Source organism: Manacus candei, unplaced genomic scaffold, assembly GCF_025592945.1.
Source record: "Manacus candei isolate 608988 ecotype Guabito, Panama unplaced genomic scaffold, ASM2559294v1 h1tg000094l, whole genome shotgun sequence".
Taxonomy (NCBI): domain Eukaryota; kingdom Metazoa; phylum Chordata; class Aves; order Passeriformes; family Pipridae; genus Manacus; species Manacus candei.
In genome coordinates, this window is record NW_026138142.1 from 2,533,189 (window position 1) to 2,603,861 (window position 70,673).

The 70,673-nt window shown below is 46.9% G+C and overlaps 3 protein-coding genes and 1 long non-coding RNA gene across 4 annotated transcripts in view; 3 read left to right on the plus strand and 1 right to left on the minus strand.

Annotated features, from left to right (window-relative positions):
- LOC127461030 (chymotrypsin-like elastase family member 1) overlaps positions 1–1,773 on the plus strand; it is a 22,490-nt gene extending 20,717 nt beyond the window's left edge. The window contains exons 5-6 of the mRNA XM_051768252.1: positions 867–1,016; positions 1,747–1,773. Of these exons, the coding sequence (XP_051624212.1) occupies positions 867–1,016; positions 1,747–1,773 (177 nt within the window). The remainder of the gene's footprint in view (positions 1–866; positions 1,017–1,746) is intronic.
- Positions 1,774–9,911: 8,138 nt separating this feature from the next.
- Positions 9,912–25,741, minus strand: CSRNP1 (cysteine and serine rich nuclear protein 1). The gene is made up of 5 exons (XM_051768258.1): positions 25,626–25,741; positions 18,188–18,383; positions 15,591–15,850; positions 14,825–15,121; positions 9,912–13,796 (listed from the first exon to the last, which is right to left on the minus strand). The coding sequence occupies exons 2-5, from the start codon at positions 18,357–18,359 to the stop codon at positions 12,813–12,815; spliced, it is 1,713 nt and encodes a 570-aa protein (XP_051624218.1). The 5' UTR covers positions 18,360–18,383; positions 25,626–25,741; the 3' UTR covers positions 9,912–12,812.
- LOC127461031 (collagen alpha-1(I) chain-like) lies at positions 24,846–25,953 on the plus strand. The gene is made up of 2 exons (XM_051768253.1): positions 24,846–24,905; positions 25,162–25,953. Exons 1-2 carry the CDS (start codon positions 24,846–24,848, stop codon positions 25,951–25,953), a joined length of 852 nt encoding a protein of 283 aa, XP_051624213.1.
- Positions 25,954–26,760: 807 nt separating this feature from the next.
- Positions 26,761–31,303, plus strand: LOC127461036 (uncharacterized). The gene is made up of 3 exons (XR_007899955.1): positions 26,761–26,920; positions 28,132–28,180; positions 31,161–31,303. It is a non-coding gene; the product is annotated as an uncharacterized LOC127461036 (long non-coding RNA).
- The last annotated feature ends 39,370 nt before the right edge of the window (positions 31,304–70,673 follow it).

Genomic DNA, 70,673 nt, shown 5'->3' on the forward strand with positions numbered 1-70,673 from the left:
AGGCAAGGAGGTTTGGCACATGAAGGCAGGGAATACCTGTGACCTCTGCCTGTATTTCCTTTGCTGCAGAGGTGGCTTCAGGTAAGAGCCACCATGCAGAGCCCTTAAAAAATTGTGGACAAATACATAACATGTTTGAGTATGTAAAGATATGAATATAATAGAGACACATATAGAAATAAAACAGGTTAAACAGTCATACATATTTCAATTACATTATATAAGGTAATTATAGGTCTGTAGATATTTAGTGTATTTTTTTTGTGAGCTTTAATTATGGTAGAACCCTGTTAAAAACCAGGTCCCGAGCCAAGCAAAAGCCTTTATCTTCTCATATATTTTAATCCGAGTTCCTTCTTTTTTCACCACTTTAACTTCCTGGGACTCTTTGTATATACATGTTTGTGAAAAACAAGGGGAACAGCATTTCCCTTCTCCCTGGTCCCTTACAACTGGAGAGTGCACTGATTTTTTAGCAGAGATGCTGGGCAGGTGGACCTTGCAGGAAAGGATTGTGTTTTATGCTCTGTGCCCTGGACCATTTGCTTACAGTCATTAAATTTGCAATGGTGGTAAGTTAGGGTTTCAGCCCATCCTGGGGGTATATGAGTGTATGTCTGTGTGTGTATGTGCATGAGGACTGAGATAACACATAGAGGGGCTGATTTTTGCAGCAATTCAGAAGGTGCTGGGCAGTCTCTGCTATCACACTGCTGGGGACCAGTCAGCCCTTGGAAAAGAAAGCAGCACAAATTTTTATTTTCATGTTTATTTTCATGTTTATTTCCATGCTCCTTAATCCTATCCAGTCTTCCAGCTGCTCAGATAATTTAGCTCAATATGTTCCTTTCCTTCCTCTGATCCAGGGGGATTCTGGGGGCCCTCTCAACTGCTACAAAGATGATCACTGGGAAGTCCATGGGATTGTCAGTTTTGGGTTAGTGCCCTACTGTAACACCTACCAGAAACCAACAGTCTTCACTCGAGTGTCAGCCTATGTGGACTGGATCTACAGTGTAAGTTGCTTAATGCCTGTGAGGTAACCTGGTTCATCTCCCAAGAAAGCAAGGAGTTGCCAGGGGAATTGGAGTCTTTCATTTATTAGAACATTAGGAGTCAAGCTGGGAAATCTGGAGAGGTCTAAAATCAGGATATTTGATGTTACTTCTGGTGTAATCAAACAACAGTAAGGAAGGAGCTGCTGCCTTGGAGCTGCAATGCTCTGCTGAGGACCGTGGACAAAATTCAAGCCAGGCAGGAACTGGGCTCCAAGTCCAAAACATTATCATCATCATTCACCCAGACAAAACCTTGCTGGGGGAAACCATGGAAGGAATCAGCTGAATGGGAAATACAGCAACCATAAAGTATTTCTGCAAGTGCAAGTCCTGCAGTGCTGCACTATCCACCCTCAGCATCACATTGGGGAACGAACAACTAGCCCTTTGCTCCCAGAAATAATGACTGGCACAAGGAGCAGCCTCTTCCCAGGCACAAGGGATGGTTATGTGGAAAGGCAGCTGCAAACTATGAGTCATACTGAAAAGAAAGGTGGAGAGAGGTATTTTAAATCAGTGTGAGGAAGGGGGAGGTTACTGTGGTCCATAAACCATTTTGGGTGGGAACAGATTTTTAGAGCAATCTCCTGGCCCAGCTGGGAACAAGCCCTTCTTCAGAGCATCACCTGGGATAGAGACATGCCTCACTCTGGCTCTCTACTGAATTAATCTCTTTTGTGTTTTCCAGACTATGGAGAATAACGGGGGGTTCTAGAGAAGGATCAACTGGTGTATGAATATAAGAGATTAGAATGAAGAATCTCTGCTCATTAACCCTCCTCTCATCCCTTCTGCGCTCTCTGGGCTACTAACAGCAAGGTTTGGCTAACAGGGTAATAAAGTCTCAGTGACTGCAACCAGTGACCCATTGCTGTGTTTGCTCAGCCACAGACACAGCTCAGACCAGGCCAGCAGAGAAGGAGACTCCAGTGAATGCTCCAGTGATGGTGTCCTTAACTTGGGGCTGGGCCGTGGCAGCAAGCACAGCTCTTCAGGGCTGTCATTTTGACACCAAACCCACCCTGAAGATGACCAGGATGGGTTTTTCTCATTGAGGGTTTCCTTAGGGATAACCCCACCATTGGCAAAGGTGGTCAGCTCAGTGCTTCCTGATCAGTGGGAGCAGAGCAATGTGTGACACTGCCAGGCACAGGTATAAATATTCCTATTCTGTTCTGTTCTCAGAGCAGCCAAGCAGTTTTGCTTGCAGAACTGGGTTATCTTCATATTCCTAAACAAACAGCCTCAATACAGCACTGCTCATACAAAAACCATCTGCCTCAAGTGTAGTGGCAAACTCAACCCACAGAAAGAACAATCCATCTAACTTATTCTTAAATCCACTCTGTACAGGATGACAATTTTTAAAATTAATTTTTTAAGACTAAGAGTCCAGAAAAGGGCATTTCTGGAGAGTGCTTTTCTAGAGAGGAAGCAATAAATTCACTGTTAAACAATCCCTTGTGCTGTTAGGTGTGCAGGGGCCTCAGCCAGCTGGGCAAGCCTGTGTGCAGTGCATAATATTTCCAAATAAAAGCCATCTCCCTATTAGACACACAGCAGGGTTGGTAAAGGGAGGGGAGGAGGAGGAGAGAGAGATGGATGTGCACAATAAAGCAGGATTTGTCTTTTCATGAACTATAAAACCATCCCTTCCCCATCCCTGGACATGTTCAAGACCAGGTTTGATTTGAGCTTGGCCTAGTGGAAGGTGGCCCTGCCCAAAGTAGGGGTGTTGGAACTGGATGATCTTTAAGGTCTTTTTGAACCCAAATCATTTTATGATTCTGTGAACTACAAATCACCTTCTTGGAAAACACAGGGAATCCAACAACCTTCCCTTTCCCCCTTTTGCTGTGTATGAGATGCACATTTATGGATGAAGGGTCTTGATTTAGCTCTTCTATCATTCTAAACCACCTGTGTCCCCTCTCTCTCAAACCCTGCACACACCTGGGGCATAGCAGGATTTTAGCAAAATCCTCGCTTTGTGGAATGCACATTTCTCCTCTCCAAAAGCCACTAGAGGGCATTGGCCAACCGAAGGAATATCCAACACGGTTACCACCGACTGCTAAAGGAGTTTTGCGGGCCAGGAACGGTGACACGGCCTGTCTCAGCCTTGCACTCTGTCCTCCGTGTTTGCTTGCAGACCCACAGATAAGCAATGACGCACGGGAGCTGCTTTTCGCTGCCGTTATCCAGAGCTCTGATCTGCAAACAGATAAATCTTCCTTGTTACAGCAAACGAAAATGAAACCGGCAGCACTTTCTTTAAGGTTTGTGAAGGAGCAGAGTCCTGGCTGTATTTTCGGCTCTCGGTTTTATTGGGCTGCACTTGGCAGTGTCTCCTGGGCACTCAGTACTTTGGCAATTCTCCTCTTCTGACAGGTTAAAAAAAAAAACCTGAATCTCAGCTTTTCTACTTTTTAATATTGCTGAATGGTTCTTGCTCTTTGTAAGATAGCATGTGTGATTTTTGCTGCTAGACTATAAATCATAGAAACACAGAATGGTTTGGGTTGGAAGGGATCATTCCAACCGCCCACCGTGGGCAGGACACTTCTGAAAGAGCCTGGAGCTGTTGGGCTCAGTAATGTCCCTTCTAAGAACAACTGCACAGCCATGTGTCAGGAGCACACTGGTACCTGAAGTCTTGCCAGACTATATTCAAGTTTTGCCTCTGAGCTTCAGAAGGAATTAAAAAACACAGATCATAGGCTTTGAGAAATAAGATATTTTTAAAGGGAACACCTCAAACCGCTTCCAAGAATTACTCAGGTGCTGAGAAGTGAAGTCTTAGAGTGCCTGGTGGTTTTGCAGAGTGCCCGATGCCTGCGCTGGGCGTACCCTTTGTACTTGGTGCATGGGCCATGGGGGAATTTTGGGGATGTCACATGGGGTCACAATTTCTAATCAGCCTCCATTCCTGGCCAGAAGTGGGCAGAGCTGGGAACCACTGGGGGTATTGCTGCTATCGGGACCACATTAGGAATTTAGTGAGTATGCTCATACCTTGACCCAATGCTAAACACCAGAGCCATCCCCCATCTGTCCCCTGATGTGACAGCAGTGACAGGCTGCCCCTGCTCCTGCCCACAGCCCTGGTCTCCACAGGGCAGCTGTGGTCATCGGGTACTTGAAACCTCTTGACACAAGCTGCTCTGAAAGCCAGGCTGGACATTGCTCCTTTAAATTCTTCCTCCACATAAGGAAGACCTGGACCTGTTCCTACAACGTCCAGGAGGAAAAACCTCAGGCTGCACCCACAGGAGCAGGAGAATCAGGTGCTGGAGACATACAGTCCTAATTCAGGGTCATTATCACATCCCCGGTGCCAAGAGCGGCGTTTCTTTCCGTGTTTCGATGACAGGAACAGCTTGTGCTGCTCAGCTGTGATAAGAGGGAGGCGGGAGCCTGGCAGCGCACGGGTAGGGCACGTGTGCTTCTCCTGTGCCCTCATTTGCCTCTCACTATCCAAGTGCCTGGATAGAGCTGCTTGTTCCCTGGCTCTGCCGGGCAAAGCTGTGATCTCGGGAAGCCTGTGGAAAATGTGGTGCTTTACACGGAGTTTACTGTGTGGAGATGGCAGGTGTAACAGCAATATGTCCACGTCCTTTTCTCCAAAACTGGGAGGTGAGGGTGCAACTAAACCAGGGAATGAACTAGATTTTGGAAAACTGGTGCTCCCCACATCTTTGTGGAGAGCAGAAAAAGGAGACAACCATGGCAACAGAACTATCCGTTGGTCCCACCACGTGTAGGGTGTTCAGTGAGGTGTAGGACCAGCCACAACACATTGAGCTATCTGGGGAGGTAAGGCTGTAGGAGCTGTGAAACACAGTGTGGGGGTGCAGGTGTCAACTTAGTGCTGTTAGGGATGTCTGAGGACAACCTGTCCCATCCCATTCTGCTGCATCAAAGGGGCACAGATTTGCTGAGGTGCCTTGTCACCTCACCAGCCCCATGGGGATGTCTTCATACCCTTGAGCACCTCAGCTGGCCCAAAACACAAACAGAGCTGAAGAGCTTTAAAATCACACAGACATAAGCTCAGCAACAGGACCCTCAGCCACACCACAGCTGCATAGAGATTTTCTGGTTATAGATATCTCCTCGTCCAAATCCTACCCTGGGGCTGCTGTTCTTTATCACAATAACCTCCAAAATCTCTATAGTTGAAATTGTACCACTCCACCAATCATTCCCTTGCTCACTTGCAGGCAAAAGTGATGGATATTGGGAGTGTGGCTACAAGAGGCTCCCTTGCCTCCTGACAGCTTTTCAGCCTTAATTACCAGAGAGCACTTTGGGATGCTTTGACTATGAAAAGCACTTAAGGACCATTAAGTTCTCATCTCTATTTACTACAAAGTAGCAGCCAAGTATTTATTTCCAGAGAAGTATAATAGATAATAATTTCCCATGCAGTGTATCTCAGGGGAGCAGGTTTATTTTAGAGGTAGATCCTTCTGTGGTATTCATCCTGATGGCAGGGTTCTCCTGTAATGTTTTACCCTTGGCGTGTAGCTCATGTGGTCCCCAAGAAATCAGGTTCCCAGGCAATTTCAAGTCTTTCAGCCTCCTCAGCTGGACTGATCTGAAATCCCCCAAAGCCTCTGCTTGTGACAAAATATTTCAGCTCCACTGGTTGCAGATATTCCCACTTTGGTGAGTTTCATGCACAAATCGATGTAATGGAGTCAGGTATGCCCAGCACTGGTGTTTTGGTCCCTCACTCAGCTTCCCTGGTCAAAATGTAGGTGCACCCATGGGGGTTTTTTTGAGCACTTGCCTTATGGAGATGGTTTCATCCAACTGAGGATGTGTGTGCCAGGCCAGATGTGGAAACACAGCCAAGCCCCAGGACATGTCCACCTCTCCTCCAAACCAAAGTGTGTCTTTTAAGCCTTATTTCATTTTATTTTAGTGTGATACCTTAGTGACATACATGGTGCTTCTGGTCCCACAGAGGAGGACAAGCATTGCCCAAGAGCACTTTGGCCAGCTGAGAGATTGGGAGAAGGAGGCAGCTGCCCAGTAGATGGCAATACTGCCATTCAGTCAGCAGCAGGCTTGGAGGGATAAAACAAGCTGATGGAAATGTGTGGATTAAGCAGCACTGAAAACTCCTAGTGGTCATAGCTGTGAAGGAGTCATAGAGTCATAGAATCACAAAATGGTTTGAGTTGGAAGGGGCCAGAAAGATCATGTAGTTCCAGTGTTCCTGCCATGGAGAGGGATTCCTTCAACTAGACCAGGTTGCTCCAAGCCCCATCCAACTCGGCCTTGAACCCTTCCAGAGATGGGGAATCCACAAGTTCTCTGGGCAGTGTGGGGAAGAATTTCTTCCCAATATCTAATCCAACCCTGCCTTCTTTCAGTTTAGAGCCATTCCCCCTTTTCATTTTAAAGCCATTTCCCCTTGTCCCATCACTATGTGCTCTTGTCCAAAGTCGCTCTCCAGCTCTATTTGAAGCTACTTTAGGCACTGCCAGGGGCTCTCAGGTCTCCCTAGATCCTTCTCTTCTCCATGCTGAACACTCCCAACTCTCCCAGCCTGTCTCCAGAGCAAAGGTTCTCCAGCCCTTGGAGCATCTTTGTGTCTTCCTCTGGACTCGCTTCAGCACGTCCATGTCCTGGAAGCATCAGAGTTTATCACAGCCTCTGTGCCAAGAGGAGTTCACATTTCCTTTGAAGCTGGAGGCTGGAGAAGCCCTGTATGAGTTTCCCGGCTGGTTGGAGATGGTCTCCCTGCAAGGCCCTCTGGCGTTCAAACCGTGGCCTCTCTGCTTTTAAGGGGCTACATCTCAGAAGGAGTAAAACCAGGGGCAACCCAGAGTTTTCTCCCTAGCCGTGGAAGGGCTGAGACCAGCTGACTGTCTGCACTCACCGCGAAAAACGTGTCCCAGCCCTGTGGCACCGAGCTGGTACTCCCGCCCCGTTTGGCAGCGGGCGGGGCTGCTCCTCCCCATCCCTGGAAATCGATGATTTACTGACCCCAAGTAAACCCACCCCTGCACCCCCCACCCTGCTTAGGGCTTCACCACCCTCTTTATTTTCATTTGTATTCTTTTTTTCCTCCTCGCAGTCACCCCGTCTCCACCCTGCTCGCAGCACCCACAGGCACAGCATTTACTCATCCCCCGCTCTCGTTTCGTTTTTCGGTGCCTGCACGCGTTGAACCGCGTGTGCAGCCACCAGACCAGAAAGCATTCCTCTCCGGGTGGCGGAACAGCCTCCGGAAAAGGGATGAGTCATTTGGCGACCAGGGGCCGGCGGGGACGGGGACAGGCTGTGACGCCAGGCTCGGCGACTCCAAACCTGGCGCCGGGCGGGAATAAGAGTCCCGAGGTCTTTTCTCGTCAGGAACAGCTATAAAATGACGGATAGGATGGACTTTATCTCCGTCAGGGGAAAAAAAAATACAAACAACAGAACAACCCGGCAGCTGCAGGGCAAGGTCAGGGCAGGGGTGTTGGCTCCGCAGCAGCGAGGGCATTCCCACAGGGCCAGATCCTGCATGCGGTGGGATTGTGCCTGTCTTGGAGGCAGGAGCTTTGGGAAAAAAACCCTTTTCTCATCTGTCTGGTCGATAGAAGGAAAAGGCAGGTTTGCACCTCGTGGCTGAGCAGTGTGACACTGCAGGGAGTAAGTTTGTCCAAGGCCTTTGGCAAAGGCAATAAAAATATCCCAGGTGATGCCTCTGCATCCCTGACCTCTGTCACTGTAACAGGCACTTTCTCTGCCCGTGCACATACATTTCTCATGGAATTCAGCAGAAGTTTGCCAGACCTGAGGTTTTAACTCAGACCTAGAGACTGGCTTGGCTTTTCCATGAAAAGGGCATTGCAGAATCGGCAATTATTGGAATGTTCCTGCAGCCCACTTGAATCTTAGTCTGTCCCTGGTACGTGATGGGAAAAAAAAGCAAGGTCCTGCACCTGGATCAGGACAATCCCAAGCACAAATACAGGTTTGGTGGAGAATGGATTGAGGGCAGTCCTGGAGAGAAGGACTTGGGGGTGCTGGTGGATGAGAGGCTGGACATGACCTGGCAATGTGCACTTACAGCCCCAGAAAGCCAACCATGTCCTGGACTGCATCAAAAGAAACATGCTAAAAGGAGCTACAAGAGAGCTGGAGAAGGACTTTGGACAAGTGCATGGAGTGATAGGACAAGGAGGGTTGCCTTTAAACTGACAGAGAGCAGGTTTGCATTAGATATTAGGAAGAAATTTTTTATTGTGAGGATGGTGAGATGCTAGCACAGGTTTCCTAAAGAAGCTCCATTTCCAGGGATGCCCCATCCTTGGAGCTTGATGATCTTTAAAATCCCTTCCAACCCAAACCTTTCTAGGATTCTGCAATTCCCCATGGAGATGCCCATGCCAGAAGCTGGTTGATGGGATACAGCACCTTGGGGCTGTTTCACCCCTGTCTCTTGGGGGTGATGTGTCCCTGGGTAATGATGCCCTTTGCCAGGGCACAGCACAAAGTCATCACTGTGAGCCAAAAACCCACCAGTGCAGCAGCTGGAGTTGTATGCTGGGGACTGTTCCCCTCCCAGTCAGAAAAAAGTTCATGTAAGAGGGAATTATAGACATAAATCCTATAAAAGAAGAAAACTCCACAAGAAAACACATCCTCCTGGGTGGGGAAATGGGCCGGGGTTCACCCCGTGTCCCAGAGCCTCCACAGACGAGCCTCTTTTCAGTGTTCCTGCTTTTACAGCTCAGCAAATAATTTGTAACAAATAGTTTATTCAATTAATTGAGCTTCCCTGCTCTGGGGGCAGATGGCAACCTTTAAAATCGGATTCCCAATGGAAAATTAGACAATGGCATTCTTTGGCCAATTTCCCTTGCTTTCAGGTCAATGGCAGGGGTTATGATTTATGCCTGTGCTGACAGACACAAACCCATGGAAGAGGTGTGCTTTTCCCTATCTAGATTCCTGGGATTTATTCAGCTTTTGCTTTTTACCATGGGCTGGCTCACATGCTCACCCCCTTCTTCTTTCTGTGCGGTTGCCAGAACCAAGAATATTTTCTCTACTTTTCCCCTAGGGTGCAGGACTGTGGTGATGCTTGGTTTTGGCTGCATCCTTCCAGGTCCCATCCTTCCAGGAGTGCCATAGAGTGATGAGAAATGGTTTGTAACCCACAAGGGAAAGCGGTTTCCAGGGTTTCCAAGAGGTTTCCTAAGATTTCTCCTAAATGCTTCTGGGTGATGTGGATGCTGCCATGACTGTTGTCTATTCTACCATCCCACAGAGAGAGGCAGCCACCATCCACAAGCCCAGCAAGTTCAGGAAACACCCCACCCTGGACCTCAGCGCCTGATTTTTACTTTATTTAGGGAAAAGAAAAGCGGTTATTGTGCCACACAAGAAACACTGGTGGAGCAGGAAGCAACTTGAACAGGACGATTGTCAAATGCCACTGCAAGGTGATGTGCCGAGGACATTGCCATGGCACAGCTGAGCAGGGGCACCTCAGGAACCTCAGGATCTCCTGGACACGGATCTTGCCAAGAAGCAAGAGGTTACATCTCATTTTTGCTTCCCTGGGATGTTTTTGTGGGGTGAGAAAAGCAATGGGAGTCCCCAAGCTCAGGAGAAGCCTCTTGGAAGACACCAAGCTGGGACAAGGGCTGCTCCTGCCATGGTAGGATGCTCCCATTTCGACACTTGGGGTGGGAACCCCAGCACACACATTAGCTTCAAAAAGGGATAAAAAGGACCAAAAACAGAGAAAGAAGAGACAACTGTGACATACAATGCACCATACACACCCATCATCTAAATTTCTGAGCCACAGTGAAGGATAAACAGGGTGAAGATGCTGCCGTATTCAAACAAAATTCTTTTATTGAAAGTGTAATGGAAATTTCTTCATATTGCTTCGATGAAATGAGAGACAGCAGCTGTAGACAAATATGCTTTTTTATAAACAAATGCAAATGGATAAGGTAAAAATAAAGCATTTTTTTTTAACTTGTACCTTTAAGCAACATAATCACAATATATACACAAAGAAAGCTAAAATAAAGCTATGTTGAAACCAAAGCGTTTCAACCAATACATTAGATAATTACAGATTGTGTCAATAAATACCCAGTTTTTAAACTGTTTAACAGGCGACTTTTTACACAGATACCAAGAAGAAAAAAAAATTATATATTTACAATTCAGTGCCCTGGGGAAAAAAAAAAAAAAAGAGAAAAAAAATCTTTTTTCTTTCTTTTTGGCACCAATACAAATAAAAAGAATAAATTACTGAAAAAAATCCACAAAGGCAGGAGTCAATCCCAATCATTCATTAAAAAAAAAAGTGTGTATATTATATATATAAAATATGTGTATATATTTTATATATATAAATATATATATGCAGAGAAACCTAGGAATGTTATAAAATATATTAGTGCCAATAAATACAGAACGGTACCAGACTTTCAACTGTCAGTATTTCTGATGCAGTCTTGAAGGATAGCAACTACCACCTAAGGAGATAACTGAAGGGGAGATTTTTACAGTCTAAAAGAAACGACGACGACGACGACAAAAAAATAATAATAATAATAACAATAATAATAATTATAATAATATATATATATATATCCAGGAAATCCTCCATCTGCCAGTAGTATTCCTACAGTCGCCCTCCTGCCTGGCGGGGGGGTCCCCGGGGGCGATGCTTTGCGGGAGGATGCGGCAGCAAGCGCAGGGCGAGGACGTGGCTCCGCTTCTGAGTTGACCGGCTCAATTCCAGAGAAGATGTACAATTAAATAGGAATAACAACGACTAAAAAAAAAAAAACCCCAAGCAACCCAGCCTTCGCCATATTCGTACGCCAGAAGTTTCCTAAATTGCCCGCAGGTTTGCGTGAGGCACCTGTGGATGAGCAGGTACCCAAGAGCACCATCCCTGTCGTCGGGGATAGAAACAGTTCAGCCAATAGAAAAATCCTCAAATCCATATTCTGGGGTTATTTCACCGTGTGTCTCTGCACCCCCGGGAGTTCCTTCCAGCTGCTCCCAGGGCTGTGGGGCTGGGACACCAGAGCTGTGTCCTCCCCCTGTGCTGGTAATGCCAGGAATCGCTCCCATCAACAAATTTTCCAAGGGGGAATTTAAAGCCGATAGGTTTTAAATCCATTTTGTTTTTTCCATACCACTGGTGTAGGCACTTAGTGTATCACTGATGTACAGATTTTATGTCCAGTTACATCTTGTGGCCAAATAGTGTCTTGTTCTCAAACTGATTTAAATAGCAAAAGGCCAAGGCAGCCTCCCGTATCCTTCCTATACATGATCATTTATCTCATTTTAAAAACCAAAAGCCTTTAGTTTTTCAGCTTTGTCTTCAGGTATTGTTCTTTCTTCCCTCAAAAACCGTACTCAAAGGATAAATAACCCAGTAAACTTCATATCCATCTGTTTTACTTAAATCACCTGATTCACCTCCATAAAAAATTAGTACAATCAGCCTGATCCACTGGATTTTGGAGCTGCGACATCCTTGGTGTTCGGGAGTCCTAAGGAGCACTTGCTGAGGAGCTTGAGCACAGTGTTGCTGTTTTGGCTTTGCTCTCCCAAAGCCCCCCCAAGGGCTGCAAAGGTCCTTATCTTTACACCTCCCCACCTCTGCTAACAGTTCCTCTGCATATTCAGGCACCATAACTGATGGGGAAAGATCTCATGGCCAAATCCTCAGGAAATTAAATAAATTATAAAATAATTTACAAAAAGGGGTTGGGTTTTGTTTTGTTTTGAGCTAGTTCTTGTTATTTCTTAAATAGTTGAAGGTTTTGCTTGTTTTGCTCTCCACAGGGATATTACGGAGACCAGACACCATCTGAGGGCTGAGAGAAACCAAGGAATGTTGCACAAATGCTTCCCTCATCCCTGCCCTCCCACCCACTTGTGTTCAGCATTTTTAGAAATGTGAAGTGAAGACCAAACAGCCAACATCACTCAGACTCAGAAAAACCAGGGTCATCTTCCTGTTGAAGACCTTATTGCCCTTCCAGGTCATCGACAAACCACAGTGCTATTCACGTACTACAGGTAGAAAATAAATAAATACAGATATATTATGCAAAAAAATATGATTGTACACATAATACATCTGAGGTATTACCAATTTAAATAAGGTTTCATGCTAGTTCAAGCTTCGGTGGCTAGTTAAATTCTGGAATTTGCAATAAATAGATGAAGAATGATTATGTATATAGTGTATGGATCTCTTCTGTAAACCTCGTCCGATTTAAACGCAAGAGCAGGTTGGGCTGACTCTTACGCAAACCACAAATTTTTACAATAAATACAGCTTCAAAAAGTTGTCTTAAAAAGTTCCTGCAACACTGAAACGTTTCTAGAAGGGGCTGTGTGTACGACTGGCAACGTTAGCGAGGAGTATTTCTCAACGGGTCTTTTCATACAAAACACAAGGAAATTCTTATGTGAAAGTCTTTTTGCCCTCCCTCCCCTCCCCATCCCATCATGAGAGTTTAGAAATTTTTGCACAAACAGCGAGAGAACTGATTGTAGCTGCAGTATGTCAAAACGTCCACGTTCTATAAAGACCAAAAATAGTTTATCTGCTTAGAAAGTCTTTCGTTGTTGTTGGGTTTTCCTCCTTATACTTGAGTAGCACAATGTCATCCTTCTGGTGAAAGTTTGCCCATCCAACTGTTCTTCCATTTTCCTTTCAGCTCCAGTCCTTGTTGCCTGAGCCACACGGGTGTTTCACACTTTCACCGTCTCCATCAGCGATGACTTGATGGCATCCTCCAAAAGTTGATTGTCTGTGAAAGGGGCTGGGGTTTCAGGGACGGATTCAGACAAACCAATGAGGGACTCCAAGAAACAGGAGCCCTGATCTCCAGCTTGCGGGAAGCCTGGGAAATTAGGCAACTGAAACTGTAACGCTGAGAAGTTATCGAGGTTCTCGTACTCCTTTAAGGAGTTGTAAAGCGGTCCCAAGTTATAGTCCGAGAAGGACTGGAAGAAATCCAAGGAGTCAGAGGAAAGGCTGAGGTCGGCGTAGCTCTTGGAGCAGGGCTCGGTGGGGGATGAGGCGCAGCAGGAGAGCCCATCACACCGCGCGTGGGCAGCATCCTCCAGCAAACCCCCGCTGTCCTGGTTGGCATTCTCGTCCAGGCACTCCGAGAGGTGGGACAAGTGGCCAGGGACAGGCTTGGCCTCACTGCCATGGTCCTCAATGAAGAAGTCAGCAGGGTGGAAGCAGCTGAGGTCATCCTGGCCATGGCCACCCTCCTCCTCAGCATCCGAGTCGTTGAAGTGAAGGATGCGCGCCAAGCCGTCGTCGTCCACATCCGACTGGGATTTGTCGGAGGGGAGGCTCTCATAGGGTTCCTCCAGGTCTTCACTGGGGTGGGAGGAGATGGAGGAGTCCGTCATGTCACTGCTGCAGCTGTTCTCCCCCAGGGCCTCCAGGTCAGGGCTGAACTGGAAGGCAGGTGCCAGCGGCACTGCGCGCTCCTCCAAGGAGCCCTTCCCTGCCGTGCACCCCAGAGGCGGGAGCCGCTCCCGGAAAGGGGGCTCGGCTTCCAAAACCTTCTCGCTGCTCTGCTGCTGCTTCTCCAGCTCCAGCTTCATGATGGTGTGGATGAAGTGTGTCTGCACACGGGCCTGGTTGAACTCAATCCTGCCCTCGGTGTTGCCACAGCCATCCTTGGTGCAGCCGCAGGGAAAGGAGGTGTGATCCATCTGGCACAGGGAGAAGAAGAGGTGGAGGATTAGGATCAAACCAAGCGGCACAAAGTCAAAACCGCCTGCAACTCACCCACCCCAAGAAACCAAGTAACAGCTGAGGAGACAAAAAAAAAAATATGCCCTGCTCTTTTGAAGGGGTGTCATAAAAAGTTGGATTTCAGTGAAGAAAATCAAAAGATTCAAAAAGAAAGCAAAATATAATGGTCCAAAAGGAGACATAAGGCGGCAAACGTGAGTTTTTCTATTTATTGCTATTTATAGATATCATTATCTGATCTGCAGCAGCCACTAGAGGGGGGCTGTGGCCCACACATGGAGCACCCGTGTGCACCCATCTGACTGTGTGCATCCACCTACGCCACCTCCAGCCTCCAACCACCACAGCAGTGCCCAGAATAGGGAATACAGCTCCTCAAATGCAGCTAGGCAGGCACCCATAAAAAAATAAGCTGAAAAATATAACACACTAATTGAATACAGAGGGATTATCCCACTGTGCAGGTGGCCTGCACAGCTCGCTGTGGGCTGATGCTCAGCTGACACTCCCACGTTCTCCTGAGCGCGCTGGGAGTTGTGACACACGCCAAGGGAAAACAGAATTAAAAATAAAACCAGGGGGAGGGGGAGAAATCGCAGCCTTGTGTGAGGAGCAAGAAGCTTTCCCTTGCAGACATTCCCACGTGGCCCATCTCCAGCAGGAGACCAAGCAGGTACGGGTCTCGTGGGGACACACGTGGTGTGTGCATTCTCGCTGCAGGCTCAGGCACATCCCCACGGCTGCTCCAGCAGCACAGGGATTGCTGCATGTGTGATTTGGGAAGCGGACGCTTTCAAGCAGTGTCTGCCTTGCAGCCTGGGGAGCATCTCCAAGTCCTTTCCTAACCTGCTCCACTCCGAGCATAGCTGGGAGCAGATGCACTTTACAGGCTGCTCTAACCCTGTCCTGCTGGCTCCAAACCCCCCTGCTCTAACACACAGCTGGAGCCGTGGTGCTTCCCCACGCCCAGAGGTGAGGGCAGTACCTGACACTTAATGCCTGCCAAGCTGCAGCTGCAGGTCTCCGGGTCGCAGACCTCCCGGCAGTCGCAGCCGCAGTCCTCCCGGGACAGGCGGATGTTGTGCAGCTCCCGCTTCTCCTCCTTGTCGATCTTCTTCACCCCCACGGCCTTCAGCAGTGCACGTCTCTTCTTGGCAGGGTAGGGCTGCAGGAAGAACCCATCCTCCAGGTCCACGTTGCTGACGTCGATGTCGTCGTCGGAGATGTCATCGATGGTGAGCTGGTTGGCCTCCTGCGACTCCTTTGTGCCATTCATGGTGAGCTAAGGGAAGAAAATGGACAAAGCATTAGTGGCCTGTTGAGGACGCAGAGCCATCAGCATCCCCAGATCAGGGGAAACGAGAAAGGAATGACCTGCCCCCTCCATGATGGCCAACCCCAGGAACAACATCTGCGTCAGAGCCCCCAAAGACCTGACAGGGGCTGCTTCCTGGGATATCAAGTGTCTAAATCAGAGATGAAAAGGTTTTGGGAGATGCTGAGAGGAGTCTCAAGTCTAGGAATAGAGAGGTACTACCAAAAGAATAAAAACATCTTCAATGTCTTTTCCATCACTTTTCAAAGATGGAGAACCAAGTGAAAAACCCACACTGGAGCCTGTGTTTTTTGGAGACCCAAACAGGGCTAAGGACTGATGCCCCCAGGTCTCAGAGAGGCTCCTACTGAAAGCTGGCCAATTACTAATGACATCCACCAACTTCTCATCAACCCAGCCCCATGCTCCTACTCACTTTCCATTTCAACGCTTCCAACTTCTCCTCTTTTAATTTCTCTTCAAGTTTCCCCCGACGGACGTTTTCCTGCTCCTTTGAAAACTCCGCCAGCGTGAACTGCCGGGAGGAGCTGTGTTTGCTCACCATCCCCAGGGTACAGCCCCCACGACTAGGCACGCTCGTGAACCCCTGGCAGCGTGGGAAGTAAAACACAGTGACCCGGTCAAACTCCACATTGTTCTTCTTTAGTCGCTTGGATTTCTTCAGGATAGACGTGGCTAAAAATGGAGGGGGAAAAAAAAAAAGGCACAAAGTCAGTGCTGCCATCCTGGAGATAGGATAGAAATGTTACAAACAGGCTGTAAATATCACAAACACCAGGACTTATAATTACCCTCTCAACAGGGACATGATAGGACGAGGCTACATCATTGCTTGTAGCAATCGAGGCTACATTATTGCTTGGTGGTGTTTTAGCAGCTAACACTTCAAAGGTGGGATGAGGATGGAGAGAAAAGTAAGCCAAGTCCTTCTGCAACAGAGTTGACCCCACGAAATGGTTGCTGCTTCTCCTTCCCGCTTGACTTCCCCCAGGAAACATACATTTGCTTATTCTTCACGTGCAGCAGAGCATAACGAACAAGCAACCAGCCATCCTACACATCTGTCTCTCTAAACCCACACACCCTGCCCCACATTCAGGAGCCCATGGTCTGCTCCTGGGATGCTGTAGCACCGGCGCTCAAGCACTGCATGGCTCCAGCTTTTGTGGCAGGGCAGAAAGTAGCCCAAATGGCTGGGGTTTTTTTTCTGGTACTTCCTTTCACCATCCACTGGGAGGAACTCTGAATCTATAGTTTATTCTCAAGAGACTCATTTGAGAGCAGCTGCAAAGATGTTAATCTTCGTGCAGGTGATCCCAGGGTAAACATGGCAACACATGACTCTGGTTTATCTTAAACTGCTGAAACATGCTACACACCATTTAAAGAGGAGCCTCTCCAGAGATACCTGGTCCTGCACATCTGCACATGCAAACACAGCAGATGTAGGGGGACTAATTAGTCAAGGCAGGTTCAGAGTCAGTGAGTTTCCACGAATGTAGCTGGCCAAGAAAGCAAAGTGAGGCACAGCAGTACTGGGCAACACAGCTGCAAGAGAGTGGCAGGAACGAGAGCCAGCTGCACCCAAATTTGGTGGTGGTGGGTATTTTTGGTCTTATTCTTTGCTGATGAATGGGTGCTTTGGTAGCCACCATGGAAATTATGGGAAGAAATAACTCAGAAAGGATGGGTGACTCCTGCAGAGCTGGGACTGACCCCTGTTCTTCAGGTGGAAGAGACATAGGCCAGGAGCCAAAAAAAGGACTGTAAAAACCTGAGGGGCTTGGCCCCAAAGGCTGGGAAAGTGCGAGACTGGACAGTTAGCTGCACCCACATTTCACAGGTCTCACTTGCCAAAATACAGTGTTTCAGTTTCATGGGAAAAAAAAAAAAAAGAAAGAAAAAAGAAGCGTTCACCCAGCTGTGTCAGCAGCTTCTGCTCAATAGCTGGGGGTTCACACTGGGTGCTGCAGTCGCTCTGATGATATCTTTGCGCTGCGTGTTGCACTTTCATAATAACCTTGACTCAATCTTCTAAAACACGAGCCCTTTATCAAAAGGCAAGTTAACCACTGCGATCATCTATCGACTGAGCTGCTGCACTTTGGCATTTGCTTCTCTCTCCCTGCACCCCTCCTCTGAAATTGTTTTCCCATTCCTGACCCTTTTCCAATTGAGCCAGGGAATACAAAAAGTTCATTGTTTTGTCACAAAACCTGGGAAGACAAGCAAGAATGAGACTCTTTATTATTACAAGACTTCTAAAGCCTTTTCAGACCACTGCGTGTTTGTGTATGTCTGCTAAGTGGACCTTAACTGCTATATACAGTGGGTGTTCAGTATAATTTACTAGGCTGAACTATTTCTCCACCATGAAGATGTTCCTCTATTGTATCTTTTATTTTTCCCTTCATATGGCAGATAAAGGGTTTTACAACCTTGCCTCTTGTATGTTTTCCTAAAAGCTCTCAAAACTGATATTGCTGGGAAAACAAAATAGCATTTATCTGTACTAGCAGCGGAGGCAATGTCAAACATGTCATGTTCTTTGGCAAAGTACCCAACTCATGTAGGAAACGAGTTCTGAAATGGTAATTACACTACTGGTTAATCATTTTTGAAAAACAGTGTTATGGGCCTTTGCTGTCTGATTAATTTTTGCCTATGGAACAGCTTGACAGGGAATTGAGGGCTGGTGGGAAGGTCCTGCAGCATGGGCTTGGAGGCATCCACATGCCTCTGCACATCCAGGTCCTTGGGTTTCTATTCCTGGAAATTTGGACTTCAGCAAAAATACGATAAAGCACTGACAAATACTGGGAGGAAGGGCTGAAGATCCTGAGGATGCTGAACGATTATAAATTGGTGTCATGACAGGCATTGCAGCCACTTCCACCCACAAAGGTGTGCTCCAAGGGGGGACTCTGCGTGGTGAAGACCCACCAGCATGCCACAAAAAACCCATGCAGAGGCATGGCTGATCCCAGGAAAGGGGTTGCTGGAGATACTCACGGGTGAAGCTGGACGTTAAGGCAGAGCTGGGCTTGGGCTCTCCGCGGGAGCTCTCCTCGTCAGTCTCCCAGCCCGAGGATGCTGAGGAGGAGAGGGGGGAGCAGGAGGAGGAGGAGCAGTAGGTACTGTCATCCCCCAGCTCTTCATACTTCCTTTTCAATACTCCGCTCATGGTGACGCCGTATTTTTCATATAACTGGAAGACAAAGGAGAAAAGCAAAATGAAGCGCGGGAAATACTGGCAGTTTCTGATGATGAGCAGAACGGTTTTAGCCCCCCCCCCAACAAGGCTCCTCCACCAGATCCACTTGGCCATGCAGGTGTGATTCCCAAAAAGTGCTCCCCCCAAAATACCACACCTTACTATGCTCGCTGTGAACACCTGCTGAATCACTCTCACATTTTACAACACTGGAGAAAAAACAACTATCCCAGACAACAAACTGTCCAGAAACCAATTCAATCAACACAAATGTTATCAAACAGTAAGTATTACGTTTTGCTTACTAATTCTTTTATGTTCGCTCTCCTTACCCAGATCGCTTTCTATGCAGTTACAGCTTTAACGTCTTGCTAATTACAAAAATAAGCCAGTTTGCAGAGAACAATCTGTTGGCATGATTTACATGCTACAGCCCCCCGGGGAAACAGACTTATTAAATGAAGCACTGAAATACAAATATATCAACTGTGAAGAACAGCCCTTCTCCTCACAGTGCCTTTCATAGTCAGTCCCCCATTCAATAAGCTATTCTTGTTTAGGCTGGGTTATGTATCAAGCATAGTAGCAATTAAAAACAATGCAGCTAATTAAAAACAAAGAAGCTCTGTATTTGCCTAGATTCCTAAATTTCCTTCGTGCTTTGCCCCTGCTCATCCTAAAGAGAAAAAAAAAAAAGAAAGAAAAAACCAAAATAACTGTGTTGCATCTTTTTAAACTTTGCTTTTATAAAGTTTGTACAATTTCAGGCAACAAAAAACAAAACAAAACAAAAACAAAAGCCAGAAAAGCTACAAACTTTGCCTACAATAGGTTTGGACAACACTCTCAGGCACATGGTGTGATTCTTGGGGTGGTCTTGTGCTGGGCCAGGAGCTGGACTTGATGATCCCTGTGAGTCCCTTCAACACAGGATATTCCATTATTCTAATGAATACTAGCTCCCACCCAAGCTGGGATGCTCCTGCACCAATGATGGACCATTCCACCTTTTAGACACTGGCAACACCACCCCAGCTGCCCCTGCTTCTGCAGAAGTCTCTGCCAGCTTATTTTGAAGCCAGTGAGCCATTTCCAGAACTGAAACCCAGGCTGCTGCCAGAGGGGTGACTTGCTTCATCCCCATCCCATCAGGCTGTAAGACACAATCACAGTCCCAGCCCAGAAACTCCTTCCAGCAAGGAGGGGAGAGCCCCAGCACCGTGGGATGCTACTACCCACCCCATAATACACAGAAGCTAAAGCATGCCTAAAATTTGGACAACACAGAGAGTAAACAGCCCCAGGATGGTGACAGCACAGATACAGGGATGCCAGACACCGAGCCCCCATCCCCTCCCACCACCTGAAACTCCTCCACAGGCCAAATTAATCCTTTGCAACCTTAACACTTTCTCACCCTCTTTTGCATGTCTGAAGTTAATTTAAGTCCCTGAAACAGAAAAAAGAACACTAAATCTGCCCTTCTGACAGCCCTAAGCAGGCAGCACAGACCCCACACCAGCTTCAAGAACCTCCCCATGATGGGATTTTCAATATCCCGACAGCACTGTGCAGTATCACGTTGCAGGATGGGAGCACATGCAGTACCTTCCAAGCCCTGCACCAACCCTCGCTAATTATGTTTACCATCAGCTTCCCAGGAGACAACAGTCCCCTAAAAGGTCAGAAAAGTCTCCAGATGAAGCAGTCCCCTGGCCTGAAGAAGTTAATCATTTGCTGCAGCACATGTTTATGGGGCCAGTGCATCCCCCACGGCCCCGAACCTGGGGGATGGGGAGAGGTGATCCCTCCATCCCTCCTCCTTCTCCTGCAGACCTGGAGCTGCAGGTGGTTTTGCCACAGAGCGGTTGTTGGGTTTTTGGCCTTAATCCAAAATAGATGCAGAGAAGGTGGATTTGGCCACCCTCCAGCCCCGGCAGCACATGTCCTACCCAACACCTGGATTAACCCCTTTTCTGCCTGCTCCACAGCAAAGCTGAGCTCACAGGCAGCCACGATACCCAAACCAACGACCTGGTTGCATTTACAAAATATTATAGTTTTATTATTTTTATATATATGCCTTCTGCACTGTCTCACATTTGCTTTAGGAAAACAACCAGGAGCACACAAACCCTCCAAATCCAAGGCAGGGGTCCGAATCAAAGCCTGGGCTGCAGCCAGAGGTTTACAGACCCCATTGTCCACCTGGAACGGCCAAAAACTTTGCAAAAAAACCCCCACAGCTAGCTTGAAAAAGCATCAGCTTGTGCCACAGAGTGGCCACTCGCTGCTCCAAAGGACAACTCTGACACTGCCAGTGAGGGAAGCCACTGTAGCCAAGGGAGGGAAAAATCAGCTCCTCAGAAAGCCCCTAGGGGACACATCCAACAGCAAACAGCCTCTGAGGTACAATGTTGATCACATCCAAGCCTCGTGGGAGACACCAGAGGGTGGTGGAGCAGCCAAGATCACTCTGCTGAGACAGGGATAACTCCCAGGTCTGGACCAAAGATGCAACCCTGACACTCAAGTCACCTGCAAACCCACCAGCCCCTCAGGAGCCGCATCACATCCCCCCAGATCACACCACAGGGAAAACCGAAGCGCCCTTCTCAAGACAGAGAACTGAGCTAACACAAACACCAAGCCAGAGCCAAGGCAAGCTGTGCAGAAGATGGTGCAATTCCATTTATTTATTTTTTAAATACTGTCATCAGCCAGAAGGATGAAGGGAGGTGTGTGCAGCTCCCATCTATGAGAATGAGCCAAATGCATAGGAAAAAAAAAAAAAAACCAAACACTTCTGGCATGCTGTCTTCTTCAAAACACCTATTGTTTTGTTACTGCAAAGTAGGTGTCGTGCAAACAGGATTCTCAATTAATGGGAAAGAGCTGGTGAACCTGTTGCCCACCAGCCAAATACATTAATTTTCCTCTCTAATGCCTTCCCCCTTATTGCTGATTTATGGCTGTGATGTTTTCCAGGTGATGTTTTCAAATCCTTCTCAGGAGTGATGTAGTTGGGCTGCAGCCATTGGTGCCCACTTCTATCCACCCCCAAAATATCCTCTAGATGGGGGTATTCCTGTCAAAGGCAGGACAATCTTCTCCTCCCCTCCTCACCCCAGCACTTGGGACCAGACTTCCCATGTCACCAAAGCTTTTGGCCACTCAGCCAAAAAAGCCCAGAGGCTCATTCAGACACAACAAGGATATTTTAATTGCAGTAATTTTGCAAGGAACCTTAAATTCACAGCGATGTCTTACAAGGAAGCCCCAAAAATGTCCACAGTAGCATGGAAAAAATAAATATCTATATCTAAGCTTGCCATTGCAAATCTCTGCAGGCACTGCCGAGTGCAGGATTTTACCACCTTCTCCTTCTCTTTTTTTTTTTTTTTTTTACATAACCTGAAATAAAATAATCCTATCTTCCTTTTAGTTGCCAAAAAAGACATTCTGTTCTTGGCTAAGACTTCTTACTCATCTATTTTACTGAAAACAGCTTTTGGAACAAGTACATAATGCAATGGATCAAACCCGCAGGAATTCCTCTCTGGCACCAGAACTCCCACTATCCTGGGAATACTTTCTAACAAATATTTAGCCCAGATGTGCATTCCTTTCTTTCTCTCTCCCTCCTTTTTTTTTTTTTTTTTTTTTTAAGGCATTAAAGTTTGGGTGGGGGAATTGGGGGGGGGGGCTATCTAGTTGGGGGGAAGGGAATCGAATCTGCAAAGTCCCATTTCTGGCGCTCAGCAAGTCGCAGGGTAAAGCTCTAATACACTGGAATGCGAGGAATTAATGTTTTAACTATCCTCCTCTTGGACGACGTCTCAACAGTAAATATTTCGAGTAATTTAGATTTAAGAAGGTTTGGCATTTGTTTAGCCAAGCGCAGAGGAAGGCAACTAAAACTCCTACCAGTGTCCAGTCTCTGAGAGAGACTGCACAAAGAGGCATCGTGGCTTTGGGCAGAATTATGAGGAGAAGATGTTTCGGTGTTACATTTTGGGGCTGCAGATGTGCTTTGAAGCGACAGGCAGTGCAAGCAAAGCAAAGGAAACTCCTCACAGCAAGTCCAGCAGCTGCCTTTGCTTGTGCCACAATTCCCATGGTATTGCAGGATAATGCCTATGAGCAAGGGTATTTTAAATTTTGAGGGTTCTGTTGGTGAAGCATCCTAAAGAATGGAAGGATCCCAGATATTTGCATGAGTTATTGAAAGCAAAGTTTCTTTTGCCAAGCAATTTGGGTAACACCAAGAAAACAACAATCCCTGCTACCCCACAAACCTCAGTGCAGTGCACTGAAAATATTTATTTTCCAGTGACTTTTTGAACTGGCTTGCTGACTCTAAAGCACAGCCTGCAGCCCGGGAGACAAAGTGGACTCATCCCACTACACCAAGGTGGACTCTTCTCTGCACACCGGGACGAGGGCTCGGGCGCCGGGAGTGAGTTAACAACTCCGCTGAGCCATGAGTCAGAGCGGCTCCCGCTCCCTCCCCCCGAGCTGCAGTGGCTGTGCAGGTCTAGCAGGAGTAAATATTAGTTTAAAAAACACCACCGCATATTTTAGCCAGGTACGGCTCCGAAGGCGACTCGTGGGGCAGAGCTGAGGGAAGTTTTTGGGGTTGGTGTTTATTTGCACTCCACCATTTATTGCGGGTAAAGCGACCTCGGTGTGAGAATCACCAAGAACTGGTGTGGAGCTGAGCTTCCCCTTTAGCTATCCCAGAAATTTGATGTCTAACAGCAGTGGTGATTCCAGTAACACTTCTGGGGTTATTTAATAATCACCACACTATCAACACTGATTCACTGCTCGCTCATTTAACTATTTTAATTCTTTGCATATTTACTTAAGTGGTTTCCCCAGTGCCTCTGTGACAGCCTCCACGATGACAACACTTCCCAATTTTGGGGCTGACGGAGCCAAGGCAAGTGGGATCATCCCACTGGGACCCTCCAGGGGACAGTCCCACGCGTGTTCCCAGCCATGCAAAGCTGTGCTTTCCAGTTCAGACCAGATTATTTTCACTCAGCTGGGTCTAAGGTTTCATAACCTTGCTCTGGTTAAAAATAGCCTCTGCCTACTATGCAACAGCACAACCCAAAGTACCCCGTGCCATGGAGCAGGAGCATGAATCAGTCCAGAGCACCACGAGTTTATTCTCCTGTCAGAGACTGAACAAGCAAAGTGCCTTCCCTGAGAAGAGCATCAGAAGTCTTTACTCCATCTCCTAATTTTTAGACGGCCACAAAGAAAAAAAAAAAAAAGGCTTGTCAGATTTTTCTACCAAGCCCTTATATCTTGCTGACAGCTTGAAAGGTAAATAAGAAACATTAGCAAACACATTAAAGGTTATCTGACATGGCCCGAATGAAAGGAGGTTGGGATGCACTCGGCGCTGATTGTGCTGTAATAAACAGGAAAACAGCATAGTGTGCTTTGTCTAGGAAAATCCTCTATTTGATCACACCTCATGAATAATTCACACCAGGTTTCCATATTTGTCCTCCTGTAGGTACACGCTGTGCGTTACCTTCCCTGCTATATATACGCACGCATTTCCTGCGCTGAATTATTAAAGGCTTTGCCGGGAGCTGCAGAGTCTCTCCATGCGGAGAACAAACTCACCCTCCTGAAAATAAACCCAGCCCCCTCACCCCTTGATGGGCTTTATCTGCAAACTGCTCAGCAGAGGAAAACTAAAATAATTTTCATGGAAAAATAAAATAAGAAAATAAAGTACTAATTGATGATGAATTCCTAGTAACAAATGACAAGACTGGCAGTGCTGGGTTAAGGGTTGAACTCGATCTTAAGAGGGCTTTTCCAACCTTAACGATTCTCTGATTCTGTGACTCCGAGGTTTGTAAATAGTTGTGAGGGTTATTCTCTCCATCCATCCCACTCAGGCATTCCAGGTATTAGTAAGGCTGAACTGCTTTAGGAAAGGGCTGTCCCTATGTGTCAGCCTCTTCCTACAGCGACATTATGTAACTCGGAGGTGACAGACACTTTGGAGTATGCCGGGGGGAGGGGAGGCAAGCAAAAAAAAAAAAATTACAAAAATCTAAGAAAACTTAGTAGTTTGGGGGGTTATTCCTAATTTCCCCCTTTTTCTCAGGTGGGCTGTAAAAGCCGCGATGTTTTATTTCGGGAGGCGGCGTGAGGGGGGGGGGTTGAGGGGTGCCCCGCTCCGTCTGTCCTCCCGTCGGTCCCTCCGTGCGCCCGTCGGTAGGTGTTGCTGTAGCGACGGGAAAGCATCCCCAGCCGGGCGGATTTGGGGAAGAGCGAGCCGGCAAGGCTCCCCCCGTCCCCCCCAACCTTTCTTTCAACATCAAAAAAATTGGAACCGCAGCCGTGAGGATGGAGCACAGCCTGGACTGACGGAGGGGGGGGGAACTCAGCGCTACTCCTAGTAAATATTATAAAGGTGTTCGCATGTCCGTACAGCGCTACCGATGGGAAAGTGCGGGGGTGCCGGGGGCGCAGCAAACCCCCGTACCCCTTCCCACAAGGAACGCCGTCCCGCTGCCTCGGGGGGGGTGGTTCCCAGAGCTTCCCGCCGGCTCACTCCCAGCCCCGGCCCCGCCGGGCTCCGCTCGCCCCCGGGCAGGACCAGCGCGGCCAGACGGCGCCGCTGCGGCGCGACCGCCCGGGCACGGGCGGCGGGGACCGCGGGAAGGGACCCCCGGGCGAAGGGAACCGCGGAGGGACCCCCGGGTGAAGGGGACCGCGGAGGGACCTCTGGGCGAAGGGGACCGCGGAGGGACCCCCGAGCGAAGGGGACTGCGGGAAGGGACCCCCGGGCGAAGGGGACCGCGGGAAGGGACCCTCGGGCGAAGGGGACCGCGGGAAGGGACCCCCGGGCGAAGGGGACCGCGGGAAGGGACCCCCGGGCGAAGGGGACCGCGGGAAGGGACCCCCGGGCGAAGGGGACCGCGGGAAGGGACCCCCGGGCGAAGGGGACCGCGGGAAGGGACTCCCGGGCGAAGGGGACCGCGGGAAGGGACCCCCGGGCGAAGGGGACCGCGGGAAGGGACCTCCGAGCGAAGGGGACGGCTCTGACCGGGATCCCAACGTCCGAACCCCGCGCTGGGCAAGCACAGACCTGGCTCCGAGCGGACCCCGGAGCCGCAGGGTCGGTGGAACACGGAGCTCTCCCCAGCCCCAGCGCCGCTTCCCCCCATGCCCATCCCGGCTGCCCGCGGCGGTCCGTACCTGCGGCGGCGGCGGCGGGTCTCGGCTGCAGCGGCGGTGCCTGGCGCGGCGCCTCCCGCTCCGCTGCCGGGGCCGGGCCGGGCTGCGCCGCCCCGCGCTGCCCTTTTCCGTCAGTGGAAAACTCCGGGCTCTGACGCAGGCGGTGACAGGAGCGGGGCCGGCCGGCCCGCCCGGCTTCCTGCCCCCGCCGGGCGGGGCGCTGAGTCAGGGGCGGCGGGAGGCACCGCCCCGCACCGCCCCGCATCCCTGCGCACCGCCCCGCACCGCCCCGCACCGCCCCGAACGCCCGCAGGGACCACGGGCACCGCGCAGCCCCGCACCGCTGTGAGACGGCGAGAGGGGGCACGGGTGGGAGGGAGACCCCCAAAGGGATTTGGTTCCCACGGGGTGTCCCAGATGGGCACAGGGTGGACCCCAAAGTGTCTCTGAGTACCACGGGGGCTGGTAACCCCAGAATGGATTTTATTCCCATGGGGGAATTCTATCCCACCAGGAGCTGGGGAATCACAGGCACTGCTTGGACCCCAAAGTGGCCACGGGGGGCTGGGAACCCCAAAATGAATTTGGGTCCCATGGGGGAGCTGTGTCCCCCAAGGGGTTGGGGAGCCACAGGCACAGTGTGGACCCCAAAGTGTCTCTGAGTACCACGGGGGGCTGGGAACCCCAACATGGATGAGGGTCCCACAGGGAGGTCTATCCCACAAGGTCTCGGGGAAGCACAGACACAGGTTGGACCTCAGGGTAGGTTTGAGTACCATGGGGGGGATGGGAACCCCAAAACTGATTTGTGCCACACTGGGAGCCTGCGTTCTGCAAGGGGTTGGGAAGCCACAGGCACAGCTTGAAGCCCAAAATGAATTTAAGTATCACAGGGGCTGGGGACCCCGAAGCGGATGTGGACCCCAAAAGGAAACCTACTTCAAGGGGTTCAGAGCTCCAAAAGAGTTGGAGACTCAGGCAAAGCTTGGACCCCAAAGCACATTTGTGCACCACAGGGGTCTGGGGACCTTAAAGCGAGAGGGTGTTGGGTGCTTCAAGGAGTTCAGAGCCCACAAGGGTTTGGGAAGACCCCAAAACAAATTTGGGCACCTTGGGGTCTTTGGGCTATCACAAGGGGTTGGCACCTGCAGGCAAAGGTTGGACACCAAAACAGATTTAGGCACCACAGTGGTCTGGGGACCCGCATGCAGGGTTGGCTTCTGAAAAGGATTTAGACTCTGCCAAGGGACTCACAGGCACAACTTGGACCCCAGAGCACATGTAAATACCACAGATGGCTTGGGACCCTGAAGCAGGTGAGGACCCCAAAAGGGGATTGGGCACTTAAAGGGGTTTGGAGACCAGGAAGGGTTGGGGGCCCACAGGCAAAACTTGGGCCGTGAAATACATTTGGGTCCCGTGGGGAGTTTGGACCGTATGAAGTTTTGGGGACCCACAACAAAGTTGGATCCTAAATGGATTTGTGTCCTACAGGGAACTTGGGACCCAGAAATCCTCTGTAAAGGTTTTGGACCCCAAAATGCGTTTGGGTCTCACAGGGACTGACAAGTGATTTGGGAGCCACAGGCACAGCTTGGATCCCAAGGTGGATTTGAGTCCCACTGTGGTTTTGGCACAGCTCAGCTTGGCTCCTGAAAGGGATTTGGACCCTGCAAGGAGTTTGTTTCCCCACGAGGAGTTGGAGACCCACAGGCACAGCTCAGGTCTCAAGATGGAGTGGGGCACCACAGGGGCTTTGAACCCCTCAGGGGCTTTGATCCCCACAGGGGTTTGGGACCCACAAGCAAGAATTACCTCCCAAAAGTTTTTTGGCCCCATGAGGTGGTTAGGATCCAGAAGCAAGTTTTCTCCCTCAAAGGGGTTTCTGGACACCGAGGGAATTTGACACCTACACGAAAGCTTGGGACCCAAAACAGACTTGGATCACACAGCAGTTCTGGGCCACACAAGCAAGACTTGGACCACAAAAACGGTTTCAGTCCCCTGAGAAGTTGGGGCACACAAGCAAAGTTTGGATTCCAAAAGGGGTTTTCCCCCCACCCCCTTGCATATCTGCAAGATCTGGCCCCCAAAGAGCATTTTGTATCCACAGGGACTTGATCCCCATACAGGCAAGGATTGATCCCCCAAGGACATGTGAGCCCCTAAAAGGGATCTGGGCCCCATGGGCAAGGGTTGATCACAAAAATGGGTTTAGACCCCACAAGTAAGAACTGTTCCCCACAAAGAATTGGATCCCAAGAAGGGACTTGGGCCCTATATGTGAGGCTTGGCCCCCAGGGGGATTTATCGTGAAGGTGAGGGAGGATGGATTGAGGTGTGGGGGGATTTCCCCAAGCACATGTATCTCTGTGCTTCATTGTGAGCTCCTTAGCTCCAAAATGCTTCCCACACAGTTCTGCAAGCTAGAGTGCTGGTACCTCTTTCCAGGAATATTATTTTACTTGTAAACCTCTTAGGATGCCTTTTATGGGGTTTTTATTATTTATTTTTTTTTTTAACATAGGTGTCTTGTTTGGAAGGTGCCCAGTCTGACCATGAAGAGGGGAAAAGAGGTGAGAGCCTGAATGTGTGGCTCAGCTCTTTCAGAGTAGACTGCTGTGAAAGTCTCAACCTTAGTCCTCTGACCAGTGAAAGCTTTTAAACTCTGGGGCTAAAATGTTGGGGAGGAAATAATCTGATGGTGAAAAATATCCTCTCTAGTCCCAAAACCTCAACCAGTTTATGCCCCCCTGGTGCCTGCAGGATTTTTCTCCTGGTCTTGCCATGGTGCGTGCCAGTGATTCCCACAGACAGGGTAGCCCCACGAATTGCCCTAAGAGCTGCAAAGAGCAAGGGTGAGAACCAAGGAGAACTGAGAACATCCTCAAGCCAATTTTTCTGCTGTACTTGATTGGTGCTTCTCCTCTCCAGGTGCTTCACCCCACTACCTGGCTCACCCCGTGTCACTCTCTCGAGCCCATAAAACAACAGCCACAGCTCCCAGTGGTACAGAGCCACAGAGGGATGAGCTGAGATTTTGCTTCAAATATGCAAATGTCATAGAGGCAATCTGTAATTCTAGATGGTGCCCTGATGACGGTGGGTCCTATCTTTGGGGCAGGAGGGCCTTCCTGAATATACCAGTGCACAGCACTCGATCGCCAAAGGAGCGGTTTTCCTGAGGTTTCATTTACCATGTTTGGACATGGCTGTGATTAATATTTCCTAACAGGAAGATGTCATGCACCCAGGCTTTCCTCTTCAGGGTTTGGGCTGAGGGTGACCAAGTTCAGGTTGTACACTGGCTCCTCACTTCCTCCACCTCACAGGCTACATCCCGCCGGCCCGGCAGCCGCCCATTGCCAAGCCCAAAACGGGTCCTGGCGCCAGGGAGGTCTCACTACACAGCCTCTGGGGACCTGGAGAGCTTCGGTATGACCAGACCAGGACATAATATCACCTGTCTCTACACTGTATCCGTGCGATGAAGGGGGAGTCATTGGCCACCATCCCTGGGCTGAGCTTTGTGTGAAACCCAGGGTATATGAGAAAGGGAAAAAAGCCAGAAAGGCTGCCAGCAACCTCCAGATTACAAATTTTCTCTCTTGCTTCTATTACTTTTAAAGAAAGTAAAGCCACTATGAGATAGAGTCCCACACAGGGCAGAAATTATTTAGCGATTCAGTCAGGCAGTGAGCAATTCTGACTCAAAACTGCCCGTAGTTGTGTGTGTGAAAGAAAAGGGGGAACCAAAACAAAACTTGTTTTTGAAGCAGCAATATTTTTTGTTTTAATATCAACCTAAAAGCTCTACTACATCAATAAGTAGAAGCTTACACACAAGCATAAATAACCCCCAACCAATATAAGACGTTTTCCTGTGTAGGTTAAAAGAAATATCTGTTTGACTCAACACGTGTTTTGTTGTTGCATCTCTGAGCCTCGTTCCTCCAACAACTTAATTCATGAAAGAAAGAGCGAGAGAGAAAAAAAAAAAAATCTGTTTCTCTTTAACCTGAGCCAGGTTGGTTTGGTTTTTAACACCTCTGGAGAAGCAGCATCCTTTCCCTGTGAAGCCAGCACAGCTCGCAGCCCCTGTGCCCAGGAAAGCCCTCGCTTCTTTGGCAAAGGCTGCTGGCAGCACCGGCCTGGAGCTGGTTTCCCTGGCTGGGTGCCACGTGAGCGCTGCTCCGGCGGGAGGAAATTCCCTGCTGACCGGCCGTGGCAGGGATAAGTGTCCTGGCAGGGAGCAGCAGCAGCAGAGCAAGCGCAGGGAGCAGGGAGCCCAGCGGGAAAGGACCGGGGAGGATTCTGTGTGACACACGAGAGGCGAGATAAGAGGTGTGAGCTGGACAAGCTCGGGATGTCAAGCTCCTCGCTGCCAGTTTTGTGCTTGCCCTGCAGCTGGAGAAGCTCTTTCCCTGGGGTTAAAAGCCTCTTGGTGTTTAGGGATGGATAAATCGGGAATATCTGGGCTTGGAGAAATGAATTTTTTCCCTGGTTTTATGTGACATCCTGACTGTGGTTCTGAAAGGGTTTATCAGCTGTATCTGACTGTGGTTGTGTTGCTGGGTACTGTAACAACCCATCTGAGAGTGATGGCACAGGGACATGGGAAAAGAAACCACGGCTGAACCAACGCCCACTTGGGCAATCACATGTCCAGCATCACTCCTGGTGTCCCCGACTCGCCCCCTGGCCCCGACTCCTCCTGTTCACAGTCAGATAAAGTGAACACTTTGCTGTTGTAATGTGTTGTGCAATCACAGCGAACTGCTGTGGCCACTTGTGGGCTGCCTGACCTGGTGCCAGGGCTCCTTCCCACCCAACACATCCGAATCACGCGTTGAACAAGGGCATTGAGCTGGTTTGAGGTTTTTTCTTCCTCTGAAAGACAGACACAAAATTGGCAAATCAAAGACTTAGTTTCAGCCACGCTCTGGGCTACTCACGCTGGGAACCATCAGAAGGACACAGCTGTGCTGGGACAGCCTTGGGGGTGTGAGTCTGGCCATGCAGATGCGATGAAGATGTCCTGTGGTTAGCTCATTGATTTTATACCACCACAACTCTACCAGCTCCTGCTTTGAGCTGATGTTGGAAGATAGTCACATCTATAGCATTTAAAGCCCTGTGCTGTTATATACTGGCTGAATTATTTATGTATTTACTGGAATGTACTTTCTTCACTGTGCTGTCAGTCCTTGATAGAGACAGGGACAGAGTAATTCAGTGCTCTCCTACATGTACAGGCACCCTGTATGCTTGAGAGAGAGGGAGAATATGACCTGTTTGCCGGTGAGTGCTGGTATAATTGCTAGATTCCCAACAAACACACAAAAATCATCACCCTGAGTGAATAAGTGTTAATTTAAAGTGCAGGCATGAAATGGGAATTGTGGAAGCTCCGTGTACCTCCAGCCACACGTTAGCGATGGTTAGCGGCAAGGAAAATAAGGATGACAAAGCCCCGCGCTATCCAGACAGCTGGATTCGAGTGGGGCACCTGTGTCCTCAATTAACCCAACTACCGGTTAACTTCTGTGTCAACAGAGACCCTCGCACCAGGATTTGGAGGTGGGAAGTACAGGAGTGCTGCGTTTTTCGCTCCTTGACATTTCGTGAGCCGTCTGTTTCAGCGCTGAAACGTCTCAAGTGATGGGACCGTTGCAATTTCTCTTTCAAGGGTATCGCTCTCACACAATAATTAAATCTCTGGCTTTCAAGCATAATTGCCAATGACAGAGCCTCCGAAATTGCTTTTTTATGCTCGACTGTTCTGTCTCCTGGCAGAAAGGGCTTCTGCAAAAAATAAAGAAGCCGGGAAAGAGTCGTGAGTGGGTGCAAAGGCAAGGGGAAGCAATACAAACTCCATCCTTTTCCCCCCAGTAGAGGGACAACAACTGTACTAAACACTGAGGTGGCCCAAAACACATCATAGTCCTGGATGCCTAACAGGCCCTGAAGGAAATGGTAGCTCACAGTACAGCTCCATCATTACCAGGCTTGCTGGAAAACTGTAATTTTTCATCACTAGGACCTGTCTCCTGCTCCAGGTTGGTAATTGGTGGTGTTGGCAGTGAGCCAGGCAGCACTCACAGCTCTGTCTTGAGAGGACAAAAACCCCTATTACTTTATGCTCTCTAATTCTCCCAAGGTGTGCTGCTGTCTATCAATGGAGTCGCCATGAGGTAATAGAAATTACAAACCTCCCCAGACTTATTTGTCTGAAAGCATTTCTTGTAAAAATAATTATATGAGCCTCCGGAACGGTGGTTCATGAGAATGGCAGAAGAGAAAGTTTGCAAATTAAACTGCAACAAAAGGCTCTTTATCATAAACTATGAGGGAGACTGGGCAAGAGGGTTATTTCACTTCTATTGGGTTGGCTGGTGACAGTGTTTAGAGAGAAAAAGCAGTTTTTGTTGCCTTTTGTTCGTCGCTTTGCAGTGAAGCTGCTCTAGACCTCGAGCTGGGTAGGGAGATGGGTTTGGCCAGACACTACTGGGTGTTCATTCCGTGCAGGCCCCCAACAGCCCCTGCCCTCCTTGCAAGAGGCAATCTAAAGCCTTCGTTGCATCCCACTCTTGACCAGCAAAAACCATCCAGTGAAGATATATTTGCAGTGATGTGACAGACTGGAGCTCTGGAGGAAATACCTGAGCTGCCTGAAAAAGTTACTACCCCCCTGCCTCAGGAAAGGCTGATGAGTTGATTCCAGCATCTCAGCATGATCCCATTTTGATGCAAAGTTGGAGCAAATGGGCTGGACCATGAATGGGAGCATCTGGGACACCAGCACACCTGCCCCTGCCACTTCTGGGATGAAGCTCCAGTGCAGGAGAGGGCTGCAGACTCCTGGAGGGCTGCAGTGGCTCCTTAGGAGTAAAGAGTTTCAGAGAGAAATCAGGATCTAAAGCCAATAAAAATAACATTATGACTAAAGCTCAATTTTCTCCTCTAATGAAGGTTTTCACAAGCCCAGATTATGGGGCAGGGGCATTGCTTCCCCTGAGCAGCCCTTATGATACTTGAGCTGGGCTGAAACAGCAGCAAAATACATGCAAAACTTATATAAATACAAGTAGATGTGTGTGAATCTATTTATATTTAACTTGATTGACTTAATTCACAGCAAATCCCCCAACAAAAAAGTGCTGTTCCCATGTCACCCAAAGCTGAAGCAGCGTTTGGTGGCCACAGCAGCCACAGGTGATGCTTCAGTGCTTTCTTCTCAGTGCCAGAGCTCCAGATGACAGCACTGGTTTAAAAATGGAAGCTACCAAAAGAGCACCAGGTCTGCATTTGTGTGCTTGTTTTATCTGTGAGCTGTCGCTGTCCTTCTGACACTTGCAGGATGCCCAGGGTCACTGAGTTTTAACATCAGATCCTGGCAGCATGAAAAGGGCATGTGTATGGAATTAGGTACGGGGTTAATTACTGTATTTGGTGGTGCTTTATGGGCTTGGTGGCATGTCACACTCCTGAAGTGCTTGTGATCAATGTTGGGGCTTCTGAGCCAAATTCACATCTGCTGTTTAACTCCCAGCAAGGCCACTGACAGAGCTGCCACATTCAGGGGTCTTGGTGCTCCCCAGTGTGACTGTGCCACTCTCATTGTTCCCTTGGGAACAGGTCCTGGGTCTTACCCCTAGTTTTACCATTAGGAAACTGAGGCACCAAACTGGAACCAACCTTTTGGAGAAGGATGGGCACAGGCACGAGGTTTTGAGGCTGAGCCTAAGCCAGTTATTGCCAAGCTACTTTAATATCAGTGGGGGAAAGTCCAGAAAGAGGGAACTCTGGATTACCCCATGTAGGAGTTCAGGTGTTTCTGTAGGAATCCTAAACCCTCACTGCAGGCACCTACTGAACACATACTCCAGAAGGGCAAGCACTGCCCTGTGAGGTGGAAGCTGAAGGGAAAACTGCCACTGAATAGTTTACAGCAGAACACTGAGCCTTTGGTAATTTTTTGACACAACCTGTCCCCAGTGCAGCGGGGCAGGTGATCTGGGCTTTGAGGTATCTCATCCCACCTGAAGGTTATTTTCCCCAATCATCCTGTAAAACTGAGGAGCTGCATTTATGCTTCTGCCCCTTAGCTTTCTCAAGAGAGTAAAAATGTAGATGTGTTATGCAGATACACTTACAGATACACTTACCAACATAATGTGTACTTTGTGGTGACATCTGAAGGTGGTAGAAAACTCTATAAGTCAACAGGATAAATGATTGACACCTCATTTAACAAGAAGGAGAAACAGAGATGAACATTGTCCTGCTGGGGTCAAAATACCCACAAACTCATAAGAAATAGGGGCAGCTTGGCAAGGTCCAGCTTAAATACAACTGGGCTGCAATTTAGACAGTATTGAGGAAGGGAAATAAACCTGAGTCCTTTTGGTTTCCGTTCTGGTTTTTGAGTTCCTAAACATTTGCACATACAAACTTTTTTCCTAAACTGTGGCAGCTGCAAAAATGAGTTCCCTCCTCCAAGATTACCATGTAATGACTTGACCCCAGGAGACAAACTTCTGAGAAAAGGACCAAAACCGTGGCAGTTTCCCTGCGTTGGCAAGGTGCACATGCCTGTCCAGACATGGGATTTAGGGGAAGGCTTTGGTAAGCCAGCATTTGGCTACACACAATCTGGAGTGCAATGGAAAGAGGAGGTTCTTTTTTTCATAAAACGCTATTTATTTTATTTTTGAAATTAATCTACTCAAGGCAACAGAAAGAAAAACGTGGCAAGAATAGTACAAAAAAAAAGGAGATTTGAGTTCAATTCTAGAAGTTAATATGGCAGGGGGCCTGAAATAGCTTTTCAAGACTCAGCTTCTGCCCACAGGTGTGATTTTTCCATTCATTCATTGACCTGAGGGCTCCCTACCCTGCCAACAGCGCAGTCGAGGTTGTATCATGCATGCTGGAGAGCATCACAGCTTCAACTCCACAGAGAAACACTGCAGGGGAGAAATAGTTCTTGAAGGCAAGCATTACAATTTACTAACAGGTTTATTAAAATCTTATTAGAAGATTATTTTTTAAAGTCCGTTTTACACAGCTGTTGCCCTTCTGCTGCTGTCTAATCCTGGAAAATCTCAGTGAATGAGTCATTTGCACTTACTATCTATTACACCCTCTTATTATAAGCCTGAGTGTGTTTGCACTTGCTTCAAATAGTATCAATAGAACCATAATAGTGCCATAAAATATCCCACATGTTCTCTTTGGAGTCTCTTTTGCTATTGGAAGAGAGGTTCCTCATCCAAGGGTTTCATGGAGTGGTTCTTGTGCCCAGAGGGACTCAGGGAGCATTTTGTTTGGCAATAACCTATAAGTCCATTACCCCCAGCCCCAATCCTTAAGAAGAGGTTTTTAATGCATATCTTTTGGGTTTGATCAGAGACACATTGTGGAGGGTCAAGGATTTGCTTCCTAAAGGCAATCTCAAGCACCAAATACTGTTATCCAAGTGTTGCACATCATGACAAGGAAGATATCTGGCAGTAGTGCTTCAGATATGTCTGAGGGCCACCTTGGTTTTTTGCTTGTTTTTGATATCTGAAGGCTGTTGAGTATTAAACGTGACCTCAGGACCATGCACCTCTGCCTTATTTGGCTCCAGGACATGATGTTCTTACTTCCATGCACCCATTAAAAAGAGGGTGAAGGAGAACTCAATACAAGGACATCAATTTCTCGAGCAATGTTGGTTAGCAGGAGGTGCAAACGTTGTCATATAATAAAAAATAATATTGGTAGCTACAGAGAGTAATTTGATTACAGATTTCATTCCCAGCTGTGTCCTCTCCCTTTACCTGTTGTTGAGTTTCACCATCTCTTTGGTGTCGCAGCCACTGTGCCACATTCAAAGCCCCAGACATGCACAAACATTCCCTCAGCCCTTCCTCCTCCTCTTCTTACCCACCCAGGAGGACTGATAGGGAACAGGAGAACATGTGAGGAAGGTGCCCTGTCTCCAGATGGGCTCTCTATGGTTGAGCAAACCATGTTCTGACATCCCAGAGCAACCCTTTCCTCTGGGACAGTTGGCCAGAAGTCAAGGGAAGAGATTTGCTCTGAATGTAACTACAGGAGGGAGGAAAAAAAAAAAAAAGGCACATTCAAGGTTTAAAATCGCACTTGCTGCAGGGGATGTTTCCATTGGCAGAGTCTCCAGAACCAGCACAAATGATTCAAAACATTTTGTTAAGTGAAATTCTCAAATGATGTCAGAGCTGAGGCTGCTTTAGCAAAACCAAGAGAGAAGGAAGGTTGAAACCAAAAAGAAGAAGAAAAAAAGTTATACCATTTGACAGGGAGGGATTAGGAGCTTAAAATTATATTTATAGGCTATCCAAATATTTGAAAGCTTGGAAATTCATAGTTCCAGTGCTTTAGCTCAGCTCTAGAGGCCTGCCAGCCTCTTAGCTCAAGTCACGCAACGCAGCCAGCTGGGCAGGACTCACTAAACTCGTGAACCCTATTTTCTGTTATCCAGCCCTGGCTCCCATTTCCTGTAGGCTCACAGACAAATCTCACCACCTTTGCCTGCCTCAGTTTCCCCCCCTGTCAAACACAGAGGATTCTATTCTTCTCTATAAAATATTTTGAGATTTGGCACTGAGAAGAGCAGGGGAGCGTTTGGTCTCCTGTCTCATGAGGCTCAGCACCTGTACTGTGTGGGTCCTGACAAAGCAGCAGACTGATCATTCAGAGATCCACAGCAGCTCTTTGTGTGACCTTTTGTTACACCACCCGTTTCTGTCGGACAGAGAAAACCCGTGGCTGAGGATGATGCTGTTGAAATGCTGTTTTCTTTCATGCCTCTTGCACCTGCCCGTTCCTCCAGGGCCGTGCAAAATAATCACGCCTTTGTCACGGCTCCACTAACCCACTTCGTCTTTATTGATTAATAGGTCATAATCCTATTTTAGTGAAAACATAACCGTGCCCATGGCTAGAGGATTCAGATATCACCAACGTGAAGATTACAACCTCTTACTCTGAACACAGAGAGTGGGATGGACTGTCAGAACAAGTGCACTTGTTAAGAGGAAAATCAATAGTAAGCTATTTGGGGAGGGAAAAAACAAATCCCTACTACCACAAATGCATTAAACACAGGCTGCAGTGCTCCAACTTTGTATAAGCCCAAATTAAATGTGACCATAATAAACTGTTTACTTTCTTTGGGTTTACCCAGTAGAAAGGAGCTTCAAGTTTGCTCTAACACCCATGACACTGCAAGTGTTGGGTCTAGTTAGTGGGAATATGGTCAATGGTGTTAAGTTTTGCCAGAAAATACTTCAATACCTCCCCCTCCTTTCTTTACAATTGTAGTTAATTAAAAAGTGTTGGAGCTGTAGCCTCAATTAGTTACATCCTTGCTAAGGAGCTATGGTGGCTCATGAGGGTTTGGAGATGGGAGATGAGTTGTCCTACCCTTTCTCTTCCCTTCCTTCCCCCTGTTTCACCTCACGTAGATCCTGTGCTGGCACTAAAGGGACATTAATGCCAATCTTAGTGTATTTTTGATGCCCAGGCAGTGCTTACCTTCTCATCCCCCACTATTTGCAAGCTTCCCAGGGACTGCTGGTTACTGCATGAACATGCAGCCTGAGGCTTCAGGGAGGGATCAAAATTTTGTACTTTTCAGGCAGCCCGTGATGTACAGAGTGCTCGTTTCACCCACGGTTTTTAGACAATGATGCTGCTGTGAGTTTCCTAGCAAGGGTGCATTTAAGCATGGGTGACCCTGCAGCTCTGCTCCCTCTCTGGAGCCAGAGAGACACAGATTTAACAGTAAATAATGAAAAAGAACTAGATTTCCTTTGTTATGCAGCTCATTCAATGAGGTTTCCCACATCTGTAGAACTCACCACATCTTTTATGAGATTTGACTGTCAGCAAGATGTTATGAATCCCAGATGTTAAAATATGGATTTATTTATAACTCAGAGCTTATAATAGAGCACTCAAAAAGATTGTATCCAGCCCCCCTCCTCAAAAGGTCTTCCTGAAATAAAAGTCTTAGCTTTTTATTATTTTTAAATTATTATTGCTATATGATTTATCCTTGGTATTACCTCATTAAATGCCCTTTAATTACTATGACTTTAGGACTGGTGTGCATTTGGCTTCAGGGAGCATTGGACAAGGAGAGCTCAGCACCAGTTCTCCCATCTTGAGCGAGATTGTTGCTGCCTGGAGGCTGGAGGACAGCGTGGGCAGAGGGGCGGCGTGGGGAGAATTCAGCTGCGGGAGTTCCTTGGCAAAACCGTCAGCTGAAGGCACAGCCAGCTCTGGGCACCTGCAAAACTTGGAGCTGGAGGTGTTTGGTGTCTATTGCAGCCCCGAGGAAATGCTCTGGTCAATAAAAAAGCAGTTCCTCACAGCTGGTGACCATTACGCCGAACACAGCGTTGGACATGCCACAGCTGCTCTCCTGCCGGAAGATGGAAATGTTTTTGGAACTGCTTTTGGAGCATTTGTTCCGTTAATGCTTTCTCCCTCCCTCCTCCTACCCCTTACTTTTCAAATTGCTGCAAGAAAAACCTGTAAGTGAAAGAGGAGGGGGCTTTCATGGGCACAGGCTGCATTGAGGGTCGAAGTGCAAATATTGCTCTGAATTAATTCTCCAGGAACACCTCCGGGTCCCGAAGGAAGCTTGCAGTGCTGGGAGCTGTGCACTTGCACACAGCAAGAGACACTCTCTGTCACAACCATCCCACTCTGCAAACAAAGAGGACAGGTCTGAAGGGAAGTGCAAAGGGTCTCGTTCTGCACATGAGGAACAGAAAGCCAGTGATTTTACCCCAGTTCACACAGCTGGGGTTGTGTGCATCTCTGTGCTGGCAGCAGCCTCAGGATCTATGAGACAAGTGTTTGAGGCAGTGGTGTCTGAGAGCAGCCCTCCTTCCTGTCCTTCCTGCTCCCTCTTTCCCATCCTCCCAGGTCCCTGACACCTCCTGCTACCACAGTAGCCCCTGTTGCCTTTTTGTTCAGGAACTTGTCTAGATTTAGGAAACCCTGTGTCCCATTCCTCTCCCTTACTTTTTTAAGCTAGGTCATTTCCCAGAGCCAGTTAGGAGATTGGATCCAGTTCAGAGAAAGCAGAGAGCATCTGGTTGGATGTGACCATACCATCAATCCCTTGGATGCCGCCGCCACTGCAGAGATTAAGGATCAAACCCACTGTCCACCTTGCAAAGGTGCTCCAGCTCCTAGATTGTGTCCAGCACCTTCCAGCTTGCAAGTGATGGGCTGGAGCAAGGTTGGTGCATGGCATCCCAAACTCCTGTCTCCAGGCTAAGGGCCAGCTGGACAGGCAGGAAGCTCTGCTCTCACTCCTCACCAGGTCCATGCTTCACTAGAGAGGGTGTGGCTCTCTGCAGCCTTCTCTCCTGGCCAGGGCAGTTGGGCATTTAAAAGATGAGGTAGGAAGGAGGATGCCTTGAAGACTTACTTGGAGGTGGACCTGGAGCTGTGCAGAGCTGGAAACCCGAACCTCGTCTGCACCGCATGGGTGATGAACTGAGGGAAAGGCAGGAAATTGGCTGTCAGTGCTGACACCACACAAATCTCATGGCTCTGTGAGGAGGAACAGCGAGTGGGTAACTGGGAGAAACTTCCTGGGCCTGGCATTCCCTGACTCCTGGGATATGGTATGGAGAGGACCAGAGCTCTGGTGTGAGTCGGCACAGCTCCCTAAGGAGGAAAACCTTTGGAGGGGGTTTATGGGACACTCATCAGCTTGTAAATATTTTTTCTGTGTATCAATTTGTGTGTCATGAGACTTTAAACCTTCATCACCCTAACGTTTTCCACCCCACAGAGAGCTCTGATCTGAACATGACATGTGCTCAAGAAAGTTTGCCAGCAGTGTGATGTTACAAAACTTGTGAAATGCCTCGCTTAACCACAATATTACACATTTTCTAAGCCACATACCTATGTATTACAAGGTCTTTCAGATGGAGTTATAGACAGCCTGTGGGTCATGAGATCCTGACCTTGGTGTGTTTTTATTCCCTTCTTCTCATGAATTAACTCCTGAACTATTGACTCTCTATTGAATGGATAGCAGAGTTCAGCCACATTTTATATGCAAGATGCTTTTCCATCTCAACAACTGCAAACCCCAAGGACGAGTAAATACTTCAACCTCAGCCATAACATTGATGTGTTGCAAAATGAACAAAATGGGTTTAGTGACTTACAAGGGAGATACCATCAAACCCATAATGAGCCAGTACTGAGTTATGCTGTCCCTCTCCTCAGCAGTGTGGCTGGGAGAGCTGGGAGCAGATCACCCCTTTGCAGGTACTCAGATTACGCCTTGTATCTTGTTCACTGAAAGCAAAATCCACCTGTGGATGTGTCAGATCTCAGCCTCATGAGCCCCCCTGAAAGGGAAAGATTGACTTAAGAATCTTCGACTTTAACGTTCTCTTCTTGCCTTCTGGTTTTTGAGTCAGCAGGTTAAGCTTTCCTCCACATCCAGAAAGACCAAAAATTCATCAATAAAATATAAAGTTCCCAAGATCTTGGGAAGCCCAAAAAAAGCAATAAAAGCACAGAAATCATCCAAGTTCCCAGTTCCACGTTAACACATCAACAACCACATTCTGCTGCTGTAGCAGGGTGCAAATGGGTATAGCAAATGGGGCTACAACTGCAGTTTGAACCCCTATTTTGTCATTAAATAAACAAAAGATCCAAAAATTTAACATATAACACTGGTATTGGAAGCTGTGCAGGCAATTTCTACATTGCACATCCTACTAGGCAGAGCCCTTAAGTCAAAATTGAAAATCTAAAAATATAAGGTACAGTTTTCTTGAAGTTAGAGTTCAGATGGAAAACATAGTTTAAGGTTTGGTAAAGAAGTTTTCTTTAATATCTGAAAGTTGCTTGACTGAGGAGTGAAATAGTTTCATATATTCCCAAGGCTTCCCAGCCAGCCTGGCTCTGAAAAACACCCCTCTGTGCTCCTTTGGCATCAGAGATGAAAAGTTTGAAGCTTTTCATGCTGATTCTTCATGTCTAACTGAAAATTAAAACAACATCCGTCTCCCCACTCCAAAATACAATAGAAGCAGTGGTGGCATATTAATAAATATTCTCAGTAGAATATACTATGGAAAAAAAGTAGACTGAGCCTCAAGGCAGAATATTTCCATCATCTTGGCAAGGTAAAGTCACTTTGCAGATTAAACTACAAAGGGGAACAGAGCAGGACTGAACCCACCTGGTGCAGCACAGGGGTGGTAGGGAGCTGGAGAGACGTGTGGGATGGCTTTGCCTGCCTTCCTGTGGATCTCTGTCAGGTATAAACAGGGCAATAACAGTTCCCTATCTCAGACATGGCTTGTCAGGAGAGGTTGATGATAGAGGAACTCAGGTCACATCCAGGCTGCCCACACATATTGTCACTGGAGCACCTTTGCTACAGAGATCAAAGGGGGTTCTGCTACCCCAGGCTGGCAGATTGATTCCTGCTTCCTCCTAGACCTCGTGGAGGGAGGTGATGGCAACACTTGGATTAGGCTTGGTAGTAGGTGGTCTGAACCATCTAGTAATTACCCAAAACCTGGGCACGAGATCAAACACTCTGCCACGGTGACCAAAAGTTACCTCATTCCCTGGCATGTTTTTTGGCAGATGCAAACTCTCAGACTCCAATATGGGCACAGTTCAGGGCATTGCATGGGCCAAGGTGTTTAACCTTATAGGCAAGACCACTCACCATGTGGGATTTTTGGAAAGGGGCAGGGAGGAGGTGACTGTGTGGAAATGAGCCATGCCCTTGTACTTATCCTCAGAGCCAGGTGGGTCTGGGACAATCTGGTCCTGCTTGGTTTTCTACTGTAGCCACAGCCAGCATGGCCTGCCAAACCCTCTGACTGGAGTTAAAGATGACCCCTAAATATTAAAAAATATTAATATGAAAATTGGCAGCTAAATTGACATCATATTTAGCCAAGCATCAGTTCAGACATGTCTCCTGATATCTAGAGCCTTCCTTGAGCTATGGCCAGTCACACTGAACTCCCTTCCCCATCTAAAAGCCCTTAAAAACTGATGTCTTGGTTCCTAATAAAACATCAAGTTAAGGGAATAAAAAAAAAAAAAAAAAAGAGAGAAAGAGAGAGAGAGAAATGGGGTAGATTAATATTTCCCCAGGTTTTCTCAGGCAGCCCATGTGTCTCTGAGTGGAGATCAAGGCTATGTGTGTTTGGGATGTCAGACATTTGCCTGGGATTTCAGGCTGCCGCAGCCACAGATGTTCTGCGTGCTCAGCCCATCCATATAGAGCATTTTCAGCAGTCTGACAAGCCCGGGATATTCATGTGCTGCATAATTTTTTTCCCAGGAAATCCTGTGAGAATCCTACAAAGCGGGAATAATAAAATATACATGATACATCAGTGTTCACTGAACGCATTAGCCTTTGCTGCACTTCATCTCACTTCTTGCTCTCTCTCTCTGTCCTGGCTGGAAACTCCTTAAGACATGGAGTGTGCTCCTGAGTCCTTAATATTTGAAGGATGCACTGGAAGTCCCATCTTGTCTTGGTCACCACATGCCTCTGCTGAAGCTGGCTGGGCTCTCTGAAGAGGGAAAGGTGACTTACTTTAAACAAGATGGCAAAAAATGGCTCCTGTACTTCAAGGCTTGATTCCGCGCTTTAATTTCCATAAAGACAAAGGATGCTAGGAAAAAGGGAGGAGGAACATTAATGGAAGCATATCAGAAAGATCATGCTGAGCATCCGGATTAATCTTGTAGGCTTGTTTGGAAGGTTAATTTTCATTTTATAAGGAGCATTTATGTTGGAAATGCCATCTCAGAAGAACAAGAGAAGGTTTTAAGACACATATACAAAGCAAAACTCACTGAGATTTCGAAGAAAATCAGAATCTTCCCCAGCAGAAGAAAAAGAATACTAAAACTAAGAAAGTAAGTTTAGATTGGCTATTTAGAAAAAATTCTTCCTGTGAGGTGGTGAGGCAGGGTTGCTTGAGAAGTCATGGATGCCCCTCCCTGGAAGTGTTCAAGGCCAGGTTGAATGGGACTTGGTGTAATGGAAGTTGTCCCAGCCCATGGAAGGGACGTTGGAACAAGGTGGTATTTAAGGTCCCTTCCAACCCAAACCATTCTATGATTAGATGATAAATCTCTTATAAGATGCTTTCAGACTTTGTTTTAACATTTTCATGTAAGTTTGCTTCCATCATTTGCCTGCAATCAGTCATCCCTTTAATAAAATTCATTTTACCAGTAAATCTAAATATCTATTTTTAATTCCGTTCTGCTGAAAATCACTCCAAAAACATCTGGGTCTGTATTACAAGAGGTTCCCCCTCATCCTGCATTGCTCTAGTGACGTGGAGAATTTCCCTTTTCTTCCAAAGTAAGGCAGCTTTGTTGGAATCACTGCTGAGAACGAGAAAATAAGATCTTTTGTATGGATATCACGTGCAACCCGCACAGACCCTGCTTACCTAATCAAAACCTCAGAGGCTCGTAGTTAAAGCTTATTTGGACCTGACTGAAGTGTCTGGAAAGGCCCCTCTCAATGTCCACTGTGAAATATCCACTGTCCTTGCTCCAAGCCCAGCTGGCTGGAACACTCCAGGGCTCTTTGGGAAGTGCTGTCAACCAGACGTGTGCTGTGGCAGAAAAATAGGTCAGAGTCATCACTCTGTGGGCTGATTTTCAGTGTGCAGCCAGAGGCATTTTTGTGACTGAGTCTTTAAATATGAGGAAAAAAAAAGGGGGATGAACCTTGGGGATGGTGCAATAACCACTGGCTGGCCTGTGCCTTTTTGGCTGCACAGGAGCCCCCTGGTCAAGATGCCTCCTGGAAACAGCAAAACATCCCAGGAATGGCTGTGGGTAAGTGCCTAGAGCGTATTAGCCAAGGCGAAGCCCTTGGACACGAAGGAGAGCTCTTCAAAGGCACAAAGGGAAACCTAACTCCTCTTGAATTTCATGCTTTGGAAAATCTGCCTAGCCATAGTATTTTTTGCTTGACAGGCAAAGTTAGGCTCAGGTTTCTCCTTTTTAAAATAAGCTTGACAAACTAATTAATTAAAAAAAATCCAGCTATCGTGTTCTGCTCTTGCATGTGACACAGTAACCATTAGCACATTGGTAGATAAATTTATCTGAGCTCAGTGGGAGGAAGTTCGTGTGTACCTGGTTTACATTAAATAGTAGGTCAACATGGTAAAGTATAAAGTTAAGCACACGAGTAAGTCTCATCAGGGCTAGAGAAAACATTAATGTGATTAAATATGCCATTAATTGATGATTCAGAAGAGCCAGACTAGAGGACACCACAGAAATACTCCAGATTTATTTCACCCTTTCTTCCATTTGGATGAACACATACAGGGGTTAAGGCACAGAATCTGGCTAATTCCTGCAGGACCTGAAAGGCAGAGTGACAAAACACAGTGGAGACAATGTCCATGACCTGGCAGATAAAGACTGACCTGCAGAAAAACTGATTTAGCAGTGAATTTTTCAGTCAGGTGATCACTTTGATCCTGGCTTGCCATCCCAGGTCTAGGAGGCAGAGTAGGTTGCTTCATGGTCCTTTAGGTATCTCCCAGATTCTGGGAAAATATAAAGCTAATAGATTTATATTTTATTTGGATTTATGAATTATAAGGCCTGTAGGAAATTATTCTTGGTTTTTTATCATTCAAATATATATATTTTAGAAAAAAAAATCTCTTTAAAAAATGGATGGAAAATCAAATAAAAACCTCATAAATCGATTCCTGAGGTTGATAGTTCTTACTGTTGAAATATATATAATATTGTTTCTAATATGAATTTGTTAATCCTAATTTTTTTTATGTCTGATGTTATCATGCCCATGCCAGGTAAGAAGAATGTCCTTCTGTCATCTTGTGATGACTTAGCAGAACTAAGTCACCCTTTAGATGTTTTCTTGCTTTTCTAGACATCTTGAGGGCCCTATAAGCCTTTTAGTGCAGACCATATATATTCAAATCCTTTTATTCGTCCTGTGACCCTCCCCAGTGTATTAATACTTCTTTAACTTACCTTCTAAACCCCTGGAAGACATTCTCCAAAGTCTCTACTTCCTGGGACTGCGCTATACAGTCAAAGTGAATAAAGTCCTCATTCTTCAAAATATAGATGTACGATATATATTAAGCATCAATTGCCTGCAATGAGAGTAAGAAGTAATCAGGGGTACCACTACCCCAACCTCTTCTTTCTTTGGCAGTTCCCAGCTTTCCCCATCATTTCCAAACACTAATAACGTGTTTCTCTCCAGAATATTAGTAGAAGAGGTTAAAGTGTAAGGCCAAAAACAGCTCTGCAAAATACCACTGGAAGCAGAGGAGCTCAGTGAACTGTCTCCTGTTGCAATTGGGGGTTGAGATCTATCAAATGTCCAGTTCTTAACAGATTTTATGTATGCCAAGTGGATTTAATCAGCTTAAAATACCCTGTGCTACCGATACCTTTATAAAGTGCCAACTCTATTAACACTGTTGTCCCTATCAACAGGGAAAAGGTAAGTTTACTTTGACAGGATCTCCTTTCCGTGAACTGGTGCTGAGTGGTATTGACTACATTAGTGTCTTTATTAATCTGGTACATTTGAACTGATGTAGTTATCAGGGGTTTATTATTGTGCTACAATTGATACAGTCTCAAATTGTAACTCACAGACACCCTGGAAATAATGAAATTCAATACTAATAGCCCTTGGGCAGCTTAGTGAAAATCCTGGGGTTCAAGTTATCCATTTAGCTTTAGTCACTTGCTGCTTAATGGCCACAACAAGTATTAGTGGAAGTGGAGGTATTTAATTTTCAGCACACACTAAGATTCTGTCACTGGGCTTTTTCACCAATACAGTTTAGACATCTTTACTGAACAATTCTTCCCTCTATCTTTTGCCTCCTTTATCAATATCCTACAATTTCTGACTTCTCCTTTTCACTTATTGTTAAAATCAGCTTCTCTTTCCTCCAAATTGTCGTGTTTGACTCTGTGTGTGGACACTCAGACATTACCCTATAGGTAGTGCATATTCATTAGGTTTTGGGGCTAAGGCAAAATATGCTCCACTGAATTTCTAATTATCAGTTATGTTTTTACTTAAATTCTTTCTTTTGCCTTTTTTTGGCTTGTAACTGATATGAGCCTCCGGAAACCAGCCATCTTTTGCAGTTCAACATTCATGAAACATGCACATGTGTGTATATGTACATGCATGTAGATTTTCTTCTCAATCTGCTGATTTTTGTGTGCATATCAGAAAATCTGCATATTTCCAGCTCAATCCCTGCTTCTGTTTAATTCAGTCAGTAAAGGAGTAGCTAGAGATGTCCCAGGAAGATAAGGGAACTGGGCTGGGGAGCTGTAAAAGCCAAGCATCTGTTGGAAAGCAGGACTCTCCCCCCACGGCAGAAGCTGATGCTGGATATCTGCCAGCTTCTCCTGCCCTCCCACACCAGGAGTTTTTCAGCTGTCCCTGCAGCAACAGCAGTAGCAACTTTAACTCAGGGAAGAGAAGAAGGACTCAGAGGTATCTCAGAGAGGTATTTCCCCCATTCCCATGTGCCCGGTGGGAACTACAATAAAACTTCATAGAGTAACTTTGATGTTAGAATTTATATTCCTATAAATATGCATTCCTGTATATATTCCTCTTTTTCTTACCTGGCAAATAAAATACTTGCCCCCTGACTGGGAGAGCATCTTACTTCCATGGAGAAGGAGTTTCAAAAGATCAGGTTAATTACAGGAGTGACCTAAAGGTTCAAGGTGAGGCTCTCAGGTCGCATGAGTGAGCATCTCCTCTGGTCCATGTGGTACTTGAGGTGTGTCTTGTGGTTCTTAGTCTCAGGCAGATTTTGGTACACAGATCATGAAGCCAAAAAACCAGAAACAGTACGAGCTCTCCTCTGAGAGCACGGATGAGCCAAGGTGATCAAAGCCCTGCTCTGAACCCAAACCTTCAGCTGCTGTTAACACCACGAGGCTGGTACCTCTCCAGGAGCAGTCATACCTATTCCCTTTTCACTACAGCAAGAAGAAGGATTCTGGTGAAGGCACCAGCCTCGGGCTATTCAACACAGTGCTTGAATAAAGACCTTATCTGTGCAACATACCTGAAGGTAACCACCCAGGTTTGGCCAATGTGATCTCTCTCCAGGCAGCAATGGGAGCTCAGACATGTAGCTGACCTACAGGCAGCGTAGAAATAAATTTAAATGAAATGGCTAAATTTAAATTATTTTTTTTTTTTCTGTGAGCTGAATCTCATCTCACCATGCCTTGTTTCAAGCCAGAGTTTACCCTTGGATTATCATATCTACAGGACACCCTGGTATTCTGAGTACAGCCCTTTAACTGAAGGGGTCTAGCCACCACATGGGTGTCCTCTCTCCTTCTCGCGTTTTCCATGGGTTCCTGACTCCTCTTTGTTTTGAAAAAGTCCCCATTTCTCAGATGTCCCAGGCCAGTTCCAAAGCCCTCAGATTTCAGCCAGACTTGGATCCCAGCCCATCTGTATAGGACACCTAAGCTGACACTGCTTGAGTTTTACCAAATACTTTGGCCTCAGAGTACTCAAAGCGTCAATATTTGACGCAATAGGGGGGGACAAGCTCCGTTCATGATAACACTCAATGAGTGTTCCAAGAGCTTTCCTAAGCCATTGGGTGTCATCAGTAATGTCAACAAAAAGGTCAGCACATTTTGTGGGCAGAGATCTGACCTCCTGGATCGCTCACGATTTCCCAACCCTCCTGTACTGTGACAACAGCGATACATTAACTTGATAAGCTTGTGCAGGTTTGGCCTGAGGAACCTCTCCAGCTGTCTATCTTCTGCCATTCCTTTTCTTGTCAGACTTGGGAAGAAAATGAGTTTTCAGAGATTTCTATTGTTGTTGTAAAACGTAATTTGCTCTGATGCAGAGCAAGCCAGGCAGAGTGAGCTGTGACTCTTTTCCTTCCTTGCTGGCTGCCTGTCTGGCATCACTTTCCCTCATAAGCCAGGCTCTTAAGTGGAGACAGTGCATCCAAGGTAAGGATATTACCTCAAACCTCCTCTCTATAAATAGGCCTGGCTGCCACCCCGAGGTTGCTTGTTCTGCTGTCAGAATATGGCTAAATGGCCACTTACAAATTCCAACATGTGCTTGATGTGGAGATTACAGCTGCTATCCAAAACAAAGGAGCTTTCTCTCTCAAAACGTGCTGCTCCCTTTATGAGGCAGTTTGGAAAACTCAAATCTCTTGAGAGGCTTTAATCCATGCCCTGGTGCTTCTTTTGTGTGAGGACAACACAGCTTCCTCCAGACCTAAATGAAAACAGGACCCTTGAGAGTGTCTGTCAGAATATGTTTGGTGTCCTGAGATGCACAGGGGAGGAAAGGTCTGATCCCTGGGAGTTCACCTATGAAGAAAAATGCAAAGATGCAGGGTTATGTCAGTGCAGCACAGAATAGCAGAGTGCAGGGATGCCAATCTGGACCCCAAAAAGGCCTCAATGTGCAAGTGTGGCATTGCCTCCATACCCCCTAGGACCCAAAAGAAATCTGCTTGGTTTGGGGTCAGGACCATGCTAATGTGCCAGTGGTGGCAGTGGGGATGTCTGAGAGCTGTGATTAGCTGAAGGTGACTGATGAACGTTGGTCGGTACAAAAAGGTGAGGTTTTGCAAAGAAAATAATTGGTTCAATGCCCCTGCACAGCTGAGTTGTCTCACAGGAGTTTTAAGAGAGCCAAAGAAAACTCTGTTTTTCTTGTACTTTGTTCTTACGCTATTTTTTCCTGCTTGAGGCATTTTGCAAAGGAAGTGGGAATGGCTGTTCTTGCTTGATGGATGTGGGAGCTGGGAGATCAGGTGAAGGGGTGTTTCCTCATGTCCCCCCACAAGTCCAGGCAGGATTTGGAGCAGACTGGCCCACCACACATTCTCTGATACAGGAGAGCTTCCCTCACACCAAGGCATCACGGCCAAGCCTAAGCATGACACAGCAGCAGCTCCTAAACACTTGGAAGCCTTTTCCTTGCTGGTGTGGTGGGGCTGAAGCATGGCTAACGCAGAAATAACTTCTCTTTGAGTTCTGGCAATGGAATTTGGGCCTGATTTATTCACGTATGCTTGGATGGCATCTCCAGCTGCCAATTAACTTTCTCCATAGCAGCCACAAGGCAGATGGCTATCATGGGCCTGGCAACAGCAAGACAGATGGCACAGTGAGGGCAGTGGCTGAGGGGTGGCCGTGCTTCCCCACCTACCAGCTTTGCTGCTATGAATATTCTGTGGGTGGCCCGTATTTATATTTGCTTGCAAATTATGGCCTGCAAAATGCTTAAATGAGTCTGGCTGCAACCTCAGAGCACAGCCTGGCTCCTATGACCACAGGTTTGAGTCGTGCAAGCAGAGCCATGCTCACCTCACAGTACAAAAGAGCCTTTTGTGTGCATTTTCTCCTGCTCCTCAGGCTGTGCCCCTTGGCTACTCCAGTGTCCCTTGCCTCAGCCCTCAGCCCCATTGCCTCCAGCTGTGCCAGTGCTGGTGACTCAGCTGGACTCAGCTCCCTGGAGCTCTTAGCTATCAATCACGACACCTACCACTCTTCTCCTGCCATCTGCTCTCCTCCTTTCCCGACATCTCCAGAGCTTTGCTCCTCACCCACGTGCCATTTGGTTCTGTGTCTCACGGAAAAGCGTCACCCGGGCAATGCTTCCTCGCTCTCGCCGCCAAAGGTCCTCGCTCTGGGAGAAGGAAGATGTGCCTCTTGGTGGAGGGAATGCTGATGATCTGCCTGTGTTTCAGCCTTCACCAGCAAGTCAATGTCAGCAGCAATCGACCTCTCTCCACCTTCAGCATCCTAAGGGAAGACTGAGGGTGCACAGACTGAGTCACTAAACAAGGATTGCCATCATTTTAGGAAGGGAGGACTCATCATTCGGGCTCTGTGGATGTTGCCTTCAGCACTCAGCCTGGCATGCTCCCATGTCCTCTATTCCCCCACTTGCTGTGGCTGTATCAGTCCCTCAACCTCACCACATTACATGAGAGGGAAACCTCAGCTCATGTCTGCGACCGTACGCTCGGTTTCCTTCCCGCTGCACTCGTTCCCCAGCCATGGTGACAGGCAGCTTCGATTTATTGGCTCCGAGGGAGTTTTGTTTTGAGTGTTTTATGCAAGCCAGAGCGTGGCTGCAGCCAGGGGCAGGGCTCTGGTCCTGGAGGCCGTGGCATCTCTTCCCTCCCCAGCAGGGTTGTAGGTGTGGGAAGGCAACACGGGGAATGTCCTTAGTGTGAATAATCATCCAAAGGGATGTACTTTGCCACTTGTCTCAGGCTGATGCAGTTCTCATTAGCTAACGATTTTTGATGGAGACGTGTGTGCACTAATGGGAGATTGCCAGGCTAGAAGTAATTAAAAAAAAAGTTCCTTTCAGCATGCTATAATCATTCTGAATTATTAAACAGGACAGAATTTTTAAAGTCTAATTCACTTTTCCATTATTTATGCCGTCTGCTTCAGTCTTATTCTGTCTTTTGAGAGTTATGAATTCACCAGAAAGTTTCACTTTCAGATTGTGACGCTGCTGGTGTTGGAGGCTGCCAAGACTCCAACACTGCTCGTTTAAAAAGCCCATATGAGGGCTGCATCTTTTCCCATTTCCATGAACAACATTTAAATTTCAGACCATTTTTAGCACCGCACCTACAAGCGGAGGCATTTTTCCAGTTGCAGCAAGAGGCCACTGAGGATCAGAGGGAAAAAGTCAGCACATCAAAGGTGCAGGGCAGGGAGCAGCACAGGGGCAGATCTGTCCTGCAGTAGGTATGTGATCAAACAGATAAGCGTCCCTGCCTGCAACCGGTGCTGTCGTCCAGCCCCTGCTAATACATCCCAGCTCTAGCTGCAGTCTTTGCTCCTTAAATGCTCTGAAACAAAAGGGTTTGAAACCGTAATTTACTGTTTCTTTTCTTTTTTTTTTGACATATTTCTAAATCGGTTCAATATGGTCTCGAACCGCCAAACTGAAGTGTTTGACTTGCTTCCAAATCGAAGCGTTCAAAAAAAAAAAAAAAACAAAAAAAGAAAAGAAAAAAAGGAAAGGGGGGGGGGGGAGGAAAGAAGAAAATGCAAGGAAAAGAGAAGTGTTCTGGTAGTTTAAATCAGTCAGCCCTGCACAGTGATTTAAAACCAGTGGAGCACTTCAAGTTTTCATAAGCACTTAGCTTTGGAAGCAGTCCGAGCCGGGAACACGTGCGTTTGCGGAATCATTTACCATTATTAGCGAGTTTGAATGGTGCTTGAGCTCTCCCTCTGCCCCGATAAGCACTCTGGCTGCCTGTGATTAGTAGGGTGGTTTCAAGCCTGTGCGCAGTTGAGGGTGATTATTTTCCAGCGTGCCATCGCCTGTCCCTGTCTCCAAAGATCTGAGATCTTCCAAATTCACTAATTCCTTCAGCTCATCTGAATGGAAATTAGTAACTAGACGTAGTTCCCTCAGTGCAGTTTTACAGCATGTGTCACAGAGAATAATAAATGTTTGCAGCCAGGGCAGATGGAGCAATAACGTGCATGCCACAGAGCACTCCTGTGCTGGGTCAGACCTGTTATTAAGATATGTGATTGTGGAGCCTCTGTGCTCCAGCCACGGACTGGCAAATTCTGGTTTTAGATGCCCTGATGCTTCCCTGAGCTGGAAAGGGCAGAAGGACAGCACTTGATATTCCCATGTGTTTTATAACGTTGTGCTGCATTGCGTTGCTGGACAGTACTTGGCTAACCCAAGTCCAGGGTCTTGCACCAGCATGTAGGAAGTTGAGGAGGTTGCCAGACAAAGCTGTGCAAAGAGCTGATCTTTCAGGTTTACTGGCTGACCTGAGGAAGTTTAAAAAAAAAGTAAAATTGTAAGAACTCAGGTTGACTAAAGATGGAAATGTTTTGCTTTTCTGGGCTGAGGAAAAAATCAGAAAGAAACAATCCTGTTTCTTTGTTTTTCACTTGTAAGCTTTTTGGTTCTTAACCGCTCACAAATTTTGTAAGAAATTTCTGTTGCAATGAGAAAAAATGGGATTGCTTTGCCTTGAAATCATCTCAGCAATTTCCCCCAGGTCTTTTGGTGAGGTGGTAAAAACAACAAAAAATGCAACGCTAAATTCCTAGTTTTCCATGGAAATTTTTGACTAACGAAAAAACACACATGGTCCCATGTAAAAAAGACATGAAATATCCAAATTTGTGCATGAAGCAAGCTGGGTTAGTGACGCTGTTGTGCAGCCCAGATCCCTGAGAGACAGGGCTTTGCAGAAGCTCAGAGCTCTGCTGCTGCCTGCAGGGGAGACCTTGGGAGTTTGAACTTTCGAGAGGGTCCCTAGATTCCTCCATGTGGAAAATCAGAACAATCTGCTGGCAAAGAGGTCAAATCGGAGGCATAAGAAAGATAATCCCCACCCCTGCCTCCTCCCAGACGTGCAGCCAATGGTCTCCAGTGCCCTGGCCCACTCCAGAGCTCCCCCAGCCCATCTCAGGACACCAGGAGCTGGCTTGGCTCTAAAAAGAAAAAAAAGAGGGAGTTTTCCCTGGCAGACAAAGGATGAGAGTGCTGATGCTCTCCCTGTCTCTGGGACCACCAAGCCCCCCACTGTGCTGTCTAAGCAGGGCATCAAGGGCTATGAGGGTCCCACCACTGGGCTTGAGTCCCCTCAGCTCTTGGGCAGGTGTCATTTCATGATGGTTCCACCCTTTGCTGATTAGTTTGCAAAGGAAGGGCCAGGGGAGGACCAGATGCTTGGGTGTCCCCACTCCATGGGAGGCTGCAGTCCCTGCTGATTCCCCTTCTCCAAGGCTCAACCTTGGGCTTGTGTGCCCAGCCCATGGCTTTGTAGAGAAACAGGTGACTCCAGAGGATATTTCACCTGACCTAGACCCTTGTTTTCAGTTGATTGTTGTCTCTGTTGCCTGTAAAAATTCAGGGACCCAAATTTCAATCTTTCATTCCAAATACCTGACTGAAAAAACTTTTGTTGGATTTTTTTTTTTTTTTGCAAGAGCAAATTCTGAGAACATTTTTGAGAGAGCTGCCCAAAGGAAACCTCAAAACCATTGATTTTACAAATCCAAGATTTCAGTGTCCTAAAGAAATGCATAGCAGAAGGTCCTCCCCCACCCCTCCATACATTTGTGAAAAATAAAACAATTTTAGGCCAGACCTAGCAGGCATTTCTTGAAAGGAGAAAGTCATATATTTACATACTGCCTTGATATTCTACAAAACACTGAGAAGATGGACCTGAAGAGGGTTATTGCTTTCTGGAAATAAGAAAAGAGTTTGAAATACCAAGACAGAGCTGAGATGAAGGGTGACAATGTTTGAGTAGCTGTGCTGGTGTTTTTAATTACAGGAGTGCAGGATGGAGTGAGATCTGAAGATGTGGTTCATATGCTGGCCACTGGCTTTCTGGATGATGCTTTTCAAGCTATTTTATAGCTCTGTGCCTCAGTTTTCCCTTCTTCAAGTTGGTGGCTGGGATTCAGTCCTTTCCTGCAGACACCTTTGAGCTGTGCTTACACTCTGATGTAAGGCCTGGGAAGTGTGTTGGGTTGTGGGTTTTTTTGCCCTTAGGTGCCTGGGTCTCTTTTGTCTCATTTTACAATCCTGATGGAGGGGAAAAATACACCTGAATTTGCCCTGGTTTGGAAGGGGAAAGTCATTCTCATTATTAAGCTGTTATTTTTATGAAGCTGTAACTTACAGGCTCGCAATACTTATGTTATAGTCGTCAAAAACCAGGATGAGATCCCGTAAACCTTTCTTTATAGTAACCAGATGGTCATCAAGGCTGCAAAGGTACCTGACAGTGCCTATTACAGGGAAACACCTGCATGAACCTTAACCACCTCTGTGCCAGCTCTGCCAGTGGGGTGACCTCTCTTGCAAAAGCTGGGTAGTTATTTGGGGGACACTGTCACACTTCCCCCCCCTCCCAGATCCATTAACAGAAGCTGTCCTGTCACCGGGATGTGCCACCAGCTCTGATTCTTTCCCTTTTATTTTTAACCTCTTCATTGGGCATAATGTGAATAGGTAAAATAACTACTCCAGCCTTCCCCAACTCATTAGAAAAATTGGTTGGCTTTTTCTTGTCTTCCTACTTTATTTCTGTCTTCCCTTAGGAGATGTCACTGGGAGGGATCTTTGGCAAGTCCCCAGATCTCTGTGGACAGGGCTCACACCCCCTCCAAGACTCTCCATGCTGGCAGAAGAAACCAGGTCCCATCCAGCCTTCCCCATGACACCGAGTGTAGCCCCTCTTGGAGGCCACTTTCCTCCCCATTTTGGAGCTGTTGGCCTTGTACCTGTGAGAGCCAAAATGAGCTTGTGTGAGTATTAGGTCGGTGCTAACTCATGTCACCTTGACGAGCCATCAGCCCCTGGGGCACGTGGGCTGGCTGAGGGCAGGAGGATGTTCACAGAGGGTGTTGAGCAGAGGATATCCAACAAAAAACATAACCCATCCAGGCACATCAAGTCTACTGACAGCATCTACATGACTAATAATTCCTAATAGCAACAGGTTCACAGCACCAGGTGTGGCAGGGAGGTGCTGTTACTGAAAGGTTTATTTCATCTCTCCTAAAAATCAGAGATGGACTGGTTTTGCTGTCTGAACCAGTAATTAAGCAGAACTGGTGGGAAAAAAAAAATTAAAACCCTATAGGGAAAGACACATCATTGGTTTTGCAAAGGGAAATGCTGCTGTTTCAAACCTGTTCTGATCCATGTGTATTCCCAGCTTCCTTGCAACATCCTGCAGCAGTCGAACACTCGATTAAAATAATACTGTTCAAAACCACCCTTTCAGGAGAGACAACAACGTCTGAGAAACAATTTCATTTTATTTGGTATTATTTCTCTTTGCCCAAAAAAGGGCTTTTATAACCAAAATCCCCCAACCACATCATTAAACTCTGTGGTTTCTGAGCAAGCGGGGAGAGCTGGAGCTCCTGCAGTGCCCCTCCTCCCTGACAACCTGATGCAGCCTTCACTGATGTGCCCCTGTTCTGCATCGACCAATTCCCCTTGAAAATTGAAAAAAAAGGGAGGAAAAAAAAAAGCCCTTACTCACGGGCTCTTTCCTTGGAAAGCCACACCATGCTCAGTTTCTCAGAGGATGAGTCACACGCTGACGTCTCCGGCATCCTGCCTCTGACTGCTGAGCCCAGGGCAGGACGGAGGAAGGGCAAAGAGAATTTCCAAAGAAAAAGCAAGCATGTCTTGGCACTGGAGTTATCAATGCCACCACTGCATGGACAAGCTTTGTAACCTTACCTCAGTGTGCTGGTGATAACTGGTGGTGTGGAGATGCCGTGCTGAGCACTGTGGAGGAGGAAGTGCAGCCCGTCCTTCCACTAACATCTTGATAGTGGGATTGCTCCTCTAAATAGTAAACATGAGCAAGCAGGTTCTTTTGCCCTAAAGCAGCAGGTATGCTGTAGTCTTAAAAAGGGACATCAAATGGCCTGGGAGATTACTATAACAAGTAGATCTCTCTACTTTCTGCAGTTTTTAAATTGTGCAGGTGTCTATTTTCATTATTTGGTTAGAGATATACACGACTGATTTCTTTTTTCTAAATGCTCAGGAGTGACTTTCTAGCCTCAATTTTTTGATGCCTGGCTAGTATCGAGGCTGGTCAGGGAAGTGGTGGAGTCACCATCCCTGGAGGGATTGAAAGGACATGTAAATGGGGCACTTGAAGACATGGTTTAGTGGTGGCCTTGGGTTAATGGTTGGACTTGATGATCCTAGAGGGCTTTTCCAACCTTAATGACTTTATGATTCTGTCTGCCCTCTAAAAATCATGGGTTACCTCTGAAAAACGCAGTCAGAAGTGATCAGAGTGGGTCTGATTATTCACGTCTGGGGATGTTTTTGAAGGTACTTTGGTGACCATAAGTTGAAATAACTTCAAAGTTGCCTCTCCATGACTGGCCTTTCCAACTTCTACCTCTCCATACTCCGTCTCTCTATGCCATGCCTCTCCATCCTCTGCCTCTGCAGCCCCTGCCTCTCCATCCTCAGCCCCACAACTGAACTTCCTTTAAGCACACCATTTCCAAAAGTGACACATCCAGCCCACCAGCTGCCTCTCAGAAGTGCTCTCTAATGTCTTTAATCCACCACAGAAGGACAACTTTGCATCTGTCCACCAGCATCTCCATTTCTATTTTAAACTGAGCTTCCAGACACTTCCTGAAAATAGTTGATGGCTCATGTCCCTTCCTGAGCAATCAAGTGCTGTGAGCTATCTGCATTGGAAAGTGCAGATATCCAGAAACAAGGAACAGTGGAAAGTGTTGATTTCCAGGCTATTTCAGTGTGCATGATGGAAAAATAGATGCTTTGGTGTTGCCAATGCTTTTAAGCTTAGGGTTGGTAGCTATAAATAGAAACACCCAAAATTATTCTTAGAAATTGAGTCATTAGTTCGTAATATTTCTAGTAAGTCAGTGGGAGTTGTGCTACTTAGGACAGAGGCAAAAAGTGGGTAAGCCCACACACAAAAAAATCAGCTTCTAAAAGCTATTACTGGCCTTTTCTTGAGCAATGTTTTCACTAACAGGAAGATTTGCTTAACAGTGAGATAACTTACCCACATCAGCTGTGCACAGCCCTTTTCAGCTATAAAGGCACAAAATTAGGGCCTCCCCCACAGTCCTTGACTGCTTCCCCATGACACTTACTGAGGTTTTTTCTGTTGTGTTTCTGTCCCCAGGGGCAGCTCAGCCTTTCTGAAAGCACTGGCCAGGGTGGGATGAGGGGGTGGTGGAGGAGGAGATGGTCTGTGAAGCCTTGTCACCAGGATTAAGGAGGTGGTGTGAGTCCAGGTGTATGGCAAAGGGAGGTTGGATGTCATCTCATTGTGCAGCATTTAGACCCATGCATGGAAACACATGTGGGTGTCCCAACACTTTATTAGAAGAAGGTTCTACACCCAGAGGGAGGTTGGGCACTGTAACAGGTTTCTCAGGGAAGAGGTCACAGCACCAAGCCTGACAGAGTTCAAGAAGTATTTGGAAAATGCTCTCAGGGACATGGTGTGATTCTTGGGGGTGTCCTATGCAGAGCCAGGAGCTGGACTTGGTCCATGTGGGTCCCTTCCAGCTCAGGGTATTCTATGAACAGCAACATTTTCTGTTGTCCTCCAGTGAGTGTGTGTCAGCACAACTGCAGAGCCCAGGGGTGATTTTCACCTTGTTTTCTGCCTCTTCCTCCTTGGCTGCAGCCAAACATCTTCAAATCGTGTCTCCTCCATGCCAAGAGGGAAGCAGGGCTTTCCCTGCCACTCTTGCAGTGTCGACTCCTGCATCTGGTCTGCAAAAGTCACTCCATTCACACAGGCAGGAAGAGGATGAGTAACAGAGCCCCAGAAGTTCTTCCTCTCGCAGATTTATGGTCCTTTCCCTGCATGAGGGCTAAGTTCTTTCCCTGAGCAAAATTCCTAAATCAATGGCTTGATTAATAGCTGAGAAACATTTTTCCCACCGAATCTGGAAGGAGTTTTCACACGTTATTAGCCAACAGAGCCAGAGAAGACATACAGATTTTTTAATTGTATATTATTGTTTTAAATTGTATAAAGTAATCAGTTTTAAGAGTCAGATGAATAAAATGACCTTCCTGAGTGTTCAGTCATACAAAGGAGAGCAAAATATAAAACAAAAGATCTGAGATACTCTGTAAGTCAGAGCCTTTAATTCACAGCATGCCAAAATATGTGACTAATGACCATCTCAAATTGCATAAAGACCTAAACTAGTAGAGGTCACCTTAATTTCCTCTACCTTAACTAGTGCATCTCTGATAAGCAGTGTGTGTGTATTAGAAGATGGGAATAAGCCAAAACAGAACATTCCTTGTCTGAGTATGCACAGGATGGGGGGGGGGGGCAGGAGGGAAAGTCTCTCAGAAATTAGTATGTCTGTAGTGTGTTTCCAAGAGTGACTCCTGTTCAGACAAGCATAACATTTGCAATTTCCCTCTAAGATCTTTGAATGGGTTAAGGTTTCTCTTAAACAAACAAACAAACAAAACAAAACAAAGAAACCCAACCAGAAATAACCCCAAATCTATTCAGAATATGAGGCTAGTCAAGATCAAATTTTGAAAAGTCTGATGCTACATGAATTTCAGGTTCATTTATAAGCGACACCACACTGTGTTAGAGGATGCAAGGCATAGGGATAAGACAGACAATCTCTGCCTTACCAGGAGAAAATACATGCTGCACCTTAAGTCTTTGTGTAGCCCAAATACAGATTATCACCACATGAGAAGAGCAGGAGGTGAAAAATGTGGTGGATGCATTTTGGTGGATTTCAAAGCGATGCACGGGTGAAAATTGGACCTTTTGTCCATCAAATGCCCAGGTGTGGTGACCACCTGGGACCATGCCAGGGTCAGGGCTGGAGAGCAAGGGGCATCAGGCCAGGTTTAGCTGCCTGCCTTGGAGGAGAGAGTCCTGTCTCCCTTGTTGAGATCTCCAGCGACTGCAAAGGGAGACTGGGGAGACTCGCTCAGATGGGCAATTTGGGTGTCTGCTCTTGCTGAATGAGTCACACCTGAAATATTCAAAGGCATCCTACCTGCTCCAAACAAGCTGCCTTTCCCATGAAACCTCCTGTTTGCTATTCGAATACTCACACCAGAGCTGATTTTGCATGATAGAAATCAAGGCTGCGCTTATTTTAGTGCGATGGGTGCTGTTTATCAAATCAGTTAATTTCTTTACGTGAAGTAAATTTCAAGGTGTTTATGGCAATTAAAGTTTTGTGTGGGAACACCACAGAAGCCCCAGGAATAACATCAAACTAAAAGAAATTTATCTTCTACCAAGACAGAAATGATGATCAGAGAAACACACCAAGAGAAAAGATGAATACCCAGCGGTTGGAGATAACTGCACATAATCGCCCAGGTGGTATTCCACCTCTAGGAATTTAAATCAGAATTCAGATTTTTGTGCAGAAAACAATTTAAGAAATTGTTTGTTTCATTTCCTTGCAGTTTTTCCAGCTGAATTGCTTTGTAATCCACTCTCCCTGGTTGAGGTGAAAGGAATCCTGTTGAAAGTGTAGACAAGCATGGGGGTGAAAAAAAAAAAGGCAATGATCAGAAACTGTAATTTCACTGCACAAGGGCAGAACAAACAGGATATGTAGAGGATTGCATCCATCCCCTCTTAGATAGTCACCACCATGGGGAAGGTGAGGAAGGGAAGCTAAGGTTGGACCAAAGCATCCCAATGGATGTTACTGACCATTGTGATCCCCTCCCTGTCTCCCTGTCTTTTTGCTCCTCATAGGAACTGAACTGGTTTTAAGTATGTGCAGAAAATCAGCAGCACTGTTCAGTCCTACAGGGGCTGGCTGTGAACACTGAGTTTTCCTGTTGTGATATTGCTCATGGTGTAACCACGTTTTGTTAGCTGATAAGACATGGCAGCGTGATCTACTGTGCTGAATGGTCTCCTGAAATCTGATTAGCAAAGCATGACACTAGAGTTGGGAAACATTTATTGAATCAAGTGATTTTAGACGGTTAAAAATGGCCTTTCCCCCAAATTAAAGACTCCCAGCGGCATCTTATTTCGACCTTTTTTTCTGTTTCAGCAAAACATGCCCCAAACAACAACAACAACAACAACAACAATACATCCAGTTTTCATTCACCCTCCCTTTCTTTTTTTGCAAACAGCAAGAAAGAAGTTTTCTGTGTGTGAAAAACTAAATGGATGGATGTTTGCACTGATACAGCTGAAAAATGTCACATTAACAAATAGCTCTTGTCTAAAAATTGTTGAATGAAAAGATTTACTATTCTGTTCATGAAAAGATCTCTATGTGGATAAATAATTCTATGTAACTGCTCCTAACTGCTGACTGCCTTTACAATACAGCCAGCTCCCACAGCAGGGAAGGGCACAACCTATGAATGGATCTTGTCCTGCCTTGGGCAACTTAGATGAGGGATAGCTTAGGATATAAGAGATTTGCTCATGGGGATCTCCAGCCTCATCTTCTCTGGGTGGTCTCCTCTGAGTTTTTTGAAGCAGGCTTTGCTTTCAGGAAGGCTGCCATCATTTTACTTAGACTCAAAATGTCACTGCCATGCTCTTCTGTGGGAGAGGGCTGGCATGCCATGTTCTGGGACTGTGGTTACCATGCCCTGAGGCTGCACAGACCTGAACTCCCTCCTGGTCTCCTCCAAATCCTCTCCAAGTGATGGGTTTTTTTTCTTATTTGCTTGTTTGTTTTCCCAAAAGAATAGCCCCAAAACAAGTCAGGCAAAGAGCAAATATCAAGATTTTTTTTCAGCTCCTGTTAGACTCAATTATTTGAGCCTGTCACAAGGGGAAGAAACCTGTGAAGGTTGTGGGGGACCTGCTGGGGAAATTCCATGGGAGTTTTGAAGTGGGGTGACCTACACTCCATTTGGAGGAAGGGAGTTGCATCCAGCAAACCAAAGTGGGAGCAGACATGTTCCTTTTTCTCAGTTCCTCTCTTTTCCTCTCAGTCTGCAGGAAATTTCTCAGTTTTCAGGTTCAGGGGATATTGGAGGAGTTGACAGAAAAGGATTATTAAACACAGAAAACTCACATCCAGCTAAGGAAGTCCTTGAGCTGCAAAAGGCTGAGGCTGGGGAAGATCCTGGTGGCAGCATCACCTCCTGCCCCGATTCTTACATCCCTCTTGTGGCATTTGTGCTTGGCTGCTGCTGGGTTCTAGGTTGGCTGGAACCCTTTTCTGGCCCAGTTCAGCCACTCTCTCATGTTCAGCACAGCAAGGTGTTCGAGGTACCTCTAGGACCTGAGCTCCTGCAGGGTGGGTGGCAGAGATGAGGGTAGGTGGTATTCACCACTAGACCCAAAACATCAGTTATTCACCTTTGTTTACACCAGGTTCTTCAAACAAAGACTGGCCCTTGTGCACAGCACTTCACACAGGATAGAGACCATAATTTTTGCTTTGGAGCAGAGACTGTAGAGTTTTGTGGGTTTATACTTTTTTTTATTAACCCAGTTGGCTACAGGGTCAAGCCCCTGTTTTTGTATCTGTGAATATATATATATATAAGTATGCTTGTGTGTTTGTGTGTGTGGCACATATCAGCTCAAAACTGATTTCTCCCAAGCTCGTTTGCTGAATATTTTTAAGAAGTAAATGAGTTAGGGAGAAGCTGAGAGAGCTGGTGAGTAGGTTAGAAAAGAATAACTGGGTTTTTTTCTGTGCAGCTCCAGAAACGAAGCACAGTTAAAAGCACAGAACAAAAACCACCAAAAGACCAAGAGCAACAATAGAGTGTTTTCCTTCCTGTATGTTTGTTACAGTTCTTGCTGGCCATGCAAAAAAAAAAAAAAAAAAAAAAAAAGCCCAAATAAAATCTGGCACACAGGTCATTATGTTCTTTGGAAATCAGAAATAGACTGAGTGGGCTTGGTAGGCAAACACACATTTCACAAGCTCCTTCTTGTCACAAAGCCAATATTTGTTCAGGAGAGAATTCTTCCTTTGGGTAATTAATATTTTTTTGCTATTTATTGCTCACTGGATGGATGTTTTGGAATGTGTAAGGAAGGGGGGAAACCTGGCAGTGTTCCTTGCAGTTATTACACTGCTGCTGAGGCCTCCAACAAAAATCACAGCACTGAGCGTACATTCCTTTCGTAAGCAAAATGGATCATCAGGCGATGGAATGGCTTCAAAGGAATGCGTGCATCATGCCTTTGACATTTTGCTGCAGCTAGAGCAGGAGGGGCAAAAAAATGCTCTGTGGATAAACACTTTCCTCGGATTGTACATTTGTTCTTGCTCGTCCCCTGCAAAGGAAGATTTCCACTTGGCACCTGGGAGGCTGGAGCTATTCCTCTTCCAAGCCACACGTTCAAGAAAAGCCAGAGAGTTTACATTAGAGAGGAACAGGAGGTGAAGGAAATTGTAAACTCTAGTGAGATGTTATAGGGCAGGTTAGATGCTGGTGGGTAGACTCACAAAAGTGGAATGTTATTGCTAAAATCTGGCTCCTTCCAAAAAACCCGTAACATTGTCAAAGCCTTGAGTTTCGTCTGCTAGTTTCAGACATTCCAACATATGCTTCTTATTTTGTTTTTAATACTTACAGTCCATCCAGAGACAATTCATGGCAACTGTGGCTATTGTAACACTATATAAAACACAGGGTTTGATGACAACTGATATGAAGTGTGATTGGAAAAAATAATGCCCCCTGGTAATGATAATATTTCCTGCTCAGATTGGTCTCACGATAATAGGGCTGCTCCAGTGGTGTTTTCAGAGTTATATACAGGACTCTGGTATTACATTACAGCTGCTGCCTGGTTATACATCCATGTGAATAGGAGGGAATAAATGCACATGCAGAAATACTAGAATGCTGGAAAATGAGGGCCAAAAAGTGGCGATTTCTTGTTTGGCTTGGGGTGGGGGTGGGTGAAGCATCGTCCGCTTGGACCTGGCTGACCAGGGATGCATCCTGGGGTTGTAAGCAGATGATCTTTAAGGTCCCTTCCAACCCAAACCATTCTATGATTCTATAATCTTGCTTTGTTTCAATGAGAAAAGTAATGCAGTCTTCAGTGTGTGTCTCCAGCACCCCGAGATCTGCAGGTCCCTGCCCTGTCCCAGCAGCCCCCCTTGGCCAGCTCGTCCTTGGGCTCTTGACAGCCTGACTTGGGAGGTCAGAAATAGCCCAGAGCAGGAAGCTTGGCTTTCAAAGGGGAGGGTGGATGTGGATGAGAAGCAGAGCTGCTGCTCTGCATGGAGGCAGGGAGAGGGGAGACGACAACCTGCCCAATGGATGGGGTTGCAGATGGTTCACTTCATCCTGTTCCAAGAGGAAACACTTTTGAATCCTTTGTTGTAGCTCCACAAGGAGTCCAGCTCGCTGGCTTGGAGGGATTACTCTCGTGTAGGAGCAGAGCCATCTCTGGCTTGGGATATCAGTGCTAATTCAAGCTTGTTTATCTTGGGTTTCCCCATCTCACCCTTCTAACTCCATGGCACTTAATTCCAGCAGTGTCAGTGGAGTTAGGGATCCCACTGGCTTTTAGCATTTAAATCCTTGCTTTTTCCAGGGAGTTCCAGGTTTCAGAGGTCAGTGTGCATAAGGAGACTAAGCTGAGGGACTGGTTTCTTCATCCAGAAGTGCATGAATATCTGCATTGGTGAAAAACATGCCCAAGAGGCTGATGCTGCAGGACTGGGACACCCTGAGAATCTTGGAGTTATCCACTGACTTTCTGTGACCTGCAGCAAATTCCTTCCCAGATTAAAGACATAGATCAGTGGATGTTGGATAAGGGCAACTCCCTTAAATTTGGCTCTGAATGGGAGTGAGCTCTGCATGGGGGTGAGCTCTGCACACTCACTGCAGCTGCAGGATGGACATTGAAACCCAACATGTGGCTTGTGCAAGCCTTGGGCAGTATGAAGAGTTCAAATCTGATTCCTGCTGTTGAAGGTGACCACGGTGGCCCTCAGGACACAACTGCATCTGGAAAAGTCCTCCAGAAAAGATGTGAGCAAAGGAGTTATTCCTGAAGGAAGATTGAAAAGGTCAAATGTGTTTTCTTATGACTCTGGGAGAGATGTTTTGGTTCTCTCAGCCTCATTTCAATCCCACACAGCAAAACTGAGAGGAAATGAGGGCTAAGCACTCTATTTTCTTGATTGGTGGGAATCCTGGGTATGAAGTTGGGCTGTAGGATTTCACCTCCAGAAAGCAGGGATGTCTCAAAGACCCTCATACCAGGGAAATGTGCTGCCAACAAGAAGGAACGAGATGATGCTGGTACATGCAGAGTCCCCGAGAAATTCAGAGCCCTTGGACTTGGTGGCCCAAGACTGCATATGTGGCAGTTATCTAAGCAGGTGGACATAACACAAAGCTGACAAACAAGATCTGATCTGGCTCGGAGAGGGAGGGAATAGAGTCACCCAGAAACTTCAAGGGGAAACTTCAAAGAGGCCAAGAAACTTCGGCTCAAGGACTCCAAGGAAATATCTTCAAAGGCTGAGCAAACTGACCCTGGGGCTGGGAACAGTGCTAGTGTCCTCCCTCTTCGGGATGACGGCAGAAGGGGAAATTTTGCAACTCTCAAAAGTCTGCAAACGTGCTCAAAGACATGTGGAAACTGAGGATCGTGCAAGACAGCTGGCGTCACACCTTGGGAGCAAAACCAGTTGAGGTCCCAGCGCTCTCAGGAGGGATCAGACAGGACTTTGTCTTGCCAAATCCCAATGGCCTGGCATGGCTCTGTGTCATGGATATTGTAGTGAAATTTCCAACTGGGTTTTTATTCCTCTCAAACTGTCTTTTGCAGCTGCTTCCCTGCCCTGTGAATTGTGTTGAGCTGCTGCTGCTGAAGGACCCTGGTTCCAGTCTCAGTGATGTTGCACAGGGACAGCAAGTGTGGGGGGCATTGAGGGGAATCACTAACACATGGGGTCTTCCCAGGTTATTTTGCATCCTTCTCTAGAGCATCATGTTGCTAAGTTGGCAGTCACACTGTGTCCTTCTTTGTGTTTGTCCTCAGAGGTTTCCTTCACCCTGAAGTGGAAGATATCTAGCATGAGGGGATGCAGTTTGCTCCAAGTTTGCTGGCAATGTCATGGAAAATCATTTCCCCATTGAAAATTCTGATACCAGTGCAAGCCACTGCACTTCAACAGGCTTTGGGGGCAGCCCTGCAGCCTGACTTACTCCAGTGTACACTGGGCTAGCAAAATAACCAGGAGAAAGCCTCTGGAGAAGGTGGCTCTGGAGCCACTTTCCCAAACAGCACCTGAGGGCAAATTTGCCCAGCACCAGAGGAAATGAGGACATTTTCCACTAGCTGGGATGCCAGGTCCCAGGAGGAGAGGGAAGAGCCTACAGAAAGTTGAAGCACAACCAGCTGTATTCCTGGAGTCTGCACATGGGTCTGAGCCTGACCCCTCCAGCTCAGAGAGAACAGGAAGAGGGTCTTGGACACCCCAGCATTAGTGACATCCAGCCTTGGTGTGTTCTGAGTGTGGCCAGGGATGAATGCTCATGGAAAACCCCCAGGGCAGGTTTTACCTGCACTAAAGCTCCAGCCTCTGCACTGTGAAGGCACAGCACTGGATGACAGGTGATAGGAAGAACAGCTCAAAGGATGAAGATGCTGGGACCAGGCACCCTGTGCACCCAAACACTGCAGAATCATAGAATCATTAAGGCTGGAGAAGACCTTCAAGATCATTGAGTCTAACCTCTGATCAAAGACCACGTCAGCTAAACCACAGCACTACATGCTGTGTCCATTCATTTCATGACCACTCCCAGAGATGATGAGTTCACCACTTCCCAGGACAGCCCATTCCAACGCTTGACAACCCTTTCAGTTAAGAAATCTGAATATGGTAGTTTGAGGCCATTTCCTCATGTCCTGAAGAGAAACACTGACATTGTCATCCCGGTTTTGCACACTGGGCAAGGACCACACGCCTCCCGCTGTCACTAAGCACCACAGACCACATCCCTCTGTGCAGCCTTGACACTGCAGCTCCATCCCCTGGGTACTGAGGCCGACTCCATCCAGCTGGCACAGGACTGTGCAGGATTGGCTGAGGGATGTGATGGCAACCACCATGTGAGCTCTGGGGGCTGCCGCTTGCCAGGTCCTGCTGCAGCCCACGCTACCTTGCCCTGGCTGCTGTGCTCCCCTACACAGCCAGCACAGGTAGGCACGTTGCCCAGACCAGCCCTTCCCTTCCCCTCCCAAGCAGGGCAGACACCAGCACCCAGCTGTGTGGGTTTGCTGTCTGACCGCGATAAAAATCACGGAGAAGAGACGGCTTTTAGGTAACGGCTGTGATATTTTTTACTCTTTTATGCCTACAGCCCTACAACTCTCTCCTGAGCACTGCTGTGAGGGGCAAAAAAATTCCCAGGGACAGGCACAGAGAGGGTGGTTCACCCAGCAGCAAGCAGAAAATGTTTCCATGGCCCTGGAACCAAGCAACGACTAGAGGTCAGATTATGATTTTAGTTTTATTGGCAGAAGCTTGGAAGAAATCCACTAGAATAACCTGTGTTTGCCATGGTGTAAGTGGGATCACAATCCCCTTCTCTGCTGCCTGCACCCTTGCTCTGATTCTTGGGTTCAAGTTTGGCTTTCTGGATGGGAATGCAGCCAGTTATTGCCAGCCAGGAAACCAGCTCGTTTGCCATCAGTAGCAAATGGCTGCCAGCACTGCGACTCGGCTTTTAGCCAATATGTGAATTTATTTTTTTTCTCAGTGGTAAAAAGAGCTCTTATTACTCAGAGTGTGTGATTTTGGGGTGTTCCAGGCGCAGACATCACTGTGCATTCGTTTCTCAGCCTGATTGCTACTTGGGACCATGCACAAGAAGCACAAGTGAGCTTGGTCTCCTGTTTTCCCTTGGCCAGAAGATCCAGGCAGGAGCCATTTACAAAGCAGGGCTCTGAAACAATCTGCTTGCCAGCAGGCATGGGCTGGCTTCTCCACCTAGGCATTGGGTAGGTTTAAATGTTCAAACAAGGCTCATCTCCAAGTGCTGGACAGACACAGGGAAGCTGACACCCCTTTTGAGTCAAACCCATGGCTCTGTCCCAGGACAATGTGGAAAGAAAATTTCGTAAAATTGGTTAAGACCAGGGCTGAAGTCGGTTGGTGGGACCATTTAGAGATTACTCCAGTAGCACGGTGTGGAGGCTGAAAGGCCAGAAGAAGGAGGAGTGATCCTGGTAGGTTGGGTACAAAGATTGAGGAGACCTCATCTCACATCCCTGCTCCTCAGGGAGTTCCTAAGTAGGTCACTTCAGCTCCCAGCACTTCAACCAGGGACACCTGCAGAAAGAAGACTACAGGGTGCAATGTGAGGCCATGGGGGTGTGGGGCTTTCCTACTGGCAATACCTAAAAATCTCTTAGCAGAAAGATCCTCACTGGCTGAATTCCTTGGCTAACACCTGGTCTCTCTCCAGGCCTCCTACAATCTCCCTTCTAGCCCTGACAGAGGAGAGTGAAGCTGCTTTTGGCTGTTGTTACCTTTCCTCCCTTGTGTTTGGGGGGTGCCAAGCAGAAGCCCTGGCTGGAGGGAGCTTCCACTTTGTGGGAACTTTGCAGCCATCCTGTCTCTTCTCACCACACAGCCAGACTTGCAGCCGGCACAGCTGTCTCCATCTTAATCCCTTTCCTTTCAGGTGGGTTGGGAGCAGAAAGGAGGAAAACAGGCTTTGCCAAAAGAGGCAAAGACTTTGGGAGGCTACAGAGGAAACAAGAGAAAAAGGTAATGCTATTGCTTAGACATGATGATGCTTATTGCCTGTAGAAACCATAGCAGAACCATGAGAAAAATTATGCCTGCGCCATAAAGAAGAATAAATTAGAAGACTGAGGCAGAGAATACACCTTGAAGCATGTTTTATGCAAAAAAAAAAAAAAAAAATGTTCAAATATCTGAGGAAATAACTAATTTGGTGCTTTTTCAACACAATAAATGGGGTGCTTCTAGTTTGGGCAGCATTTGCCTGTTTTACCCTGAGTCACATCCCATTCATGACACACTAAATCCAGCAAATATTAGCAGCACAAAGTAGGAACGTGGCCCTGGACGGAGGACCTGAAACAAAATCGTTTTGCCCAACTTGATATGGATTGTTCATCTCTGAAACTGTTATGCAATTCTGAATGTTGCATGTCTGTATATGCGGCTTATTATTAATTTATCCTTTGGGATTGCATCGTGCCAGGACGAAGTATATTTATAAAACAGTTATGTAGGTGTATGGAGATGGTGTGTGCCAATGTCAAGTGAAAGTGTGTTGCAGCAGTGATTTAAATGACAAGGCTCCATGCTGATGGTTTGGCCCAATGTCCTCATAGCAGGGGCTGAAGGACTCTCATCCACAGATTTCTGTATGAAACCTGTAACTTCTGGTGGAGGATTTCCATTGCTTCTTACAAGCTCCTCTGGGCCAAGCACACTGTAAATTAAATTGCTTTATTTAAGGACTAGAACCAAAACCCTGGAGCCAAACACCTTCTGTCTTCATTCATATTTGAATTTGTGGCTTGGGCCCATCTCCAGGTCTATTGTAGAGTGTCTTTTACTTTTCTCTGTTAAGGTGTAGTCAGAGCCAGTGCAGGAGATGACATCCAAGGTGTTGTGTTCCACTTTGACATTCAACAGGTCCTTTGAGATCCATGTACCCATATGCAGAAAGGAGTTATTTAGAGGAGTAAGAGTAGAATACAACACTGATGCCCTGAGTTTTCTAAAGGAATATTGTACAAGATTTGTTGGGTGATCAGGCACATTGACTTACAGGAAGGAGAAGGAAAACCAAAGCCTGAGGTCTGAAGGAGGGAGGATCTGCCCTAAGTCCCATCAGGCAGTGAGAAGGCTGAGGTGGGGACCCCCCACCTCTCCTGCCTGTGCCCACAGCCCATGGCATTCGTGACTAACAAGGCAGCACAAAACCTGGAGAACAAAGAGAAAATCTGCCCAAAGATACCAAACCCACTCAGCTGCTTTGCAAGCTGAAGTGCAGCAGCATGTGGGTGTAAGGGCAGGGCAGGGGTCCCACCTACTTTGGACCCAGCCATTTTCCTGCCCCAAACCCACACACCAGCACCAGTGATCTGGATAGAGGGTAGAGGGGATTGCATCCATCTCAGGGCAGGGTTTCAAACATTCATGCCATTTTCGCCTTTTCCACGGCATTCTCCTGTGAAGCTGCTGTGAGTAGCCAGGTCAACCTGTTCACTCATGGAAATGACCCCTGGCCAGCAGAAAGATGAGCAGATAGGGTGAAATGTGACTTACTGTTGGGACAAGCAGGGCATAGCTCAACTTCCCCCGAATCTGATTTAGGATGCAAGGCAGGAACCAGATAACGAGGGAATCTTATGGGGTATATTCAGTGAAGGTGACTGGACATCAAAGGGCTGAGAGTGACATGCTAGGAAATAATAAAAGACACAAATCCTTAGGTTGGGAGAGACCTCAGCTCAAGGGTACTGAAGCTCTTGAAACTAATAATTCCTTCCTCATAATTTTGCAGTATTTATGATGAAAATTGGGTGCAGTGTGGGTAAAGATGTAGCTCATGGCTCCCAGAAAAGCCAGTACCAGAAATAGGAGCTCTTACCCCAAAGATTGTTCTCTGAAAGAAGGGTTTAGGTAGAGAAAGCATGGAAGACACCACTAATACACTGATTTTGGTCATAACCTGGTGAGTGCTTCTACCCCACAGACGGGCTTTCCTCTGTTCCTCATGTGCCTCTGGGAAAAAACACAATGTCTAAAAAGGATTATTATTTCTCTCTCTGTGTCCAGGAATGAAGCTGAGCAGCTCAACTCAGATGGGGGGATTCTTGGGATTGTCCTGTGCAAGGCCAAGAGTTGGACTCAATGATCCTTGTGGGTCCCTTCCAACTCAGGATATTCTGTGAGTCTCTTGATTCTTTGACTGGTGGCAGATCTCCAAAAAACAGCAATCTTGTCTCATCCTTTTGCAGGTTTCCATGTAGGCTTCTCTAAGCAGAGTCAGGCTGGATTTACATGCCCTGCAGAAATGACAGAGAAAATGGAAATAATTTTCTCTGGGATCCGTGTCCCTCCAGTAAGAAGATGAATCCCTCTGAAATGCACTGGGATGCAGGAACACAGACGCTGGGACTATCACACACCAGCTATATAGAAACATTTCCTTATTTCAATTGCTCTGGCTTTTGAGGCCACGAACAGAGTTGTTTTTAAGGCACAGAGGGGCTTAGATCAAGGAGGAAGACTTAAGCTGGAGTAGGAATAATATTTGAGTGTGTCGAATTGGTTTGTGAAGGGCATATCACCCTGTGTCTCTGTATCCTCCTATTACACAGAAAATCCCAGAGGTTTGAAGAGAGAGAGGCTGGGTCTTTGAGGAAAAAAAGATGAGAAAACAGTATTAGATGGGATATTACCCACTGACTATTTCATTTCTCCAGAGAAATTTACAATGTGATCATTAAATCCTCAAGAGACAAACCTGAACAGTATTTTCTTCCTTCTGGGCAGAAATCTTGGAACTCTTAAAAAGACATCGTATTTCACAGCTCAGCAACCCAGCAGCATTTTAAAAACAGGAGAGAGAAGAGGAATTTTTAAGCGAGCAGCCTTTTTTTTCTTTTCTTTCTTTCCTTTTTAAAAATTCTATGCTGTCAGAATCCTTTTCAGGAAAAATAAATAAATTCTAACATCTGGTAATTAATAGCTTATGAGCCAGAGAACAGTTATCTACAGAGGCAGTTCAGGAGAGCACAGTGTTTGCCTTGCCCCTTATCTCTGAGGATCACTGCTCGCTCACTACAGCAAAAGCTCTCCGGATACGGCACTTAAAGGCATTTCTGCTGCTGAGCTTTAGCAAGACAAACAGTAGGATCAATGTAGAAATTGTCCCAGTACTCAGGTTTTCTGTCTCAGTTTTGTCTCCAGCTGTACACCTTCACGGCTGTATCAACCTTTGCCACTCTATCTTGGTAACAGCAACTTATAACACGGATGGTTCCCCATCTTGGTGGCATCTAAACCTCACAGATACCAAGAGCATCTGTCCTCAGAAGCTGTTCCTGGTGCAGGGAAGGGTTTGGGGTTTTTTTTCCCTTGTTTTATTGTGGAGAACTGGTGCAGGTGGATGAAGCAACTTGCAGAAGGCCACAGAGGCAAAGTGGGTGTCTACCAACTGCAGAACTGTAACCACAAAACCTTCCACTTTACCCTGATAATGCCACTGAGGAATAGAAATAAAACACAAAACCCTAGTGTAATATTCAGTCCAGATATCACCCAAACATTACATACCTAAAAATGCCCAGATCAAACTAAAATTTGTGGGCCTTCGATAGTTGCAAAGCAAAACCTTTGAATTTCTGAAATGTGCAGATCCATTTTTATTTCCGTTTCTAG

Excerpts from the sequence above, each read along its gene's own strand:
- CSRNP1 (XM_051768258.1), bottom strand. The coding sequence starts at position 18,359 with ATGAGCGGAGTATTGAAAAGGAAGTATGAAGAGCTGGGGGATGACAGT. Across the intron at positions 15,851-18,187 it reads CTTAACGTCCAGCTTCACCC|CCACGTCTATCCTGAAGAAA; the intron begins GTGAGTATCTCC and ends CTCCATTTTTAG. Across the intron at positions 15,122-15,590 it reads TGGAAGCGTTGAAATGGAAA|CTCACCATGAATGGCACAAA; the intron begins GTGAGTAGGAGC and ends TTCTTCCCTTAG.
- LOC127461031 (XM_051768253.1), top strand. The coding sequence starts at position 24,846 with ATGTCCGTACAGCGCTACCGATGGGAAAGTGCGGGGGTGCCGGGGGCG. Across the intron at positions 24,906-25,161 it reads CGGGGGCGCAGCAAACCCCC|GGGACCGCGGAGGGACCCCC; the intron begins GTACCCCTTCCC and ends CTCTGGGCGAAG.